Raw genomic sequence first — 72,089 nt, 5'->3', positions numbered from 1 at the left:
AACATTAAAATATCTTGTGTATTAAATAGAAGAAGCATGTGCGATTTGAATTTCCATGGGTAAGTAGGAAGGGCCTAGTCTAAAGGCTCAACATTGTAAGTGGATAAGAGGAGGGACTAAAGGATTGAGAGGGAACCTACCCAAAGAGAAACCATTTGTATATATTGTGTAAAAATGAATAGAGAAATCATTCTTACAAATTTTGGAGAGCCCTTCTTGTAATATTTTCTTCTCTTTCTTCCCAACTCCGTGTGTGTGTGTGTGTGTGTGTGTGTGTGTGTGTGTGTGTGTGTGTGTGTGTGTGTGTGTGTGTGTGTGTGTGTGTGTGTGTGTGTGTGTGTGTGTGTGTGTGTGTGTGTGTGTGTGTGTGTGTGTGTGTGTGTGTGTGTGTGTGTGTGTGTGTGTGTGTGTGTGTGTGTGTGTGTTGAGAGAGAGAGAGGTGAGAGAATGAGAGAATAAGGATGAGTAAGAGAGGAATCCCCCCTCTTCATTCTTGCTTCCCTTTTTTGTTTCTTCTCTTTCACTCATAGGAGAATGAAAGAATGGATTGAGGATGAGTACAAGTAGGAGAAGCTTTCATTGTTTATGCACCTTGGATCGATCGAGCATCAAGGATTCGCCTTCAAAATCCAATGACTGAATTAGGCAAGAGACAAAGAATGAGGTCAAGAGATAGAGTCATATATTTGAGAAACAAGTGCACCAAGATAGAGTGGGCTCTTGTAGAGCATCTTCAATGCTCTCATTCTTAAAGGCGTGAACATCTTGAATACATAAATAAACATATCCAACACACTAATACTATGTGGAAGTATACATATTCAAAACAAAAGGCAAGATCTTGCATAATGAATTATACTCAAATCAAACATGGTCTATTTATACACTAGAATAACACCCAAAAACATAATAATTTTGTGCTAGATAAGCATCCAAAAATAATTAATCCCTATGCATTAAAATTTATTTCACTCAAAATAATTCATGGGCATAACTTTGTCTAATAGTTTGCTCACCACAACACAAAACACATTAGTTCCATATCGTCTATCTACTAGGCACAATCCCCTAGTGCTACACATGAGTCTGTGCATAAGAAGTCACTATCATGTGGCAAATGGACAAATGAAAATCCACAAAAATACATAAATAAAATTATCTTATTTCATAGAGCAATTATGTTTTTTATGCATGGGCCTACATGTAGCAAGTCATTATCATGAGGTGAATATGAAAAAAACAAAATAATAAAGAAATAAAAATCATCTTATTTTCATAGCAAATATCATAACATAGCTCAGTTTTTCTTTCTTTGGCTCTTATGAATTTGCAAGATGGATGATGCCTTGCCCTTGAATTATTGACTTTCACTACAAGGATATGAGGGTATAGCGATGGCCATTAGCGACAAGAAATAGCGGCATCGCTATTAGCATCGCATTTAGTGACGTAAATAGCGACGGTACCCATACGAAAAAACATGGGCCGAAACCCGAGCGCGTCATTTTTCCCGCATTCACGAAAGAGAGAGCGAAAGGGAGAGTGAGAGAGAGAGCGAGCATCTTGCTAAGAGGGAGAGAAAGAGAGAAAGAGGGAGAAAGAAGGCTTCTCACCACCACCGCTACCGCCACCGCCGTTTACGAAGAAGAGGAGGAGGTGTACGGAGGGCGAAGAGAAGCCACCATTGCGAAGAGGAGCCACCAAACCTTTCTTCGAGCCTTTACAGTGGGTGCATTGTCCATTCTTGCTTTGCTTTTGTGTTTCTCTCTCTCTCTCTCTTTTACTTGTTTTTTGTATAATTCGTGTGTATTGAGAGAGAGAGAGAGAGAGAGGAAATGAGAGAGAAAGAGAAGGAGAGGGAGAGGGAGGGAGAGGAAATGAGAGAGGGAGAGGGAGAGGGAGGGAGAGAGAAAGAGGAAGAGGGAGAGGAAGAGGGGGAGGGAGAGAAAATGAGAGAGGGAGAGGGAATTTTCTCTCTCTCTTTTACTTGTTTTGGGTATAATTCGTGTGTATTGAGAGAGAGAGAGGAAATGAGAGAGAAAGAGAGGGAGAGAGAGAGGGAGGGAGAGGAAATGAGGTATAATTCGTGTGTATTGAGAGAGGGAGAGGAAATGAGAGAGAGAGAGGGAGAGGGAGAGGGAGGGAGAGGAAATGCAAGAGGGAGAAGGAGAGGGAGGGAGAGAGAAAGAGAGGGGGAGGGGGAGGGGGAGGGGAAGGGAGAGAAAATGAGAGAGGGAGAGGGAGTTTTCTCTCTCTTTTTTACTTGTTTTTGGTATAATTCGTGTGTATTGAGAGAGGGAGAGAAAATGAGAGAGAAAGATAGAGAGAGGGAGAGGGAGGAAGAGGAAATGAGAGAGGGAGGAAATGGGAGAGAGAAAGAGAGGAAATGAGAGAGGGAGAGGGAGGAAGAGAGGAAGAGGCAGAGGGACAGAGAGAGAAAGAGAGGGGGAGGAAGAGGAAAAGAGAGAAAAAACATTAAATATAATAGGGAAAGAGAGAAAGAGAGGGAGAGGGTGAGGGAGGGAGAAGAAATGAGAGAGGGAGAGGAAGAGAGCAAAAGGAAATGAGAGAGGGAGAGGAGAGAGGAAAAAATGAGAGAAGGAGAGGAGAGAGAAAAAGAGAAAAGATGTTAAACATAATAGGGAAAGAGAGAAAGAGAGGGTGAGGGAGGGAGAGGAGAGAGAAAAAGAGAGAAAAAACATTGAACCTAATAGGGAAAGAGAGAAAGAGAGGGTGAGGGAGGGAGAGGAAATGAGAGAGGGAGGGAAAGAGAGAAAAGGAAATGAGAGAGGGAGAGGAGAGAGAAAAAGAGAGAAAAAACATTAAACCTGATAGGGAAAGAGAGAAAGAGAGGGAGAGGAAATGAGAGAGGGAGAGGAAAAGAGAAAAGGAAATGAGAGAGGGAGAGGAGAGAGAAAAAAATTAAACATAATAGGGAAAGAGAGAAAGAGAGGGAGAGGGTGAGGGAGGGGGAGGAAATGAGAGAGGGAGAGAAAGAGAGAAAAAAAATGAGAGAGGGAGAAAAGAGAGAAAAAGAGAGAAAAAACATTAAACCTGGGGAAAGAGAGAAAGAGAGGGAGAGGGTGAGGGAGGGAGTGTATACGAGAGAGGGAGAGAAAGAGAGAAAAGAAAATGAGAGAGGGAGAGGAGAGAGAAAAAGAGAGAAAAAACCCATATACCTAATAGGAAAAGAGAGAAAGAGAGGGTGAGGGTGAGAGAGGGAGAGAAAGAAAGAAAGAAAAGGAAATGAGAGAGGGGGAGGAGAGAGAAAAAGAGAGAAAAAACATTAAACCTAATAGGAAAAGAGAGAAAGAGAGAGTGAGGGTGAGGGAGGGAGGGAGAGGAAACGAGAGAGGAAGAGAAAGAGAGAAAATGAAATGAGAGAGGGGGAGGAGAGAGAAAAAATGAGAGAGGAAGAGGAGAGAGAAAAGAGAGAAAAAACATTAAACCTAATAAAGAAAGAGAGAAAGAGAGGGAGAGGGTGAGGCAGGGAGAGGAAACGAGAGAGGGAGAGGAAGAGAGAAAAAGAGAGGAGAGAGAAAAAACACTAAACATAATAGGAAAAGAGAGAAAGAGAGGGTGAGGGTGAGGGTGAGGGAGGGAGAGGAAATGAGAGAGGGAGAGAAAGAGAGAAAAGGAAATGAGAGAGGGAGAGGAGAGAAAAAAAGAGAGAAAAAACATTAAACTTGATAGGGAAAGAGAGAAAGAGAGGGAGAGGGTGAGGGAGGGAGAGGAAATGAGAGAGGGAGAGGAAGAGAGAAAAGGAAATTAATTGTTGTTGTTTGTTATAGTAGTAGTAGTAGTTTTTTCTTTTCTTTTCTTGCTTATTATTGTTTAGTTTTCTTGTTTTTTGTAGTAGTAGTAGTAGTAGTAGTAGTAGTAGTTTTTTCTTCTTTTCTTGTTTATTGTTGTTGTAGTAGTAGTTGTTGTTGTTGTTGTTTTTTTCTTCTTCTTCTTTTCTTGTTTAATATAGTGGTCGTAGTAGTGGTAGTGGTAATGATAGTGGTAGTGGTAGTGGTAGTGGTAGTGGTAGTGGTGGTGATCGTAGTCGTGGTAGTGGTAGTGGTAGTGATAGTCGTGGTAGTGGTCGTGGTTGTGGTCATAGTCATAGTCGTGGTCGTGGTCGTCGTAGTCGTAGTCATGGTCGTGGTCATGGTCATGGTCGTAATCGTAATCGTGATCATAGTCGTAGTCATAGTCGTAGTCGTAGTCTTGGTCATGGTCATCGTAGTCGTAGTCGTAGCCGTGATCGTTAAAGAAAATACGAGAGGGGGAGGAAGAGAAAAAAGAAGAAGGAACGAGAGAGAGGGAATAAACATACATCATAATAAAGAAAGAGAAAAAGAGAGAGAGATAGAAGGAGAGGAGATAATGAATGGATAAAAAACAAAGAGAGAGTGGTGGCGAGGTCCGGTGCAACACCACGAGACGGGAAACACTCCGACGTATATATGTTAATCTGTGGGTGGGTGGGTAGAGACTTTACATACGTCAATTTTTGCTGAGTTACAAGAGAAGAAATCCCTTCTCAAACGATTTAAGAAAGAAAAAATGAATGATAACAAAAATAAATTATTTGTCGTAATGTAAACAAAATGAAAAATGATGAAGGTCTTGTTGTTCAAGATCACGAGGCGTATCTTAATCAATGTGTCCCATGTCCTTGCTCTCAATGCAAGCTGGCAATTAGACAAAAACGTCGATTGTCTATAGAACACGTAGGACGCTTCGGCGAGTTTCAATCTGAGATCATTGATCAGGCGATCTTGGATTTTCAGCAAACGGTAAGAAAAGTTAATATCAATCATGCATTGTACTCGCAAGCTAATTGAATACCATATACAAGAAGATTGGGTGTAGCTGGCAAATTTTCTATCCAAGGAGGTGACGTCTCGTCCCAAGGAGGAGTGCACCCTTTGCGACCAATTAGAAGAGTTCGTGGGCGTGCAATGGATGGAGTGCCTGAGCCAATCCACCACTTGGAAGGTACTACCCAATCTATACCGTCAATACTAGAGGAGACAGGCAGCCTTCTAGACCTACCTACAATCTTGGAGCTTGAGATGGAGGCAATGATCGATGCATTTATTCCCATAGATGTCGAGACTTCTAATCCACTTAGAGAGGAAGCATCCATACCATTATATGATGGGTGCTGAGTATCTCGCCTGAAGACATTGCTTGCGCTTCTAAGTGTATAAGCAAAATACGGGTGGAGCAATGCAAGTGTGACCGAGTTGTTCAGGTACCTTGTACATACGCTTCGTTGATTTCTTTTCAGCACTATCATTAAAAACAATTGTGCTTTTTCAAGGTGTTTTATGATTTTTTTTCAGGTTACTAAAATATCATATATTACCACATGCAAATACAATGCATGAGTCTCGTGATGATGCACGACATGTTTTACGAAAGCTTGGCATGGACTACAACAGCATCCATGTATGTATCAACGATTCCATACTGTTTCGAGGAGAATACGAGACTATGGAGACATGTCCAAAGTGTGGTGCTTACAGGTATCGACAGGACTTGCAAGGGCAAACCATCCCTCAAAAAATTCTTAGACACTTTCCGTTTATCCCTCGCATAAACCACATGTTTCGTACGTCCGACATGGCGAGCTTGACAACGTGGCATGCGCAGAATAGGTTCACAGAAGGAGTTCAATGAATATCAACGAACTCACGCGCATGGAGCCACATTGACTCTACCTTCCCAGGCTTTGCCCGAGAGCCAAGGAATCTTCGGCTTGGTCTTGCAATGGATGGCGTGAACCCATTCGGTCTGCGCTCAACTTCTTACAATGTGTGGCCTATAGTCCTTGTCAACTACAATATCCCTCTATGGCTTTCTATGAAGAAAGGACATCTCATTCTTAGCTTACTCGTCCCCAGCCGCTATAAAGTCAAAAATATGGATGTGTATCTTCGTCCATTAGTCAATGAGCTTAAGATTTTGTGGGAGGAGGGGGTTACCATGCAAGATATGAGCAAGCGCGATGGTCGACGGTCCGCCAATATTCGAGCCATTCTCATGTGGACGATGCATGACTTTCCGGGATTCGAAGAGTGCTCAGGTAAATAGGCTTCCGTTCTCTTTAGCAATATCTATATTTTATCTCGTTCAAGTCTGTATTCAGTGGATAGAGGTGTTGGAACAGGTCTGGTTACCTCATGTTATCATGTAGGTCCATTGTGCGGGCCACTGTTAGATTCTCGAAGGTCACGAACCATGAAGAAGATGGTATATCAAGAATACGCCGCTCTCTTGCCAGAGGGTCATGAACTCAGGGAAGGTTTTCTTGGACAACCTCCAACACGTATGAATGCCGCAAGCTAGTACGAGCTGAAAATGGTCCACACGGAGTCACATCCAAATGGAATGCGACGATTCTCAGTTTTCTACGAGTTGCCATATTAGACCCACTTACAAATCAACCACTTATTGAATCTCATGTATATTTTCAAGAATGTGGGCCAGCTAGCTATGGGACCACATCACAGGAAAGAGGGACACTATAGGGGCACAAATGGATTTGAAGGAGATAGGCAAGATGGAGGCGCTTTGGCCGTAGTCGAGTGCTGATGGTCACATGCAGCTATCGCGCGCTCCTTGGGTTTTGTCCACTAAAGAAGAGCGCATTGTGAAGCAAGTAGTCAAGTCTGTCTGCACTCCGATGGGTATGATGCATTCTCTCAAGTCTGCATTTTCTAAAGATGACCAATTATCAGGGCTAAAATCCCATGACTGGCATAAGATATGTCAGGTTTGTACTATGAATGGATTGTAATTGGCATGTGCATTTTGCTATTTGGAGTGTAGCCATTGTGCATAATGCTTTCTCATTTGTGGCAATTTGTACTACCGATCACGATCGCAGGATGCCTTACTCCAGAAATACGCGGGGTCATTTACAGGTTGTCGACTTTAGTGCAATGGATCTCATAGAAGGAGATTAAGACATCCTCTATTGAATCCGCAAGGCGGGGAGCAGTGGAGACAGTCTGTCTCTTTGAGAAATATCTGCCTACCAGCATGCTCACGATACAAATCCACCTTCTTGTGCATCTTGTAGATGAAGTGGAGATTGCTAGACCTATCCATACACGATGGATGTTATTCTTGGAGCGCTTCATGAAAACCTTGAAAGGCTTTGTGCGACAACGAGCTCAGCCAGAAGGTAGCATGGCTGAAGGTTGGTTGGTGTCTAAGGCCCTAGTGCATATGAAAGGCTTTGTGCGACAACGAGCTTGGCCAGAAGGTAGCATGGCTGAAGGTTGGTTGGTGTCTGAGGCGCTAGTGCATACTTCACAATGGCTACCAATGATGGATCCAAACAACAAAATGCTATGGTCGATGAAGGACGATAATAGACTGACCGGAGATGTGGTGGTTGGAAATGGGGTAGAAAAAAGAATGGATGCTGCAATGGAGGAGAAGGTGAATCGCTTTTGTATGTTGCACCATACCTCTATGGAGACGTGGCTTGCTAGGTACTAGATCATTAGGCAAGATCGAGAGGAAGCGCGATCTGAATTTTGACGTACTACGTGCCATCGACTGATTCGATATCCCAAGGGCATGGAGGAGATGCCGCGGTTCATGTCAACGCGATGGTTGCATGGAGCTTTGACCGCAGCATCTCGTGAAGGGGCGGAGGTCTCAATTGAGGAGTGGGAATTCTCGAGGGGATGTAGTCCAAAGGTGATGATGTGTTTAGGATTTTTCGTATCTATATTTTATATGTGACAACTAATTTGAGTGTTTCAATGTACAATACAAAATATATAGTGTAGCGTGGTCGCGCAGACGGCATATTTGCATAGAGGGTATTGACAAAATGTGCTCCACAATGGACTGTGGTATCATGGCAAGGTTCGAGCAGGAGAGCCGACGACGAGCAACGGATCCAAACATGGTTATAGATGAGATGGAGTATTTTGAGAACTTGCAAAGTATTATTATGGTGGATTACCGTAGCTTCTCCATGATACTATTCGATTGTGCAGTGGTTCAAAGTGTAATCTTCTATCCAAACCCCTGACAACCTCGATGGTGGTATACTATACCTTCAGCTTCCTGAAGTGTGAGAGTATATGATCAAAGCGATGTTCTAAGCATAGATGAGGACAGTATGCAAATAGAGGGGTCGATATTGCAAGGGGTGGAGGCCACTGAAAGCTTGGAGCATGTAGAGGAGCCAGCATCGGCTAACAATGATGGAAATACAGGAGTCCAAGAATTCTTTGAGAACGAGGTGGACTCATCCTTTTGTGGTGACATGTCTATCGACCTTCTAGTATATGCAGAGTTGTGTCAGGAGATTGACATGGGACCATAGGATACTTCATACTTGGAGCATCCACTTACTCAATTCGTTGACTAATCACTTATAAGACTACCCCGGTCGGTACACCGGATGTACAAGTGTCTCCTGGATATACCCAGGAGCGTGGACGCAGGTGGGAGAGGTCCTATCTTAGGCATACCCTAAAGGGATATGCCTATCTTGTCGATGATAGGTCAGGAGCCATCATCATGAATGATGAGGGGAGGAGGGTGATGGCTCGCATGAGAGAGTTGTGCCAACAAGTTTTTCAACACAATGTCTTAGATCATTGGAAAAACATACCGAAGGGGAGCAAGGATTACATAGTAGCATCCTTGCATGAGGAGTTTCCGATTCCAACCACAGCAGATAGATTTTCTACGGGTTGGATGATGGACTGCATGCGTGCATATATGTCACACAGATGATCAGATGCACACAAGGCACTCAAAGAGTGGGGTTGCAAAGCCCGAGTGGCTAGATGCGAACGATTGGCAGTGCCGACTAAGGGAGGAGGCTACAGATTCTCCAAGACGTTGGAGTCAGCAGCGCGAGGCGGCGAGGGCACGACTAGAGGCCGGAGTGGTCCATCATCTTGGGAGTGGCAGCCACCACAGGACATATCTGGAGAACTTTGTAAGTTTTTCTTTTGTTTTGCTTACTTATTTTTTTGCAATATCCTTTGTACTGACAATCATGTTTCTAACTGTTAGTATTTTGTTTTCTTTGCAGTACTCCATTACAAATCACGATCTGACCGGCCTTGAGACTCGATATGCAGAGAGGCACGGTCTCACTGCATTGATGATCGATTTTATAGACGCGGCAACCCTGTAAGTCACTCATCTTTCTTGTCCGTAGTTACCATGTTTAATTAGAATGCATTATTGTATGATGGACTGATGTGTAGTTGTTTCTTTTTTTGCAGAGTCCGTTCGATGCTCCTTTGGGGCGGGACGAGCTTTCGGATGGCGAGGATATATAGCTTGCCCTTGGATCCCTGGAGCTCACACACCCTTTTTTTTTTTCACCTGATCTGTGTAGACATTTTCTATGTAGTAGTAATATCTTGTCATGATTGTACCAGTCACTTTCATTATGCGATAATGTATTTATTTCATGTATCAATGTTATGATTTAAGTACACTTTGTTTTTGTTTACACGAGCATTGTACACAGTGCAGAAACTATTTTGTATGGCCCAAATAAAGCAAGCTGCCCTGCCCCCACCAAAAAAAAAATCCATGTTACCATTGCTATTAGTGTCACAAATTTACCTACACGTGTCATTATTTGCGTTGGTAAATAACAACGCTGATACCGACTATTCTATGGCATCGCCAATAACGACGCTTTTTGCGACGACGGGGACAAATTTTGTTATTTACATTTTCGTCGCTTTTAACGTTGGTATAAGGCATATATCTTGTAGTGTTTATATGCTTAGGTGCATTGGATGTTGTTCATCCATGCACACTTCACCCAATAGGTATTCTTAAAGCCCAATGAGTCAAGATGCAATAGTTTGTCTCTAGTTTGTGCAGCAAGATAGCTATTGCAACAGGCAAATATTTGTTGATATTGGTTTGTAGCTATTGAGATGTAATTGTACTCTTCAATGAGCAAATGGAGACTTAAGGATTGGGTTAACCATTATTTGACTTCTTAGAGATATTTGACATCCTTGGCAAACCCTCTCCCTAACTAGACTCCCTAGCATTGGGCCCACCTCCAACTCAAAGGTTGCTAAAGCAAGATCATGAGTATCACGTATCATAGATGAATGATTGCTTCATGATCGTGCCTTGATATGCTAAATTTACCTAATGCAAAAAAAAATTATCAAATGCTTCTTTTTTTTTGGAAATGATAGTGCATACCTTCTTATTTCAATGGCTGCAGACTTAAGACCACCATAGTAGTAGCCTTGCTAAGCAATATCTCTCTATGCCTCTCTCTAGGATGAGCCTTTACAATTAGGCCTAAACATGAAAGCATAGAACTCTTTCTACATTATAGTGATGTAAATTTTATTTATAGATTTTGAATTTTTAATGTTTTTCTTAATAAACATTACTTTCTCACGAAACTAGAAACATCCTTATCAAAAACATAAATTGCAATTAGGCTTCATGTAAGTGGTATTTTCCTCCAATCAATATATTTAAGATGTTAAAGGGGGATAAGTCCAAATAATCTATATCTTCCTCTAGCCTAAGGATATTTATAATGGTTAGACGTGATGGGGTTTGCACCAATATAACAAATTTGTTCCCCACATGCACGATATAAGTTTAGCCTAACCCTTGTGGGACTTAGGGTGTACAACAATAATAAATTCTCTCTAATCCTTAAGGGCATATGAGGCTATCACATTACCCACAACGATTACATGATAGACCAAACTCTACATTCTAGTATCATGGATTTATTTTAGGGTGTAAGCATGCTACGCTTAAATGCTATATCCTAAGTATCAGGCATTATTTTATGTTTTAATCATAACTTTGCACTATCCTATAGGCATGTTGATGTACGGTGATGCAGGCAATGTTCCACTAAGATTTTAAATATTTTGTGTGTTATTACTTTATATTAATATCATTTAGTTTTAAATAATTATTGACTTATTTTTACAAAGATTTTATAGAACTACTATAGAGACAAGCATGTTAATGTAGGATATAAGCATCTATACCAAGATGTACTAGCTTAAATTTGATTTTACATAATACTAAATCAATTTATACTTTTTCTTTTATGCATTATTTTGAGTTTACATAGAGAGTGGAATGTTGATGTAGGATCTAAGCATATTATATCAATATGCTAACTTAAATTTGTTTTTATCTAATAGTTCAGCTATTATAACTTTATTACTATTGTTGTATATATTCAACTTTTATTTTATCTTTAAATATAATTTTTATCGATAAAAGAATGCTAGTGCAAGATGCAAACATGCCGCAAAAAGATGCACAAGCTTAAATTTATTTACGATCTTATTGCTAAATATAACTTTAATTATATTGAACACTAAAATTCTCTCTCTTTCTCTCTCTCTCTCTCTCTCTCTCTCTCTCTCTCTCTCTCTCTCTCTCTCTCTCTCTCTCTCTCTCTCTCTCTCTCTCTCTCTCTCTCTCTCTCTCTCCATGCCAAATGCTTACACTTTTTGTTTGTACCAAACCATCTATCAAGTTCATTATGCACTTAATAAAGTTTATGCTTGCTATATTAGATTTTGCACACTATTCCCACATTTCTCAAAGCATGAAAACACATTTAATAATATGGATTTTCCATCATATAGGACCTACCAACTTTTCAAAATATATGTTCCTAACATAACGTGTCTAATAGTAAGCATATAAACACTAGAAATTTACATGTGATAGGTTGTCATCTTGAATATAAGTTTATAATAGGATCTGAAAGAACTTGTAAGACCTATAGGATCTCACAAGCTTAGAGAAACTAGATCCACCATTAATGAGGCCTTTTGTGTCTCATAAGGGTACTTGATAAGGTCTTTCTTCTCGTTCTTTTTTTTTAGCCTCCTCTTCTCAGCTCCCACACATGCGCGCGCGTGATGCATGCTCACAACATCGAGACATATAAGTGGTGCACATATACGTGCACATGCAAACCACAACAACCTACAATGTAGGATCAAATGGGCTTGTGGAGGATTCCCTTTACCATACCAAAAATATTGTAAATTGACCTTGCTAGTTTATTATAGTGTATGACATGTATCACTAGACAATCTAGATTCCCCACTGTACACTAAAGTTTCCATCATATTAGTGACAAAAACATGCCTTTGAAGGTAGAAAAAAATAATAATGCTTTGCTCTTTACAGTCAATCCTAAAAGTTGGATGCTTTGAGAGCTACCTTTTTTACTCACCTAGATACTTTGTTGATTTAAATAATATTTACATTGTTCTTGCATTCAAAATCAAAGCTTTAATGAGCTTAGTGACTTAGATCATTATAGAACCTTGTGAAGCTCAACCTAATATACCTATATGCCTATTCTCTACAAAACTTTAGCCATGATAAAAACCAATCTAAGAAGCTAGTATGATAGAAACCAATTATCTAAAAAGGCTAGTATAAGTCAAGAGACTTTCTACTCCCTTAAAAGCTACCTAGCTCCTTAATATGGACTACAAGAAGTAGAAGTACCACACGGCTTCATCTATTTCATACATTCCCTATCCCATTTACTTTTAGCTTAAAAAATGTGTGCACTTATTTGTCCATATGAAATAATAAGTGTAAAAACCTCAAAAGGATATTTTCTATCTTCTCAAGAAGATCAACATGCAACAAGTAGAAGAAGAAATGTTGTCAACCATGCTATATGTGCCAAAGAACCAAGGGTTCTTCATCCCCATATTTGCATGTATAAGATGCATAAAAGAACATATGTTTACTGTAAGTGTTCCTTCTAGTCTAAGTAAATTCCAAGACAATGTAGTATAACTCTTGATACAAGATGGCATTCTTATGTCATTGATAGGCTATAAATAGCAAACCACTTAAAATAACGCAAGAGTTTGGATATTTCCAATTAACCATAAATGGACGTGATCCATTGTATACATGAGAAATGGGTAAGTTTAAAGCAATATAGAATCTAAGGGGCAAAAAGATAGACATGGTGCTTGTATGATCTTTACGGCCGAGCATGGATGACTCATCTTTCAAAGATGTGTGCACTACTTTTGCATGCAAAAGACAAGTGTAAAAAACCTTAACAGAATAATGTGTGCTCTAATATGATTTGAAACATGCTTGCACATTATATGTACAAAGTAAAATAGATTAAGGAAAGTACTAAGTCCAAGAGACTAGCATAATAATGGTAATGTAAGCTCCATAGTAACTTGTTATGGAGGTTGGATCTATAAATACAATCATGCCAATCCTTTAGGAACTTTATGCATTGAAGAAACTAATGTGAAGGATTAATTCCAAAATTTTCTATACTTGAAGATGAAAATGGTGTTCTACTAATTACTTAATTCTATTTGGTCACATAACCTAAGAAAAAATTGAATTGTACCAATAAATTGAGTACATTACTCTTGAAAATTGTCAAATTCAAACCATGGGATTAGTAAAGAGAGAAATGATGGTGCTAGAAATCTTGTCAAAGGTTTTTTTGTAGGATCAAAGAGCATCTCACCTCTTGAAACACAATTTTGGTTGAAGTGGCTTAATCATGAGTGCTTTGATGTTACACTACCTTGTCTTGTAGTTACTTAGACTTTGAGTTTGATTATTCTATGTCACAAAAGTGTGCTAATGTCCACAGTGTTGACATGGTGGTTTCATCTTTCTCTAACATTAATAGCAAAATAAGTAGAAGTTTGGTGTATAGGTAAACCAGAGATTCAAATTAAGAAACTCTTGCATATAAAAGAATTTCATTCATCAAGAATTTCCATGTTCGAGAAAGAAAGTGAACTCATGAAACCTCTATTTCCAATCCACGTGTAGGTTAAAGATCATGTTGGCAAAGAGGCAAGATCATGCTACAAGCGGAATGTCAACTCCTTGTGGAAATAATAGATGGGTTTCAACACAAGATTGCTTAGACATGATCTTAAACTTATAGGTTTCTAATGGATTTGAGTGTAAGTGTAAGCTGATAGAAGCATGAGCTAGTTGAGATTGAGCCACACATCATATTCCAATCCTTACTTTTCAAAAAACTATAAATGTAATTAGTAGGTCCAACATCCTCTATGGTGCAAACAAATGCTTACACTATTTGATTTTATAAAAGAAAGCCTCATCCGTACTTCATTGTTTCCATACTAATATAGTTCTATAGAGAAAACCCACTCTCAAGAGAAAGGAAGTGAGTAGAATTAGGATCTTTAAGATTCTAAGTAACCATTATTATCAGGGCATGCATATAAGATTTTCCATGATTGAGTCAAGGATGCTCCTATATTTTCTAAAGCAACAACTCTTGTTAGTCATTTTCATTATCTTTTCACTTCGATGTTGTCCTTGAGATTCCATAAGTGCCCCTACATCTACATTCTCCAACCCCCACACCTCAAAAGGAGGCCTCGAAGTTTGCTTCATTCCCACGCATTACACTTTTCTTTTCTCTTTTTAACTCACATTTGTATTTGATTATTTCTATACCTTCTAAACATGGCTATTTACAAGGAATTATATTGTGAAGCTCAATAATCAATTAAGGATGAACATTTTACCCATAAACATAAATTCACATTCGAGTTCTTATCACACTCAAATGAGAAGGAATAAAATACTAGCTAGGTAAAACAAATTAAGTATGACACATTTAATTTTAACTCAAGTTTAAAACAACAACCTAGATGAAAGCTATGTCTTAGTTGGCAGCATGAAGTTGGGTACTATGAGCACCATGGATATGACAAAGCTTACTATATGGACTAGCATTCACAAGAAATATTTTTGATAGAATATGCAACTAAAAGTTTTAGTGATACTATTGAATGAGTTGCACATAGTTCACGTTTGATAGCTAAATGTTATCATTTCTAACATTTTGTGCCTTCAACTTTTGAAGCATTTATGGGATATTTGCATTGCATTTTACATTAAACTTGTCTTGAACACTAAGGGGGAAGATTGTAAAAGTGTTGCTTAAACCTTTGAGCTTTTTGAGAGAGAGAGAGAGAGAGAGAGAGAGAGAGAGAGAGAGAGACTGTGTGTGTGTGTGTGTGTGTGTGTGTGTGTGTGTGTGTGTGTGTGTGTGTGTGTGTGTGTGTGTGTGTGTGTGTGTGTGTGTGTGTGTGTGTGTGTGTGTGTGTGTGTGTGTGTGTGTGTGTGTGTGTGTGTGTGTGTGTGTGTGTGTGTGTGTGTGTGTGTGTGTGCACTTATGTGAGCATGGCAATTTATGATGTGCATGATAAACGCTTGGAATTTGGAATTTATGTGAGCCATGTCAATCAAAAGAACAAAAATGAGGCACTATAGAAAGACACCCTTTGGAACTTCTAAGGAGTTGCATTTTACTCCGAATTCCTCTTGTAGTCATGTTTATATTTGACAGTCTAGCTACTTGGAAGTTGGGAAAGGAATCCTTGAAAAACTTTTTTTTGGGCCAATGTAAATGTAGTTTTACCCTAGCCCACATGGGGATGGGGGGGAGTTTATGGGGTCCCACTAACATCAATAACCAACTTTCTTTTTCCACATTCCTACATTTTCATTTGAATCGCAATCACACATACACACAAAAAGACAATTGGCATGCCTTCAAAATAGTTGTTCATATGGAAAAACTCTCATAATCACATACGGAGATGTGTTGAGTGTTTTACTAGTCAATAGAGGTAGCAAGTCAAATAATGCATAAATGGAAAGAAGTGTAGTGTCATTGGCACATACTATTCTTGCAAGAATTCATATCATGTTTATGAATAAGCGCATTGAAACTGCATTATCATGCTACTGCCCATTGATGTTTTATTTGGATAGGGCTATTCAAATGGTCATTATGCTACTTCAAAGTGACTACCAAGAGGCAACTTGGTCCTCTAGTATGTGCTAATTAACTCATCTAGGAGAAGTGATGTTAAAAATGGCAATCTAGGATGATGGAAGTGTATCTTTGAAAGATAACATTGCTAGGAGGCACTTGCACGAGGGTATGACCACCTTAAATGGTTCTCCCTTACTTGCATGATCAAAGGGATGTGTGCACTAGTGGTATTAGGGCAAAGCAATCCATGGCCTCTACTACAAGCATTATACACAAAAAAACAATTCATAGCCTCTATTACAACAATTTCCACAAGATGAAGTTTCAAGCTCCAAAGCTTTAAGCTTTAAGTTTAAACATTAAGCTCCTCTTCAATTATTAGAGACCTTATTCCTATTTAGGAGGCTCATGTGATTGAAATCCATTCATGTCAATTTAAGGAAGGATGTGGTTAATTGGGATGTTGTCATCATGAAATTCTATTCATGTCTTGAGAGGGAGAATATAGAGAAAAACTATTGCCAAGCTTCTTTCATTTGCTATGCATGCATCTCACATTCAATTTGTGCACCATGTTGACAAGTCCACATTTTCTTAAGGATTTATGTTTCCTTAATGATTTCAACTTCATGATCCCTCTATGGAAGTATGCACATAGGATTCTTTCATCCCTCCTTTCTTTTTCCCTAACTCTTATATTTATTTGCACCATATTTTTGACATTGTTTTAGATAGAATCATATTCACCAAGAAATAGGTAATCTTAATACAAGAATATGGTATTAGTAGGTGCATATCTCTATTCATATAGATTAATTAGTAGTCCAAATAGTATGAGAAAAGTAACTTTCCAAGAGCCTTAAATTTGCCCTTCCATATACCCCAAAACAAGCAATAAGTTCTAACTTTCCAAGAGCCTTAGAGTTGCCCTTCCATGTACCAATACAAAGCAATGAGATCTAAAATCAAGAAGAGATGGCCCTCACTTTGATCCAAGATGGATAGTACCTTTAAACATCAACAAATTCCCATGGCAAGCATCAAATTTGAGAAGTATAACTCTAATCAATCAAATATTTGGTCAATATCACAAGGTCAGCCATCTTCGCATTCAATACAAATTGCATAGGATTGAACTTCAAGCTAGAGATTCTCCACTAGATAGACATAACTTGATTCTAAAACACCTAAATGTAGCTACATTTGAGATGCAATAAGTCATAGATTCAAGAGACAAATTATTATTGGACAAAAAGTGGCATTTTAATTTGGTATTGCACTTATATGCTAACAAGCAACCAATTCCACAAAATTGGACAAATTTTTAACTTTATGGAGACTTAAATGAAACTTAGTCCTTTCACCTTTTGCTACTTGCAAAATTGTCCCTCTTAAACCAATAGAAGAAATTGTGTTGCTCTTATGTGTAGAGATCTTGCTCTATCTCCTTAATTGGTTTCTTTTCCATTGAATGACTTTCCTCTTTTTTGTCTACTTCTACATATCACTTCTTACTTCATTCTTGCTCTCTATTGGTGGTAGGACCATAGCTAATGCATGGGTCTTGGATCTATTGCACATATGACTTTTGAACAATCCACATTGTTTGGAGGTATTAAACATATGTATGATCTAAAGAGGTTATGCAAGTGTTGTTGTGAGAGATGTTCTTCATAAGGACAATATGAAGATAGAGAGAAGAACAACATTGTGTGTGTGTGTGTGTGTGTGTGTGTGTGTGTGTGTGTGTGTGTGTGTGTGTGTGTGTGTGTGTGTGTGTGTGTGTGTGTGTGTGTGTGTGTGTGTGTGTGTGTGTGTGTGTGTGTGTGTGTGTGTGTGTGTGTGTGTGTGTGTGTGTGTGTGTGTGTGTGTGTGTGTGTGTGTGTGTGTGTGTGTGTGTGTGTGTGTGTGTGTGTGTGTGTGTGTGTGTGTGTGTGTGTGTGTGTGTGTGTGTGTGTGTGTGTGTGTGTGTGTTGGGGGGGGGAGACTTAAGACTTACTCACATTGTGTAACATTATGGAGAAGTCTGCCCATTTGCTCAATGTGTTCAAATTGAGTGAACTTTTCTCTAGTCAAAATTGTGTAGTAGTGTTGATGGCCTCTTTCATAATTATTTTCTATTTTGCTCTTATCCCTTGTCTTCTAGTGGGGCTAGCGCCTCCTTTTTGGTGCTTTGGATGAGATCTTATGGGCTAATTGGGTAGCTCTCTCAAGCCTCTTCTGCCCCTGAGCTATGATTTAAATGGTTTGAATGTTGCCATGTTCCTAAAACCCATGTTGTTGAACAATAGAGCATGTTTGTCTAGCATTAGACCATAAGCCTAAATAAAAGGGCATTAGCAATGTGGTTAGGGATATTTTGTATACCTATATCATAATTGGATTTTAGTGAGATTAATAGTTATAATTTTCTACGATATCGAGGGTAATTTTGAAATGCTTTGAATTCAAGACATGTTCTTGAATTCTATTGCAGCCCAAGTCTTTAAATAATGACAAACATCACCATTGCCAAGGCATATTGACTAGATAAGAAACATTCTATTTAGAAACTCATTCTTTGATGGCATTTGGTTTTGTAGCTACTACATGATAGATACATCATGCAAATGGAGACCCAACCTTGACTGTGGAGTTGTTAGGATGAAAATGGAAGCTTTGTTGAATGTTTGTGGATCTTTACACAACAACTTTGTGCAAGACATGTTACAACATGCTAATTGATTGTTTGCAAGCATTCATATGATAAAAAGTGAGGCGAATACCCTTTCTACATTCATAATCCTTAAGCACATTCAACAAACAATAAAGAAATTACATATTTTGATTTGACTAGATGCATTGGATGAGAAAACAAAAGTTAATCACCACTCTCTATCATATTGGGCTAAAAATGACAATTTAGGAGAGGACCATGCAACCATCTTATATGAGATATCCCTTAATATGAGGTTCTCAATTGTTGGGGGTAAAGGCGCTTGTGTGTAGTCGCCCGTGTATTAGTTACACTAACATTACCCACATATCCACACACCTATACATTGCAGGTGGCGCGTGCCCATCACTATCACTACATTCTTTATTCTTTTAGTGACATTTGAATAAAGGGAAGGCCGGTCACACATTGTGACTATTGGAGTTCCCACATCTTGTATCTATCTCTCTCTTCCTCTTGCTCCTTCCACCATAGCCCTTACTTCCACTATGTGCTTCCACTTTAGGGCTCGTTTCCTTCACCTAGTATCAGAGCCATTGCACGAGCATTGAGGAGCCCAATTTGACATTGCTTTAGCTTGTGGAGAAAAGCTTCAGCTCATAGTTTGAATGGCAGTTTAGCCCTCTTCTTCCCAAGGTATGAATTTTGCTCCCTCAGCTGCTCCCTCCACTTGAAGTTTGTTCTAAAGCTTGAAAACCATTGGTTGAGAGCTTTAGCAAGTGCTTTGTAGCACTCAACACAAGTAGTAGGAGTAGCAATAGGGGCAACAAAAATTAGCGTGATTTGCACTTGTTTGTTGCCCCCCTTCCACCTAATTGGTATGCTCCTTCTCGAGCTTCATCCCACCTCCCATGTGACCTTTGGCACTTGGGCAATCATCCCCAACACTCCCTAGCATTGGTTACTTAAGATTTGGAGCTCCCAACCTCCATTCCTTGCTGTCATAAACAATAGACCTATTGTCATACAGGTTTGAACACAGTTTTCTCAAACATTGGAGCTCGTATATGCTTCCCAAGATGCATGTATGCTTGTGTATTAATGACGGATACTTGGGGGATGCTATGGCATTGATGTGAGATGACTAATTTGAGCACTCTTTTGCTTAGTTTTATAGAGTTTTTTCATTGTTTTTTATAATAGGGTTGAATGCTATTTTATCAATGAAGGCATATGCCTCTTGCTCCCAAGTACTTTTTATCGATTATTCCAAGTGATATACCGGTGCTTATGGTTTATATTACATGCTTGGTTATGCTTTCAAATTGCCTTTGAGCTAAGATTGGAGCTTTAAATATTAGCATTGATTGTCATTCACTATTATGTATGGTCATTTGATGCTCTAGTAAGAGCTTTGCAAGATACTTGGATCGGATGCTCCTGCATGTATGCTACTTGGATCTTGGATATAGGGATGCCTTCCACATGATGTTTTGAGATTTGTCTACTCATCTGGCATTTGACTTTCATTCCAATGGGAGCCACTTCTTGACATTTGGAGATTACATTGAGCTTTTGGTTACATAGTTGAGCTTGAGGGTCTTATAGTGAGATTGTGGGAGTAGTGACATGCATATGCTCCTGTCATGCTTGATATACATAGTTGATACTTGGTGGGCCGATCTAACATTACTTCTGGGCTCGCACCTATCTCTGTCATGATATTGTCAGTGATGTATGTGTGCCTACACTTGGTCTCTCTTGTTACCTGTGAGTCCCACTCTATGCATGATGATTATGCCTAAGTCTGAAACACTGATTCTTTGATAATCCTTGGTGCTAGTTGCATATTCACTCCTTGCTAGTTGGAGCTATTTCTTGGCAGTTGCAGTTTGTCTTATATCAATTATTACGCTCTTTTGCATTTATCTCTTACTGATGTACTTCATTTTTGGCATGTTGTAATTGTAGTTTACTGCACCCTTTATGCGAGCAACCGCCTTCACTTGACAATTCTTTGCATTGAGTTTGTGGACAATTCATTACTTGGATAATACCCTTTATTTTTCAACTTGATCTGGCAATGGTTTTAGGGTTGTTTGTAGTAACTACAGTAGCTTGATTTGACAGTTCACGGTTGGTGGCTTAACTCATATTACTATCTTTAATATTGACAGGTTGGATAGGACCAAGTACAACTACTGGAAGGCCCAAATATGGCAAGTTTTAGTGCATAAAATGCAAGTTAAGTCTTTGAAACATGGGGGTGTCAAGCCTGAACATATTGATGTAGAGGATTGGGATGAACTAGATGAGCTATGTAAGTCCACAATCATTTTGTTCCTCTCTAAGTAGGTTTTCTATAACGTTGTCTCAATGGGTAGTCCACATAGGACTTATGGAATAAGATTTGCAATGTCTATGACACCAAGTAAAGTCTGGCTTTTTAGATGTATCGGTGGCTAAACCAACTCATTGACCTTTGCATGAAGGAGGGCACTTCCATGTTAGTCCACTTAAATGAGTTTCACTCTATTCCCAACCACTTGTCTTCGCAAGGGATTGAATTCAAGGGTAATATTTCCCCTTTATTCCTCATGATCACACAACCTAAATCATGGGGGGATACATTTTATACTACTACATGTGTCAACATACCTATTGATGGGTTACAATTGCAGGATGTAGAGGGTGCACTCTTGACTAAAGAGGTTAACAAGAAGAAGATTGATGCTTCATGTACCTCTCATGCTTAGACAGTTAAAGGCAATAATGGTAGGGATGGTAATGATCACTGTGGTAGAGATTCTCAACAGTCTCGCCCTTAGTCGCCCTCAATCATGTGGATAGTCTCGTAGTAAGTCCTGTAGTCGTACGTCCTCCTTGACTTGTCATTATTGTGGAAATGTAGGGCCTATTCGATCACAATGCCATAAAATGCATGAAGACAAGCGTAAGGAAAAGGACAAAAAGCACATGACAAAAATTATGATCGTAGCATTGTCCCTGGCAACTCTAGTGTTAAGATTGAAGAGATTAATGTAGTGAAGACTGATTCTAATGATGATTTCATACTTTGTTGCAGCTTCTTCTCTTGATACTTCATAGCTAACTTATGCTTTGTCAGGGTATATTCATTGTTGGTTGATAGATTCAGGGGCTTCTATTCATGTGACCCCTCATAGAGAGCAGTTTCACTCCTATTGTAGTTTGACTGGATCTATCCATTTGGGTAATGACCTAGCATTGGAGATAGTTGGTATTGATGATGTCCAGCTACAGTTTGGTTCAGGTTATATGTTTACTCTTCATGATGTACAACATGTACCAACTCTCGCAAAGAGCCTTACCTCTATTGGCACTTTGGATTATGCAGGTTATTTAGTTTCTTTTGGTGATTCCTCATGGAAGATTACTCGTGGGGATCTTGTCATTGCATGTGGTGCTAAGTCCAATACTCTCCATCCCTTACTTGTATCTAGGTATGTTGACCATGTTTTGGCAGTGGATGTAGTTTCACATGTATCTCTTTGGCATTCTTGCCTTGTGCATATGTTCTTGAAAGGAATGAAAATGCTTACTCATTTGCATTATCTTCTGCCCCTTGACTATAAGTGCTTGAGTGTTATGATCATTATTTATATGGCAGGCAAACATGTAATATGAATAAAAGGTTTGTTATAACATGCAGGGTGAGCCATTGGCTCTTGTTCATTCGGATGTATGTGGTTCCATGCCCTGCAAGTCATTAGGTGGTGCATAATATTTTGTTATTTTCATTGACGGCTATACACATAAGGTTTGGGCATATCTTATTAAGGAGAAATTGGAAGTCTTGGCCACATTTCAGCAGCATTGGCTTGCTTTGGTTGAGAACCAATCTGGGTATAGGCTGAAATGCCTAAGTTCTAATAATGGGGGTGAGTATGTCTCTAAATCCTTTGAACAATTTTGTGATGAGAGGGGTATTATGTGTCAGTTGACCGCCCCATGTACCCCACACCAGAATGGTATGGCGGTTGAGTGCATGAATAGGATAATTCAAGAGTGAGTTCATAGTATGCTTAGCCATGCAAGCTTAACACAACATTTTTGGGCTAAGGCAATTACTATTGCCATACACTTGATAAATCGGTCCCCATGCATTGCTCTTGACTATCAAGTTTCCGAGGAGGTATGGTTTGGAAAACCTCCCTCAGATGCTCATTTGCGTATCTTTGGTTGTGAGATTGTTTGCCAATGTACCCACCTAAGGACAAGTGCAATAAGATGGATCCTAACTTTAGGAAATGCATCTTTCTTAATTATGGGGATGCAAGTGAAATGGGCTATCACCAATGGGATCTGCAAGCTTGGAAGGTTATCCACAGCCATGATGTTGTTTTCCATGAGGAGATAATGCATAAGTAACTTGAGCATGTCATTGAGGTATGCAAAGTGGGGCTTTCAGGAGAAGCATCATGTTATTGTATAGCCAGCTAGATAGCTTGCAGTAGTAGCTGAGGCCTTAGTGGCCCAGGTCCCTGATGCTCCACAAGATGTACAGGCTTTTCCCTACAAGTGGGTGTATAAGTTAAAAAGTATCCCTAGACATGGGATACAAGGCCAGATTGGTTGCTAAGGGCTTCAAGTAAGAACATGGTGTGGACTTGGATGAAATCTTTTCTCATATTGTGAAGATGACTATCCTATGCTTGGTGCTGACTTTGGTTACTCATCTTGAGTTAGATCTTTATCAGTTGGATGTCAAGACATCTTTTCTTCATAAGGATATACATGATGAGATTTACATGGAGTAGCCTAAGGGCTTTGCTGAACATGGCAAGGAATACCTAGAATGCATATTAAGGAAGAGCCTTTATGGCCTTAAGTACGCACCTAGGGAATGGTATCACAAGTTTTATGCCTTTACGCATTCACAAGGATATTCCCATAGTGATATGGATCCGTGTTTATACATGAAGAAGGTTCGTGCTGGTAGCCTTATGATTTTGATCCTCTATGTGGATGATATGTTGATTGCTAGGAGTGCTCATGATAAGCTGGATGCCTTAAAAGGTCAGCTTAAGAAGAGATTTGAGATGAAGGACATTGCAAGTGGTGGGCACCCATCATTGTCACTTCATTCTTTATTCTTTTAATATCATTTGAATAAAGGGAAGGCTGGTCACACATTGTGATTGTTAGAGTTCCCACATCTTGACTCTCTCTCTCTCTCTCTCTCTCTCTCTCTCTCTCTCTCTCTCTCTCTTGCTCCTTCCACCATAGCTCTTGCTTCCACTTCGTGCTTCCACTTCAGGGCTCATTCCCTTCATCGATATGTGCCTAGGAAGCCAACTATCTATATTTGTCTTCTTAAGTGACGCCATATCAAGTCAGCTTAAATACTTGTCAACAAAGTGTCAACTATGGATATCCCCTTTTGGTCAGCCAAGCGCCATAATTCCCTTTTTTAAGTGTCATGGCACATAATCTTAGTTGGTAGCATTGTTGATGTTATGTGTGATATGTCTACATAAGATGGTAAACACATATGCCCTTTGAGTATAAATGCATTCAGGAAAAGATTGGGTGCACACATGAGGACATTGGTATAGAACACACTTTGATGTTCGCTTATGTATTTGTTACAAAAGTCTCCACAACCTAGATGTATGGCCCTACTAGTGATTGTAGGGGGACAAACAACTTACAATCCAAAAACAAAATAGACCAATTTCAACTTGTAAGACCTCATATCCATCACATAATCCAACTCACCACCGAGCCTTTAAATGGTCAGAATATCCATTCTTATTATTCCCATGATTACTAGATTGTGTTGAGAAACACGAATCTTGAGTAAGGTTAGCTATGGATGCTGGAAGTTAAAGACAAGAAGCATGTTGATATGGACTAGACACACCGACTATTACTCAAGTGAATTAGGTTCCAAGATAGATTAGCTTGGACTTATAAACACAATCTTGAGTAGACGTGAATAAAACAAAAAGTACAAAATACAATAGTATTGCATTCAAATGGAAGTCAAGTACATTGCTTTATAGTTCCATGATGATAACACTTTTCCACACTATGCCTATTGGATACATGAAGCTTCTCCTAGGCTAATGCATGTCCCTTGCCCTACTACTCCATGCAAAGAGGCTATCTTAGGAGTGTGATTGCATAAATCTCAACATATTATTGCTAGTTTAGGTGAGGTATCTAGCTACCTCATTTGAAACTAGTCAAGCCATAGTTCATATGAAACAACTGCACATAAGAGTGCAATTGAGCACTACATTAAAGAAACATGTGGGGAGAGAGAGAGAGAGAGAGAGAGAGAGAGAGAGAGAGAGAGAGAGAGAGAGAGAGAGAGAGAGAGAGAGAGAGAGAGAGAGAGAGAGAGAGAGAGAGAGCGCGTGTGTGTGTGTGTGTGTGTGTTGCTCTAGCAAAGTGTGCTTCTTAACAATTACAATGTATATCCCCTTACAAATGCTAAAATAGTTTAGAGCTCACAAGCATAAATAATGCATTGTCAAATCTAGCAACATTCCACATACACATGAGGGAGATATCTGATACAATAGCGGTTAAAGGCTTAGTGCTACTTGATATTCTAAAATGTCATCTTGTTAGAGTGTTCTTAAAACTTCATTTGTTTGTAGTCCTAGCCTTGTGGTAGTGCACTTTTGGATGAGTGTTTTGGGATGGTGGTGGCCCAGTACCCCCATTGTTTGTAGTCCTAGCCTTGTGGTAGTGCACTTTTTGACAAGCATTTTGGGACGATGCTTCCCCAGTACCCCCATTGTTACCATGCTGATGCCATAGTGATAGTGTGGTTAACATACCCTCATTGCCCTATAAGCATCGTGTATGATGCAACTGAATATTCTTGCGAATGAGGATCATTCTTGGTTTTGAGATCACAAATAAGTTCTCCTGAGCGATCAATGATAATTGATTTTGAATGAAAATAAATAAATTTATATTTACTTTCTTAGCACCGTTGCTAAAATTAGGTGGCTTTTCAAGTCTAATTTTTTTTCGAGCTTATGGGTCCCTCCTCCAAATTAGAAGCACTCAGCAACACAATCGATTAGGAGAGAGAAAGGTATGAGGGTGGAGAGATGGATGCACCATCAAAGCTTCTACTGAGAGAAAATTTGGTGTTCAAAATCTTCACAATGGCATCAATATATTTTGGTGAGTGTGCAGCCTCTAGCTATGAGAGTTCGAGAAATAAAGAAAGAAAAATGGAGATGAACATACTTATAATGCGAAAGCAATATTCAAAACCTTTATCAAATATCCGATATTCCAATCCATGAGCAATTGCTCAATGTTCTACAAAATGTCATATACATAAATGTCTTTAGTTCATCTTTCTTCCAACAACAAGGTTCCCAAACAATATGCAAAGAGACATGTCCCAAAATCCTATCACACTTGAAAAGCAAGACATGAGTCACATCTTGGTAATCCATAGATATATATACACCCAACAAAAATAAGCATATGTTTTAGTTTTGAAGGCTTATGATAAACAATAAAATCCAAGCTATGATCAACCCTATTTGATTATAAACAACCCATTGTATTTGTAGACAATCCTATATGCTTCTATGATCAAGATTAGCCCTGTTCTTATATGAGAATAGGCATACTTTTCTTTGTATAAGTTCAGTCCTTTATATTTGGCATAAAACAACCCCCACATGGAGATTCAAAACAACCTTGTTATATGCATTAAATCAGCCCTTGCATTACCTCCCTTAATTTGGGATAGTAGTACACATCTAGTTAGAACAATTCAGGCATGTTCTTAAGGATAACAATTTAGCCATCTTTTAAAATAATTTAGGGATGTTTTGCATCACAAAGATTAGCCCTTTCATCATTCAAAACAACCCCTTCCCTTGGCGATTCACTTTGGCCTTGTCATGCATCAAGACAACCCTTTGTATGATACTTCAATTTAGCCGTAGTATGTGGATCCAAAGCATACCTATTTTACTCTGTTTTGTTATTCTATTCTCCTTCTCTTGTATCCAAAGATTAGAATTGACATGCTTCAAATCAGCTCTTTTCTTCATTCGGCCCTTCTTTCTTATGGCTGTCCACTCCTTATGCATATTCTTATGGTCTTCCTTGGCATGATGAACATGCTTTCTTCCTACTTATTGCTGCCTTGTTGGCACCTTCTAAACAACCCAAATATTGTGTTGGATAGCCCCAAAACTTACACTTCATCCTTCCCTTTCCTACCATGCTTTACTGTTGTCCTTAAAGTTCATGCAATGCTTTCCTAATAGTAACCCTCTTCTTACTCTTTAGACTCAAGGTTTCAAACCTTAGTTAATGAGTTTTAAACTTGAGAGGTTCATGAACATGAATGGATCCATGCTCATGACATACCAAGTGCAATGAATATCAAATACAAGCCATGTCATTTAGGCCTTATATATCTTCCAAATATGCTCTCTCATAGAGTTTCTATGTCTAGCTTGCCAAACCACACAACAAAGGGTTGTCAAAAACCACCTCATGTGAACACAATTGGGTTTCAAAAACCTTTCCAACTGGTGGAAACCACTCGAAAACCACCTCGCGTGAACGGCACCTCTCTCTATTTTCTGTCCACCTCATGCAAACACAATTGGGCTTCAAAAACCTTTCCAACTGTTGGAAACCACTCAAAAACCACCGCGTGTGAACGGCACCTCTCTTTTTTCTCTCCATGTGTTTAGTTCTTGCTTGTCTGGGATTTGCTTCATACCAGTCGCCCACTTGGCCATGTCAATTCGCCCTGCAAAGTCCAGAACCTTTCTTTTGTCTTTTTCCAGCTTTGCCTTTCATCCTTTGCATCCTCTTCACAGTTCCCGAATCCCCAAACAACCACCTATCCGTTTACAGTCTCTCTCTCTCCCCCCGCCCCCCACCACAAACAGATGCTAGGTCCACTTCTGTTCTTTGCTCTGCATAAACAATCTCCGGCCTCTTTTTCCTCCCAGGAATAAACTCCTCCTTCATCTGTCTGTCTGTCTTTCTCCCCCCCGCTCTTCCCGGAATTCTGAGCTCTTGTGTACTCCTTCCTTCTCTACAATTTTCTCCCATGCTCTGCAGGAAGCTAGCAATTTTTGTCGGCCTTCCTCTGCTGTTTTTCTTTGGTCGTTTGTTAGAAAAGGGGCCATACCCCAGTACGATTATGGAGGCTCGATTCGGTGGGGCAGCTGCTATGGAGATAGTCCCGTTTTTAGCTGTTCTCCTTGTCTCACTGGTTGCTTCAGCTCGAGCTCTTACCAACCAAGAAGACGGTTTGTCTAACAAATCCTTTCATTCGTGTCCTAATATTTAAGCTGGTAGTAGTTGTAATTTAGGCCAAATTACTTCACCTCTACTAGAGAGCATTGCTCTGTGACAACATACTCAGAGAGTACACCTTTTCATCAATCCAGACATTAACAAGCGATAGATGAGTTTATTCTGTAGAAACAGCAAGCAATCATGTTGCCTGCCTCGAGTGATAATAATACGCGAGTCCAAGAATAAATTGTTGAGAGATGAGTAATTCGAAATCCGTTGGATTAGCTCCCTAGATATCTCTACTTTGTTATTTTGCACCTCTCCAGGGAGAGCTCTGTTTTAGTCCAGACAGAAACAATTGAGAGATGGGTAGTGCGAAGATCCACGGATTTGTTGGATCTTTTTTAAGCAGAGTGCAGCATCCTTCTTCATATAGAATGGAAGCAGGCTTGAGTTTCATATTTGAAGGTTGAAGGACCATACCGGCATGACACATCTCTGGAGTTGCCAGCATCAGGATCTGGAATCGCATAACAAGCAGCTTATTGTGGGAGTTGAGTAGTACACTGCCACAGGGAAACGTAATTACCCAGTGAAACAGAGCATTGTCTTAACACACACAGAAGGTTACGTTGATGGTTTTGAATCTGCCAGTGGATCAGACCTATAAGCTAGGGCTTCCACATGAAGCAAATTGCAGCAATTCTTCTGAAATAACTTTTCATCATACTGCTTCGAGTTTCGAGACCTTACAAATGATGGAGTTTCTTTTGCTTTCTCTTATGATAACGATATAGGTGAAAGTTGGTGACAGATCATTTGAAAGCAAAACAAAATAGGCAGACTCATAGTATGATTCTCATCCAAGGAGGAACAATAGTTGATATATGTCCAGTCAGGAAGTTGCTTTGTTAAAAGGGTTATTGGAAAGATCAGCTGTTGTGAAGATGTACATGCTAAACCATGTATAAATATATGTGCAGAAGAGCATTTTAAGACTGATCTTGTGTGTTGGTACTTCTGCCTTACTCTGATCATGCATGATATCATCATCACGAGGGTCCATTGGTATCCCAGTAGATCTCCTCTATATCAAACTCTGAAAGATATTTGCCAATCCCACTTGGATGTTTTGGAAAGCTCAGAATTAGGCTTATTGTTCTCTAATTTGAGCCGGGTTTATAGTTTAGAGTTGTTAAGGTTGCATAGAATCTTAGGGAACCATACTTCTGAATTGTTACGAAAGTTGATGATCAGTTGAGCAAGTGAATGTTTAAATAGGTGGGTTATTCAAATAAGTTTTTATGCCTCAGTCTTTAGGCGTGTGGCTGCCTGCTCATGTTTGCAGTCCCCTTAGCCATTGCATGACAGTTTTGGTGCTTAGCCCATGCCAATAACGGATGTGCTTTGATTCAGCTCTGCATTGCCCCTGTGCTGAGAACAGTTTTGCTTGCTAGACAGCTCTGCAATGCCCCTGTGCTGAGAACAGTTCTGCTTGCTAGACAGTTGTAGTTTTGGTCTGTTTATTGTAGTCAGCCTTGCTGCCCAGGTTGCCACCAGATCATTGTTGTCTTGCTGCTTTGCGTTTTTTTACAGCCAGTTCCAATAGTGCAGTCTACCTTTTGTAGTTTGGTGTGTGTCTTTTGTGTATGTTCCTGCCAGAGCCTTTGCCATCATTGTTGCAATCATTGTGGTTTTTAATTGGCTAGTCTTGTTTCCTTCATATGCATGATTGCTACTTTGGATCCCAAGTTCATTTTGAGCTGTATGTAACACTTCTTTTTCTCAAGATCAGGCATTTGGATTCTTTTGCGGTTTGGTGTGTGTCATTTGTGGAAGTTCTTGCCACAGTGTTTGCCATCATTGTTGCAACTATCGTTTGGACCCCAAGTAAACTTTGAGCTCAGGATCAAGCATTTGAGTTCTTTGCTATCCACTTCAATCAATCAACTACTTCAATTGCTTTCTGACTTGCAACTGAAGAATTTTTGTGTGACTGGTTGTTCTACTGTACTTTCACTTTATGCATTGTTTGCAATGCTCTCCACTGCTATAGGATTTTAATATGTGGGAAACAGTTCTTGAGTTACATGGACAGGTCATCAAGCTTGTTGCATATATGAAGTGGAATTTTCCTTGGTATTCACATGCATTGATTTTCCTTTTTTGCTTAGTTAAATTTTTATTTTAGAAAAGAAGCTACATCTTTTTTGAAACATGAAAATGAGAATATTTTCTATTCAATGTTTTGTTAGGTTTGGTACAAAATTTCCATTATTGTGCACATTTTTGCCATCTAGATGTCATGTTGTGTAACGTGTCTACCTATCGGCTGTCCAAGCACGTTTTAGCGGTCCATTGAGAAACAAATCTAAGCGTTGTTGCCTGGTACTCTTAGGGAATGTTCCGGGGTTTGTCGCCTAGGGTTTCCCGAGTCCACCTCACAATGGAATGTTCACGGCCAAACCCACCAGGATTGACTTGAAATCGGGGTTTCTAGGGCCAAGGTCTCCTAACAGTATTCTAGCGTCCGGTTTTTGACATGCTACTTTACGCAGAGATCTATACCGCACTTGGTTCAAAGAGAATGGGAAACGAGAGGGATGCGCCACTCAATCTCTCTGCTCGTAGGGCATAGTCCCATTCCGGTCCCCTAAAATGGTATGAATTGGGTTCTAACTTAACAATACCTTAAGTTGAATGGCGATAGATCCTTGTGAGAAGCCTCCCGGTTCTCTGGGACCACCCTTCCGTAGGACGGACCCGTCGGGGATTCCGTCCACCCGCTTCCCTTGATAGCTTTAGTTTTCTAACTAGGTTCTACCACATTTATGTGTGACATTTCAAATCAGCTTCATTAATTAAACCTTTTAGGGAACAAGGTTCGTTCGCGTAATTTACAATATAGACACGAAAACAAAACAAGTAGTCATTTTGACAAACAAGTTCCTTAACTTATCTTCAAGTTAATCTTTGTCTCATGTCCATACAGGAGAATTATATATCCCTTCTGTCCAACAGAAGTACCCGGTCCAAATCACATGGTACAAAAATTTTCATCCTTTATTTAAAATAGAATCTTTCAACGCCTCAGACATTGGGCTCACGGTAATCTATAGCTTCGTTCCGAACTCGGCAAGGGGTGTCCAGAGCTCCACTAAACCCAAGCGACCTAGGAGTGAGACACACTTTTCATGGTTGGCCTTTTCACCACTTGACCTTCGGCCCGTGAATCGAGCAATGCTCTCTCAGGGTAATTTGTGGTGCGATCTTGGAGATGATCCACTCGTGCAAATATTCTTCTTTAATTAACCAATTAAGAATCAAGCATAATCAAGGTAATTAGCCTAATATCATCTTCTAGAAAAACATTCATTTATTTCCATGGCTACTTGTCATTACAAACCCTGCCATACATTTTCCATCAACACAAGCCTTGGAATATTTATCCAAATCACAATGCAATAATCAATTGATTGAAAGAAAAACATCTAGGGTATTGTTCAATCAACCAACAAACTAGTTGTATTTTTTTCAAACAATACAAGAATAGACGTGATAATAATGCCATCGCATATTCGCTCTCTCCCTTGGGATTAAAGAGCGATTCTATGCAAAATTTACTTAATACTTGCATGCACAATTTTTAATGTTATTCTTTTTACAATTATGCTATTCATAACCCCTAATCGATTGCTCTATCAACGAATAAGCCATACGCAACTAAGTCCAATTAACTTTCCTTAATACATGCATTTTGCAAACTCCCATCTTTCAAATATGTGAGAAGAGGCCTATCCCTTCCGATGATCTATTCTCGTACATCATATAGTATGGAGCCTAATATATCTCATGCGAGAATCAAAGCAAGCATCTATCAATTTAGAAATACATTACTTATGACCGGAACCGCAGTTGGATTGATAGTGATGCTTTTGTCCGAAGCCTCGTTGCTGGCTATAGGATTGCCATCCGCATGTGACATTCTTCGCTTGGAGGCTATCGTCCGTAAGTAGACTCAAGAGATTAAGAAGGCGGAATAGATTTGAGATGGGAGAGTGTAAGAGAAGATTGTTAAGTCGATGATCGGGATAGAGAAAATTGAGCTAACTCTCTTCCTTGCAGCCTCTCGGGGTAAATATTCTCTCTTTCTCTCTTTCTCTCTCTCAATCTCTTGGAGGGGTATCCTCTCTCTATCTCTCTCTTGTAGTCTCTTGGGGTCTCCTTATGCTCTCTTGTGTCTCCCCATGCCTCATATTTATAATGAATTAGAGAGGAGGGGATGAGGCTGAGAACAAGAGTTCTTGGTGGAAGGACTCTTGGAAAACTCAGTGACCTGATGCTTAACTCATAAATCTGATGGTTTCATTGGCTTCAAAAGGGGGGTAAAACTCCAAGACACTTGACTAGAAAGCTTTCAAATCACTTCTTTTTTCTCTCCCTGTTCGAAGTGCTGTCTACTGCTTGTAGACTGCGATCACGGCGCACGCAATTTCGCCCATCTCTCTTTATTTTTTTCTTTTTATAAAATCTCTAAAACTAACTAAAACATCACTTGTCTTTTATTTTAAATGACATTTAGTTCTATCTTTTTAGGATAATATCTAAAATATCTAGAATATGCTACTTTTGCCCAAAATCTAATATTTTTGGACTATTCGAACTATACACATTAATACTAGTGATTAATATGGTGCCATAATTTATTCACCTTTATAGTGACCCATCTCTTGGTCTCCACCATCTGATAGTATATCTAGTTACCAGACCTCTTCTCGAAATCATTCGGAATCACAAACTTCTAGTCATGCCATGGATTCAATGACTATAGCACTAGTAAAGGAGAAAACCTCTGAAGTTTGACTGGTATGGATGACCAGATATCACAATATCCACGGGGTACCCGAAAGCGTTGACGAATATGCCGAAAAGAGTAAAGACGTGACTGCCCAGGAATAACACCATGAAAAATTGTCTGCAACCCTAAACGAGCCATCCGATTAAACTTGAGTCTATGCAAATCTTTGTCCGGTTAATTCAACAACCTGGAGGAGGCTAAGAGCTCTCCTTGTAGTGAATTCGCCTCCTTGCGAATCTCAGGAGGGCGTAAATCTGAAAAACGTAAGATCTCTTGCCAAGATGCAATCAAATGAGAAAGAAGAAAAGACTAGGTGGTTTTAATTGGCCTCGAGGAGTTGAGCACATGCCACCAGGAGGCAGGAATAACTGTATCACCATGAGAGATGCCAGTCTTTTCAATTAAAAATTTTGCAATGTCCGACCAAGGATGACTTTGTACACATAACGCCTGCAAAAGGGCCAACCTCAAGGCTTTCATATGCAAATGAACATTCAATAAGGCTGCTCCCCCCATTCGTTTAGGCATAGTCACATGTTGCTACGAAATCCAAACGTGACCCAACCGATTTTCCTTCTTTTTCCACAACATAAACATGATAGGCTGAACAAGTTCCAAAAGGGACTTCTTAGTCAAGGGAAGTAGTGGCAAAAAGAACGATATCATACTGATCATAATACTTTGAGTAACTTTCAGTCTGACATGTAAAGGCCAGCCTTGAGATTTCCAGTACATGAACTTGTCATGAATCCGAGAGGCCATCCAATCCAGCAAGGCCCGGGGTGCTACCTCCACACCAATAGGATATCCCAAGTGTTTAGTTATATTTCCTTTTGGGACCACAAGTCCATGCTAGCCTAAGGCCTGCACACCAGTCTCCGTACAGGAGAGGAAGAATAGATTTCTCCGTATTAATATGAAGACTAGATGCCAAAGCAAAAAGATTCCATGCCACCATTGCCTGATTAACGTAAGTGTGATTAGCGTGAAGGAACATAAAAGAATCATCTTCCAAAGATTGACCCACAAGTTGAGTACCATTGGGGAAGAGTCAAGCCAACTATTTCGCCTTGATCAGCCAACCTATCCAACAATGAGAGCATCGGGTGAGTGACCAAAGCAAAAAACAAAGGGCTGAGAGGGCAGCCTTGCCTAAGAGATCGAGGTAAGGCAATTTCTTCCGTGATCCCTCCATTAAGAGCAAGACGAGCCACAACTCCCTGACCAATAGTGTCAACAAGAGAAACCATGCGAGGGCCAAATCCCATTGTAGACAATAATTGCCGCAAAAAAGGCCAGCTAACATGATCAAATACCTTCTCAATATCGAGCTGAAGCATTACTACTTGCTGTCCTGAAGCTTTAGCATAGTCAATTCCCAGCTCAACATTCAAGATGTTGTGTGCATGATATTCCGACCTTTAATGAAACCATATTGATGTGGATGAACCAGGTGTGGAAAAACTTTTTGCAATTTGTTGGCAATGATTTTGGAGAAGATTTTATATAATGAACCCATAACAGAATTAGGTCTCCATTGTTTCAAAGAGGTTGGGGAGGGAACCTGGGGCAACGACTGAATGACAACAATCTCTCAATCGAATACCATGATACCAAAGTTCCACACTTGTTGACACGGGTGAGTCAATGGGTCTTTAAGCTGCTGCACATTAGCTGAAAACAACTCATTAGGAAGCCCATATCAGCCAAGGCTTTTCCTTCGGGGTAGATGGGATAACACTTCTTCCACTTCATCTTCTGAAATATTCGCCTCCATTAAGTTCACCCATTCTAGTTTGACTCGAATGCTTACCAACTCGCAAATATATCGGCGAGTAGAGAGGAGGACATCAGAAGAATTCTCTTGTGGACCCAGCAAGGACTTATAAAAGTCGATGCACATACAAATGATGGAGGCTGGATCCATCACCATAACACCCTGTTCATCCATTAAGCGCACAATATTTTCCCTAGCATATATCTGGTGCAAGCGAGCAAAGAATTGATTGGATTGACAGTCATTATCGTATAAAGCTTCAGCTCTAGCCAACAGTTTGTATTTTGCATATTCTTGTTCTTGAAGAGAATGAACCCTGCCTTTCAACCATTCAATGCATGTGATCAAGTCATCATTAGAATCCCCTGATTGACTTAAAGACAAGGAGTGGGCCAATAAAGGTTAGGCATTTTGTAATTCAGCTCGTAAAGAGGAAGCTTGCTGAATACCATACTGATAGAATAATTGTCGGGCATTATCCCTAAAAATAGCCCATGCGTCCCTCCCTCCAGATAGGGCCTTCAAGCTAAAGGAAGCGATCGGTCGTTGAACATATTCCAAAAATTGATTCTCCTGCAAAAAAGATTGATTAAAATGAAGTGGCAACTGAGTAAGAAGAGCCTTAAATACTGTTAAGAAATACCCTAACACAGAAACATAAACAAAAATCGTACGACAAAGCACAGACTGATTAAAGAACACAGTTAGGGTTAGGGTAACTCAGAGATAATGAACACAGTGAATAAATGAAGTGATATAACCACTAAATAATATGATGCTCATGCAGCAAACACACTATGCAGTGAATGAATACTGAACCTCAAACTCCTGTATCTCAAGGATCAGGGTAGGGGTAATGAGCCGGAGAGTGTGTCGTACTCCGAACAGATCCCAAATCGCAACAAGGCAGCCTCCGGATGTCGAACACCAGCAAACGCAGGAGTGAGAAGCTGGATTTGATGCAAACAATAGTGAGGAGAGAGAAAGACTAAACACGCAAGCAGGACAGCTTGTAGGAGAGAGAAAGACTAAAAACGTAGGCAACAGGTGAGAGAAAGACTAAAAACGTAGGCAGCAGGACTGTGATGACGTGATAGGCTGTACGGCAGCAGGTCTGCACAGGAACAGTAGTCGCCTGACTGAAATCAACTCCAAATTGGGTGAAGAGGGCTAGAAATCAGGCGTCACAACTGATAGAGACAACACTGGACAGCTTCGGCTAAGATGTCCTCCCTGAACGGGGTGTGGGCAGCAAGCTGAAACACTTGAAATCTGCAAAAAAGAGATTAAGGAAAGAGTGGGGGGCTGGCTGCCAATTTACAGAAAATTAGGGTTCTAGATCCTCTCCCACTTAACTCTCTCAATCCGCTCCCCATTTTAGGGTTTTGGCTAAAATAAGCTTTTTTTGGGGCTGTTTAAGTGTCTAAGTGTATTTCTTAGCACAACACCCCCTCTTAGGCCCAAAATAGGGCTAGAAAAGTAGGCCAGCCTAAATTTTGATTTACCCTAAGGTGTTCCACCCCAAAGTAGCCAGGGCATGGAACAAAGGGTACGCGTCAGTTGCCCAATGGCCTACCAAGACTACAGAGGCGATGATTATCTTTCCAAGAGAGCCCAAGTGATCACCCCAGAGAGGCCAGCGCATCGTACCAAGGGTGCACGTTGGCTGCCCAAGGGCCTACCAAGTCCTATAAAGGCGGATGGATACAACAATGGACTGTGTTGGGTGTGTTTTTTTTGTTTTGGTTGAAAAAGTGTTTTGAAAATACATAAGGAATATAGGGGAAGTGGCCAATTAAGTGACAGATAGAAAAGGATAAAGAGAGTTTTAAACCCAAGTCATTCACAAAACTAGCAAGCCAATCCCTCACACTGACTAGAATAAGTGCTTAAGGATGATAAAAGTGTGTGTGTGTGTGCCAATCATGTGGTGAATATATGTAGAGGCAAAAAAGATGATGGTGGGCTTAGCAAGACAAGCAAAGCAAGCAAGGGTAGGGAAACTGCCTTTTAGGAGAACTGCCATGTGCTATGCTACGAATATGGTGGATCTTAGAGTCGACCACTCCAAAAGACCGAAGAGGGATAAATGCGCACAGATGCATGTTTACATGAACAGAATGCCAATGCATGGGGTAATGCAAAGGGAGATGCAAGATGACATGCTCATGCTATATGCTATGCAATGATGCCACTTGGACAGTGCCCTCACAGGGGAATTGTTCACTTGTCCAAGTGGCCTTTTACAATCATGTCATCCTCACAGTGCGGATGAAGTTACAAATGTCCATAATACAATACAAAAGAATAAATGAATACAATGTCTAAAAAATGTAAGCATCATCACAATCACTATCAAGAGTAGAAGCCGTCCCCTCTCAAATTGGAAGGGAAAGCAAGAGAGAAGCACCCTCTCCCCATCAAGCTGAAGAAGTAGAGGAGGGTGTATCCAAGCCAATCCTTGGTAGCAGGTATTGAAAAACCGGCCAGTTGACCGCTTAGGTTAAAATATCTGCAAAATTATCTAATGAAGGCACAAACTCTAGGCGAATAGTGCCTAGCTCAACCTGCTCTTTGGAAAAGTGAAAGTGGATTCCCACATGCCGTGTCCGTGGTGTGATGATCGGACTGCTCGCAAGGGCAATGGCACTCTGGTTGTCACAGTAGACAATTGTGGGAGAGTCACATGGAAAATGAAGCGCCGCCAGTAAACTCCTCAGATAGATGGCCTCGATGGTGCCATCGAAGAGAGCCCAGTACTCAGCCTCAGCCGTGGAAGCCGCCACTGTCTTCTGTTTACGGCTGGACTAAGAAATGGGAGCTGTGCCTAAGGTAAAGAGGTAGCCGCCATGGGACCGCTAGTTGTCAGAATCTTTTGCGCTATCAGAATCAATGTACCCCTGCAAACATAAACCAGAACCATATGTCAGGCCATAAGAAAAAGTACACCGCAAATAACGCAACACATGAAGACATGCAGTCCAATGTGACATCCTAGGTGTTGTAAAATACTAATCGAGTATACTAATTGAGTAAGCTAAATCTTGCCTAGTGTGAATTAACCAAAGAAGTTTTCCTACAACAGAGCGATAGGGGTATGGTCATCGAAGGGCTGTCCTAGGGTATCCTTCGACAAGTGGACAGTAGGATCAAGAGGCGTGGCGACTGGCTGTGTCTGATCCGTAGTGTATTGGTCCACGAGCTGAAGTGCGTACTTCTGCTGTGACACAAAAATACAGCCCCCAGAATGAACTACCTCAATCTCCAAAAAATAGGACAACAAACCAAGGTCTGTCATTTCAAATGTAGCTTGAAGCTTAGCCTTAATTTTTGCTATGGTAGCAGAATTTGAACCTGGATGAGTAAGTGATCAACGTATAGCAGGGTATAGCTAACCCCCTTTGTAGTAGATCGAACATATAAGTTCGGGTCATAAGGGGTAGAATGGTATCCATGAGTTTGTAAAAACTCATCCATCCTATGGAACCAAGACCGCGGCGCTTGCTTCAGCCATAAAGAGCTTTATGCAAGCGGAATACCTTATTCCTCGTGTTGCTAGAAGGAAAGCTTGGTGGCTGCTCCATATAGACCTCCTCCTCGAGAAAACCATTTAGGAAGGCACTCTTGACATCTATTTGATGTATCGGCCAACCGTGGTGAGAGGGTAGCGCGAGTAGCAACCGAAAGGAAGTCAAACGTGCAGTAGGGGCAAAGGTCTTTTCATAATCAATGCCATACTTTTGTCGAAACCCTTGCACTACAAGGCGAGCCTTGTACTTGTCTAAAGTTCCATCAACTTTTAGCTTAGTCCTAAAAATCCACTTTGTCCCGATGACTTTCTTGTGGCTCGGATGATCTTCCAATGTCCAAGTCGCATTTCGGTCAATACTCTTGAGCTCCTTCTCCATGGCCACTCGCCATAGAGGGTGCTGAAGAGCCTCCTGTCATGTATCCGGCTCAGAATGCGCTATGTAATCAGCTGTAAACATCGACGCAAATGATGCCTGAGGAGCAAGCCAGGCAAATCTTCTAGGTCTCTTCATAGTGGAATTTGGTGGTAGGATCCCCGAATTCCGCAAGGTTTGTTGGTACTAGTGAGGTTACGGGTCTCGCAAAGGGGGCCTAGGAACTAAAGAATGTGCGGGAAGGTCAGGAGCGGGAAGTAGATCAGGCTTAGTAGGCACGATCTCCGATGATGTGGAAGAAGAAATTGGATTGGAATCCGGTGCAGAGGACTGCACAATATTCCTCTCGTCAAAGACGACATCCCATCTAACGATCACCTTTTTTGTCCGAGGATCAAACAAACGATAGGCTTTCGCCTCAGAGGAATATTCGACAAAAATAAGAAGATCAGCTCGGGGAGTGAGCTTTCCTATCTTGTCGTCAGGCGTGCGTGAATATGCACGACACCCGAAGACTCTAAAGTGGGAAATAACAAGCCGAGAGCCAAAGAATGCCTCATACGGGGTCTTTTGAGGAAAAGCCGTAGTCGAGCACTAGTTAAGGATGTAAAATGAAGTGTTAATAGCCTCGATCCAAAGGCGCTCGGGAAGCTCTGCTGAGAACAACATAGAGCGTGCCATTTCCATGATTGTCCGGTTCCTACGCTCTATAACTTCATTCTGAGAAGGGGAGTTGGTAGAGGTGAGCTGGTGAGAAATGCCATGCTGCTGTAGAAACTCGGAGAACTCGTGGGAGATAAACTCACCACCGCTATCACTCCTCATGCAACCGACACGACGACCAGTTTGCTTATGAACCAACAGCACCCAAGTAGAAAAGTATGTGAAAGCATCGGATTTATGATTGAGGAAGTACACCCACAAGTATCTAGAATGATCATCCACTATAAAAAAAGAAGTACAGTGCGCCATTCAAGGCAATAGTGGATGTCAACCCATAAAGATCAACATGAATCAATCTAAGAGGCGCCTCAGCTCTATGAGAGAACTGCTAAGGAAATGGGGTACGGTGCTACTTCCTGAGCTGACAAGCTTTACAGACATCTCAAGCTAGCTTCAGGCTGGAAGGCCCTCAACTACCTCACGACGTGACAACTCATAAAGTGAGTCATAACCAAGATGCCCTAAGTGAAAATGCCAAAGACGCTCATTGTTCGTAGGCTCAGGCGTGGAAGGTATGGAACATGGAGCCCTTGGCTGTCGGCTCGATCAGAAAGTGTCATGTAGTATAGCCCATTAGGTTGTGTCTCACCACGAGCAATCACTAAACTAGTCAGAGAGTCAAGCATCTCGACTGTGGTTGTTGTAAAGAAAACCGCTCGCCCCAGTCGGCAAAGCTGCTGAATAGATAACAAGTTCACCCCAAGCTGAGGGACATAATATACATTGTCTAGTGTAGCCAGATCCAGATCCTTATTAGTGGCAAAACTCACACAACCTTGTGCTTGAATCTTGACCGAGGAGTTGTTTCCTACGCGGACCCGCCCGGCTATAGGGGCTTAGGTACGGAAGATGTTTTCTATAGGAGTCATGTGATGTGTAGCTCCATTGTTCACAATCCAAACAGGAGCTGAAGTGCTGGCTGTGTTGAGTGGGCCTCTGCGGTAACCGCGTCGAGAGGCAACTCACAGATATGGACGAGACTCGCGTCTGATGTCTCTATGGAGACGATGTGGGCCTTTGCAGACTAGTCAGACAAGCCCTTTGGAGTTGAGAACGTTGTCGATTGAGATGGTTGTGGGGTGGCAGTGTGAGTCTGACCTTTAAACTGCCCCTTGCCATCACCTTGCTTCCCCTGCAGGGGGTTGCTCGACTGAGGGGCAGGGGTCTGAGACTTAGGTTTTGGTGATGTGCCTCTTTCCTTTGATCGACACTCGTCGTCAAAATGGCCAGTCTTCTGACAATATTGACAATACCTATTCTTTTTAGGTAAATTTTGCCACCCAGGTTTGAGAGATTGGGATGTTCCTTGTGATTCCCTGGATTGATTTTGCTTTTGCTTTTGATTTTGATTTTGAGTTTGAGTTTGAGTGGAGGTTTGGTTTTGTTTTCCCTTCCCTTATTGCCCTTTCCGAGAATGAGCAACAAGAGCCCCCTCTGAAGAGAAATGCATATGAAACTGATCGAACAACCGTGCGTAATGTAACAACCGACACTCAAATTCATAGAATGTAGGCATGGTAGGTTTTGAAATTATGCCTTACAAAATTGAAGTATTTCCCGGGGAATTTGTTTAGGAACAATGTGACTTGATCGTTAGAGGACTTAGGAGTCCCCATAGTGGAGAATTCAGCGAGGAGACTCCGAAACTCAGCCAACTTGACTTTCAAGTCATCCCGGTCAGTGATTTTGAAAAGTTGAAGCTCATGGTCAAGATTAATACGATGGGTCCTATCCCGAGCCACATAGCGGTCAATCAAGTGTGCCCATCGCTCTGACGCTAAGTCAAAATGTTGAAGTTGAGAATGAAACTTAGGCATTAAGCCTTGCATCAGCTCGACAATAGCGGAGGCATTCCTAGTGTTCCATGAGCGAACAACCTCGTATGGAACAAGTGCAGGATCGGGTTGGGGTTCCAACCCATGCACAAGATCCCATAGGTTCTGGGAGTCAAGGACGTGTCTCATCAAGTTCGACCAAGTAGTAAAGTTTGACACGTTAAAATGAGTCTTGTTATTAAATGCATGCTTGTTGGCAGAAGATGAGCTAGAACCATGAGGTGTCGAGTAGGTAGGGTAAGATGGATGTGAGGGATAAGATTGTGAAGGGTAAGATGGTGGAGGTGGATGTGTTTGATAAGGAGGAGGAGGAGGGGAAAAAGATAGGTAGGTAGAAGTAGGTTGTGAGTGTCCAATGATTGCCGATTGAGACGGGGGCATTGGAATATGAATGTTTCCATAAGATGCCGGTGTATGTGAAGGCAGTGGGATACGGAAGCCCTATCCAAAGTGAGTGAGGTTGGGGCACAACAGTATGACAAGAAGGTCCACTAGGGTAAGTCAGGGAGGCAAACTGTGGAGTCAATTGATCCACACTCGGGAGAGACTGGGGGGGATACCCAAACTGCAATGATCTCGAAAGTGTGTGTGAAGTAAGTGGAACACCACCCGGCAGAGGTAAGGATGAGGTCGTAAAGATGTGCCTATGTTTCCATAACCCCCGGTGTGAGGTGCGATGCAAAATAAGGTGTCTGAAATGGAAAAGTGAATGGTGTGAATGGAAGTGGAGAAGCAATGGATGAATATGGTGGGACGGGTGGGTTTTGAAAATGAGGTGTATGAGGTGCAGATGCATTTTGTTCATTTTTATCATTCAATGATTGGAAATGAAAATGTGAAGATGATGATGCACCATGCAATGAAGAAAAAGGAACACCAAATTCATTCTGATTTTGTGAAGTAGACATAAAATAAGGAAGGGTAGAAGAAAAGGTACCTGGCTTTTTCTTATAATTCCCATGATGTGTGTTAACATACAAGAATTGGTCCTCAAGAGGACCTTTTCCGTAGTCAACAGACTGTACACTTTCTTCCACATGATCTCTACCAGAATATTGAAAAACAGAAGAAGTAAAAGATGAAGGCACAAAAGATGAATCTAACGTACCTTGCACCGGAGTGGATGGAAGTGGATAAAATAAAGGAATATACTCCGAGTCTTGTTTTCCAACAGGGGGGTCCATCCTCCCTGATGGAGGTCTCGACGACCCTGCAACATCATAAGACTTACGCGCAAAATCTGAGAAGAGAAATTCATGCATACCTTCATTTAGGAGATTTTCTTGAAGGGCAATCCTTCGGTCGATCTCCTTCATCTTCATTTGTCGATGAGCTATGATCAGTTTGAATTCTTTAGAGGACAGCTTGCTTAGCTTTTCTTCCATGTAATCAGAAATATCTTCCACCATGTCGGAACTTTGTGGAGCAAGCTGATCGGCCCACTCTCGCTCGATTCTCGGCATAGTTGGTTTTGGAGACTGAATCGGTATTGTTGTGTTCGAAGTCATTTGAACCTACTGTTGTTCTTGCCTTTTGTGAAGAGCTTTCAGATCAAAGGCCTAGGTTTCTCAGAGAGTACCAGTCTCTGATACCATGTTAAGAAATACTCTAATACAAAAACATAAACAGAAACCGTAGGAGGGGGAGAGAGAGGGGGGTGCGTTGCGTCGCGTCGCTCATGCAGCAAACACACTATGCAGTCAATGAATACTGAATCTCGAACTCTTGTATCTCAAGGATCAGGGTAGGGGTAATGAGCTGGAGAGAGTGTCGCACTCTGAACGGATCCCGAATCACGGCAAGGCAGCCTTCGGTGTTGAGCACCAGCAAACGCAGCAGTGAGAAGCTGGATTCGATGCAAACAATAGTGAGGAGAGAGAAAGACTAAAAACGCAGGCGGGACAGCTTGTAGGAGAGAGAAAGACTGAAAACGTAGGCAACAGAACTGTGATGACGTGGCAGGCTCTGTACGGCAGTAGGTTTGCACAGGAACACATTTCGCCCGACTGAAATCAGCTCCAAACTGCGTGAAGAGGGCTGGAAATCAGACGCCAACTGATGGAGACAGCAATGGACAGCTTCCGCTGAGATTTGCAGCAAGTTGAAACACTTGAAATTTGCAAAAATGAGATTAAGGGAAGAGTGGAGGGATGACTGCCAATTTATAGAAAATTAGGGTTCTAGATCCTCTCCCACTTAACTCTCTCTATCCGCTCCCCATTTTAGGGTTTTGGCTAAAATAAGCCTAAAATAAGCATGTTTTGGGGCTGTTTAAGTGACTAAGTGCATTTCTTAGCATAACAAATACATGAACAGGTCTATGGGTCATTTCCAGGACCAAAGGGTAGTGATCTGATAAGACATGCTGTCGTTCCACCCACATGGCAATAACTGCAGGAAGAAAGGAATCTATCTGACAAATATATATCCGATCCAGTCTTGCCCAGGTGTTTGGATGCTGCAAAGATCGAAAGGTATAACCTAATTGTGATGGATACATCTCTCTTTTTCTCTCTCACTCTTACTCTCTCTCTCTCTCTCTCTCTCTCTCACTCACTCTCCTTTACTACTACTCCCTCTCCTCTTCTTCACAAGATGGCAACAAGAGGGGAAAAAGAATAGCGTGTCTGTGGTGGTAAGGAAGGGGGAGACTTACAAAGGAAGAATGATAATAGTTGGGGAGAAAAGGAAGAGAAGAATTATTGTTTTCTCCTAAGGTGGGGGGGTTTTATAGAGGGAGGAAAGAAGGGTATTATGGGGATATTGACACGGGGCCCCCTCCCTTTGCCATCACCGCCAGATTGGCCCTTTCCCCATTCAAACTATGACTCTTGGAAGGAGGAGAGATAGTGGGGGGGCGGTTGGGGGTGGCACATGTGTGCCCCTGTCCCCCCCCATCATCGTTATCGTTTACAACTAGTTCATCCTCTTCGTCATTATCTTCATCTTCGTTGCTGTCGCCTCCGGCTCATTGTCGACTCGTAGATCCTCTCTTCCCTCACCTCTGTTGACTTTGAGTTCAACTCCCCTTGTCGTCGTCGTCATCTCGGCCTCCTTCGCCTGCCATGTTGACTCCTTTTCCCTCACCTACATCGACTCCTAGTTTATCTCCCCCTCCCTCCGCCAGCTAGTAGCGCTGACAGGGGGGGCGGTGTAATAATTTTTTTAAAAGTTTTTGATTCATTAAAAAAGAGGAGGGGGTCCTCATAACGGTGACGGGTTATTACAGTAAGGAACTAAATCGTCCCTAGGGAGAAGATCAACACGTTGAATAAGGTCAAATTACCAATGTAGAAGAACCTTTGAGCACACACTCTCTCTCTCTCTCTCTCTCTCTCTCTCTCTTTGTTTCTCTCATCGAGGTTCAAATCGGTCATGATGGGGTGAATGTTGAATGCCTTGCTCATAATGGAGATGCATAAGTAGAGTTGATAAGGTGCATGTTCATTTTCGAGGAAGAAAAACATGTGTGGTTCTACACATGATTGATACTTGAGAACATGCAAGAGCTCGAGGCACGTGCGATAGACTAGGATGCCTTGGCTCAATCGAGGTGATGGTGTGGCCATTGATCTTGTCACATGTATTCCATACTTAGCACTAGATGCGTTTGTGTCAAGATCACTATAACTATGCCCTCTAGCTCCCATGTCTAGAGTACATTCGAGATGGATGCCTTATCTGTTGCATCTTACATGCAACGACAATGTATCCTAGAGGCTTCATGGGATGTGTAGGAGACCAATGCCACTAGTGAATGCTAGTTCTATCATAATCACATCACCTTTTATACTGAGAGGTAAAATTTTCAACATAATAAACGTTCATCTATTAATGAAGAAAAATTCAAAGATGATTAGACATTTATATACAATTCTTACATGTTAATTTCTTATTTATTGTGTGCGTGCGTGAAAATATGTATTATTAGGTTGGACTTCTTTGAAGGCAATGCTAAAGAAGGTTGGGAAATATGGCCCTACATACCCACCACCACCATCAAAGGCCTTATGTACCACTCTCTTGGAAAGTGAGAGTTACAAGGTTGAGCAACCTATAGAGATCATGAAGATGCTATGGATATGCTATCTAGTGACATAGATTGCAATTGAATGGAGCTTAGTTATAGTAAATCCATTCTTGGGCTTGGTAGCATACTCATAATGAGGTGTATTTTGTTTCATCTCATGATGCTTTGAGCATTGATATGCACTAGTTACAATAAGTGATGGTTTGGCTAGAGAATATGGTGGCATTTGAAACTAGCCTTCCTTCCTTCGATAGGGTGGTGAATAACTTGATTAAGCACTAGTTACAACAAGCAAAAAAATTCACTAAACTAAAATACAAAAGTTACCACTTAATCTTGGACATCGGACACTTGATTAGCTCCCAAAGCTGGTGCCCCTTGCAATATTTCTTTAACTTGTATTGCTGAAGGTTGAAAGTACACTGAGAGTCAACCTAATCTCCTTCAATCTTCAATACATCTTGTTGTCCATGGCAATTAGCAAGCGTTCAAACCAATTTGCCCCTTGTCTTGCTTGTACATTGCTTGCTTTGGATGACAAATTTTGCCCCAAACTTAATGTTGACTGGCTCTCTTGAAATTCTTTGAAATCCCGAAATTTCAATTGCTGAATTCCAAGTACTAGGCCCCATTTTTCAAGCAATCTTCCCAGGGTGGTTGGTAAACTAGCAGAAATAAGGGTTTAGTAGTAGAAACTCTTCAATTGCACCTTCTTGGGATTGAATTTGGCTGAGATCTCGAGGGAAGCTGTGAATTGGCTAAAGGAATGGAGAGGAAGCTAGAGAGAGAAATTTTAGAGTTTCATCACCAAAATTGGCTGAAATTTAATGTTACCATTAGCCCCACTTGCAATTGGTTGTTGTTGTGGGCCCAACAATTGATGTCACTTGCCTATGGACAGCCTACAAGGGCTGTCACCTGTCTCCAATGGCCTTGTGATCGTTCTTTGATAGCCTCCAATGGTTGGGGGACTGATTACTAGTGGCTGAAAAATTGCAGTAGCAGTTCTCTCTCTTCCTAGTCAACCTCCACGATAGTGGAATGAGGCTCCAACAGCATCTAATAGCTTTCCCCGCACTTGCATGGGTAAGTTTTGCTAAGTGGCAGCCTTCTAAGTCCGTTTTTCAGCTATTTTCAGTCAATTAAATTAACTCTCAGAATATTAATTATTGCCCAAAAAATTAAGCATACCAACCAACAACTAAATTGGCTAGGCCAGTTTGTCATCCAAGTATTCGTGAGCATTTTTTAGCTCTTGAATTGGCATTAATTAACTAATGCCTAGTTTCTAATGTGACATTAATGGATGATAAAATCTTCTAGGCCAAAGTATGTCACCAGGTTTCACCTAGTACCTGCCAAGAATAACTTATCACAACTTTTGCCTTTGACATTTTAGGATCTTTGGCCCACATCATTGTGAAATAACTAACTTGTACATCACACATGGACCTCACATTTGCACATTTAATTTAACACTTAATCAAATGCTAAGCATAGCATTCCAAATTCATGTCCTTGTGTGATAGCATTTGTGGTAAATATGAACCAACAAATAGACCTATTGGGGGTATAATTGAGAGCCATTATTGCCACATTATAGTTTGTTTCCACATGGCTCACTGCTTGGAGTAAGCTTCTTAAGAATATTGGCAAGCTTTTGTGGGTGGAGCCCACTATTACTGCAGCTAGTAAGATGGTGATCTTTGTACTCAATCATTAGTTTGCTTGCCATTAGTTCTCAAGGAAGTCTAATAAGATTCTTCTTAGTACTTTGACACTTGCTTTGTGTTTGGTTGCATAGGGAGTGCAATGATGCAGTGATGTATAAATACATCCAAGGACATGGAATCTCACGTAATGATTGAGACCCACCATTGACATCTTAGGGTCCTTGGCTTGTCATTGTGAAAAGACTAACTTGTAGATCATATGTGGATCTCAAATTTGCACATTTGATTAACACTTAATTAAATGCTAAGCAAAGCATCCCAATTTCACATCCTCGTGACAACATTTGTGGTAGTTAAAAACCAACAAATAGAGTTCTTGGTGGTACAGTTGAAGGCTTTTACTACCACATCACCGTTTGCTTCCACATGGTTCACTACTTGGATAATCTCTTTAAGGATATCGGCAATATCGACAAGCTTTCATTGGTGGAGCCCACTATTATTGGATGTACTATTGTGACTTGCAACCATTGCTTGACCAATGACTCAAAGGAGCGAGAATGTAGTTGGTATTAATTTTCTGCGCGATATGCAGAAAACATTGATGATTGCTAGGCAACAGTCCAAACTTGACTTCTTACATAATCTGATAGAAACATTGACTTTCTACATTATTTGATAGAAACATTGACAATTGCTAATCTTTGCTTCTATGTATATAATAAATTATCTTCAAGGTATTGCAAATAAGACCAAATTACTAAGAAGACTAGTTGGATCATCTTTCCACTTTGATTCATATTCATGATATCTACATTTGTTGATGTACTATGTAAGACATTTAGAATTGCTATGCTCTCTTAGGAGTCACTTGGTTTACTTCTTCCTCGAGGGTATTGTTGAGGATCTCAATCATTCATAAATGGGAAAGTGTCACATCCTTGGACATCATGGATGGGCATTTGTAACATTGGCCACACTAAGGTTACTAAGTGTGAATACGTCCTAAAGATTAGGATGGTCTTGCTGTTTGAATGTGCTTAGGGCAATTTAAGCAATCAAATAACCTCATTGCACATAGGCCATAGCCACTGTACCTAGGGGTTTTCAAGTTAGATGCATTCGATAGCTTGGGTCGGTCGGCTCCGTTCCTAACCCCCTAGCCCATTTTGATTCCCCACATCATGCTTAGGGCACATCAAGGGCAGGGTATACCTAGGGAGGTCACACTCGCCTATGGTTAGATCTATCTCCCTAAGTCGCGCCCATCGCACCTCCCTTATGCACGAAATGGGTCCTTAAGTGTGGGACCGTATCGAGGCTTGGTTGTGGTCAGACCTTGCTTCTAGTTTCACTAGCATGAGCACAATGCACCATAAGGTAAGGTAGACACTTCCCCTAGGTAGCACACTTCTTTTTCTTTCAGGTACATACAAGGGCTGCAAACCACCCACTTCGGAGGCCCCATCATCCACTCCAACCATTCTCGGTCTCCACCACCTTAACGTTTTGATCAACTTCTCTCCAACAACCAATTCCCAAGAGGCTCCATCATCATCAACGCTCCTACCATCCTTCAAATCACCGAACCCTCGTCAACACAGATCTGCAAGTGCCATGGGATTGGCATATAAGTCCAAGAAAACTTCAAATCACCGAACCCTCGTCAACACAGATCTACAAGTGCCATGGGATTGGCACATAAGTCCAAGAAAACTCCAAATACGGACACAGCGGAAGAGGCAGGAAGGGAAATGGCCAAAAGCGCAAGGGTGGCCTCAAAAGCCAAGTCAAAAGCAAAGGCACATTTTTTAAATGCAGGGCGCCCGTGCAAATTGTAAAAGGTAGAAGGGCATAGGTAAAGAGAAACGGCAACTAGAAGGGAATGTGAAAAGAGGACCTTGCCACAATGGCCAGTTATGTAAAAAAGGGGATGGGCGCCCAAAGAGATAAGGGCTTTGTATATAAACTCAAAAAGTGAATGAGAAGCTCATTCTTTGGTGTGTGGTTAAAGTGGACTCTTCTTCCTTTTTTCTCTCCTTCTTGCTTGCTTGTGTGTGCATGAGAGAGGGAGTAAGTGTGTGAGGTGAGGGATCTTGGAGAAGAAGCTCTCCATTATCTCCTCTTTTCTTTTTCTCTTCTCTTCTCTTCTCTTGTCTCACGCGCGGCTATGGAGGATGGAGCTTGGAGGGTGGAGGCTTGAGGATGCTTGAGCTCGCATCATGAATGGTGGAGCTATCGGATTGCTTGAAAGGGGAGGCTACTAATTCGGGCATAAAGGTAAGCTCACTACACCTTGGTAGGATTGAAGGCGTGCCGGCTAGGTGAGAGATAGCCATTTGTGCTCACTTGAAACGCCTGAAGCAATAAGCGGTCCGTGGGTCTTGGCGGTTGAGCGTGAGCTCCCTCTACAATCTACTTTCTATTGCATAAGCTTGCCTCTTCAAATAGTTAGCTAAAAGGTTCTATAGTGGGAATGCGTTTGTAGCAGTTTAGGGCTTGGGCAGATAGGTTCTATAAAAGGAACTCATTGCTCATTTGGACTTGAGACCCAGGGTGGCTCTTTTGACACACCCATATTGCTGTGGGCTGGTAGTGGTCTTATGGCTGGGAGGTGAGCATGATGTCCATTTCCTTATGATTGTCTATCTGCTTGTATGGTGTCTCATGTTGTGTGTAGGATGGATTCTAGTGGGTTCTTACCACTGCCTTCCCACCAACTGCATGCACACACACCACCACCTCATCCATCCCATTCCCACCCCCTTCCCCTTGGCCCACAAAAAAGGGAAAAAAGAAAAGAAAAGAGAAATCCTCTCGCCCCTCTCCTTCCTAGAAGATACGAATCTGGAAGAGATAAAAAGATGATGTGCTGTGTGAGATAGCTGCCTGGTATTGCGGTTAGCGTAGGAACACTCCATTAGCCCTTTCTAATATCTCCTTTTTATGCATAGAAGATGGTCCCTTTGAACATTCTAACCAATTGAAGAAAGTAGAATGTAGAATGATATTTTCTCTGTTCCAAGGATATAGTGGCTGGAACCTGTTCAAGTTTACAAAAGCTATTGATGAAATAAAGGTGGTGGATGAAAAATCCTAGGTCTGTGATCTTGAGACTCAATGTATTAGTAACATGAAATTTATCTAGATTCTAAGTGAAGTCTTTCATTTAGGAACTGTTGGTATTGGAACATATGTACTGGAAGTCTTCGATCTTGTTGTTTAGTCTAATAGCTATGTGATTGCAGCAGCATATACTAACGTTTTCGTTTTTTTTGGCCCTTGTCAATTGTTTTGCAGTTTATGCCTTAAATCAGCTGTACATAGCTCTGAATTCACCCACCCTAACAGGTTGGACAGCCTATGGTGGTGATCCATGCTCAGAAGGCTGGGAAGGTGTTGCATGTGCTGATGCTAATGTTACACTTTTGTACGATTTCCTTGTACCACTGTCTTTACAACTTCCATTTTAGTATCCAGAATGCAAAATAATTTTGGTTTGATACACATCTAAGCAGTTTTCTGGATGTTTGATAGGCAGCTTCCAGGGCACCAACTCATTGGTGGTTTGGGTGCATCGTTAGAGAATTTGACGACATTAATTGTTTTGTGAGTACCTCTAGTACTCTTTGTAACCAAAATGGTTGGCATCTTAGAATAATAAGCAGTTTTTTTTCATGTTGTGCATTGGGATATTCTGGTTCTGCACAGGTGCATTTCTCGAACTCAAGTCAGCTTTTGTGTTCCCAATTGGTGTATGGTACAGAGACCTGAGTGACAACCTTCTATCAGGTGGTCTCCCTTTCCAGCTTCCACCCCATGTACAACAACTGTGAGTTTTCATTGCTTATCCATCCTTATTGATGTTGTTTAAATAGTCCTTTCACCTTCTTTGATAAGTATGTGCAATCTATCTATTTAAACTGTGTCTTGTTCTCGGGTATACAATCTTTGAATGTTATCTGCTTCTAAACATAAAAAGTGATAGGAATGCCACACTTAAAAGTAATTCAGCCAAAAATGGTGATGTCAGTGGTCATTCTATATGTGGTAAAGAGATTCGCCAAATGTTGATGGTGATGTCAGTGGGCATGGTGTATGTGGTAAAGAGATTCTCAAATGTTGATTATGATGATGGCATCAAATTAAATTCACTACAGCTATCATGTTTGACCAGTTATGGCTTCTCAATCTGTGTAGATTTCTGTCCTCCAACCTGTTCACAGGAAATCTACCATTTGCTCTTTCTGACTTGAGCAACTTGGCTACATTGTAAGTATTTGTTTTCAACTATTTGTCTTAAAGCTGATAGAGGTGAATTATTTAAGATGCAGCTTGAGATGTAATGTTTGGCAGGAATGTCAGTGGTAATCAACTGTCAGGCAACCTTCCTGATATATTTGCCGAGTCAGAGCTTTTGACCACCCTGTAGGTAACCCAATGGTGTCTAACAGTTTCCATTTGTTATGATTGCACTGCGTGAAAGCCAAAGACAGAGTTGCCTTAAGACTAAAATAACTGTGCTATTATTTGTTAGGGATCTTTCAAACAATGACTTGGATGGATTGCTTCCTCCATCTTTTGCAAAATTGGCGAGTCTTGATGAGCTGTATGAGATTTATTTATTTCTATTTTACTCTGAAGGTGTTCATAAGTTTCATTGCAATTGTTGTAGATGTTCAATTGTGTGCACTCTATTAGGTATTTAGAGAACAACCGTTTTACTGGAACGATAGATGTGTTGGCAAATCTACCCATAAAAAAATTGTAAGTTATTTTGCCAAGAATCATGAATTGCAGTTTCTCTTTCTTTCTGTTTTTTGAAAACACTTTCGTACGGTTTCCTTTCTTATTTATGTAGGGATCTGTCAAACAACAGTTTTACTGGCTGGATTCCACCAGAGTTGAAACACTTTCCCTCATCACAGTGAGTTTTATGGTCTTCAGTTCTGCATTGCTTGAATTTTGGTTGATTCTATGACAATATTTTTACGTGTGATTTTAACGAATACATTGTTGGAATAAGGGTGCAGAGCCTTTCCTTAGTAAGCTGTTGATGTCAATCCTTTTTATGTATATCTTCTTATGTGCTTATGACAACAGATTCGCTGGAAATTCTTTTAACACATTTCCAGCACCTCCCCCCCCTCCTCTTGTCCCCCCACCTCCTCAAATATCAAACTCAGAGAGTACATCTGAGAGGTCACCAGTTAGCAAAAGCAAGCAGACAACTTCAATGGGGGGTTTTATGACCCTTGGAAGGCTAGTAGGTATTGTGGTGGCAGCTATTTTGGCAGTGGCAGTGGCAGTGCTTGTGATCCTTTTCTTTGCATATAGGACACAGCAAAAAGCGAAAGATGACAGACTTGATCCAGAAAATGCATGGGATGGCCCCTTGATTCCAGCATGGAAAGGTTTGTGTTCTATGTCACTATAGAACTAACAATCTTTTCCAGTTAGTGTGTGCGCTGACATTATATTTTTCTATGCCAGAAGACAAACTTCCAGAAGACAAACATAGCAAGGAGACAGAGCCATTGAAAAAGACTACTGCACGAGACTTTTCGATGTTGAAACCTCCTCCAGTAGAAAATCTAAGTTTAGGAAAGAGCACAAGTTTGAAAGCTACAGTTAAAAGCAAAGGTGTCAAAAGTTCAATTACAGCCAAGTCATATACCATTGCTGAGTTGCAGCTTGCTACTAATAGCTTTGATAATGAACATCTTCTGGGTGATGGGACTATTGGCAAAGTCTACAAAGCAGAACTACCTGATGGAAAGGTTGACTTCTGATTGCTTTCACTTTGAACTAGTTAGAAAAGTGTTTATGTTCTAGTATATTTATGGATGTGCCACATGTTTGATGTCTTCATTGTACAGTTATGCATATTCAAACACTTTCATAGGTGTAGGAGACAAGTATAATACACCCAGCACTGGATGCATCTCGTTTCAATGCATATGATGCAGTCTCAATTTGCTATATACTTGCAGCAAGGCAATGTAAGCAAATTGTTATGGTCAAGACATTTGTACCTTTGAGAATGCCCAACAAGTGAGAAGAGAGGCGCACATATATTGTTAGTGTAGGAGAGTAGAGGACACGGGTGTCAAGGATGGCTACTAAAGTGCTGCTAGGCTGCCCATTAAGTGGCCACAAACAAACCTGTATACAAGCAAATAAAAGGTCAAACTCACACACCATGTTACATTTATGGTGTAATACTGGGGGAACAAGTGCGAGAGAAGACCATCTAGGGGCCTTGGGCACCCGAATGGGGTCAAGGGGAGTCTAGGAAGTGAGTGAGCTCTAAAATAGTATAACTCACCTTAAGGAGACGGTTGGCGGGAGAGAGACACGACTTGGGGGAAAGTCTAGCCAGCACTTCCTAGATGGGGATGGGAGGAGAAATGGATCAGAGTCTCTCGTGCTTTAAGACAGATCCCAGAGGGGGCACTTGTGAGAAGTCTCCCGCATCTAATACTGACCGACATCTAATACCGGTATCAGAGCCGTCGGGCCACGTCCTGTTGAAAGGGATTTCTTCCTCGTCTTCAGCCGTTTGAAATTTCTGCCGAAGTGTGAACGGGTGACGTCTCAGACGTTTCCGTATTGGCTGTAAAGAAAAATACCCTAACACAGAAACATAAACAGAAACCGTACGACAAAGCACAGACTGATAAAAAGAGCACAGTTAGGGTTAGGGTTAGAGTAACTCAGAGATAATGAACATAGTGAATAAATGAAATGATATGACTACTAATAATACGATGCTCATGAAGCAAACACACTATGCAGTGAATGAATACTGAACCTCGAACTCTTGTATCTCTAGGATCAAGGCAGGGGTAATGAGCTGGAGAGTGTGCCGTACTCCGAACGGATCCTGAATCGTAGCAAGGTAGCCTCCGGATGTCGAACACCAGCAAACGCAGCAGTGAGAAGCTGGATTTGATGCAGACAGCAGTGAGGAGAGAGAAAGACAAAAAACGGAGCTTGCAAGAGAGAGAAAGACTAGAAACGGAGCCTGTAGGAGAGAGAAAGATTGAAAACGCAGGCAAGACAGCCTACAGGAGAGAGAAAGACTAAAAACGGAGCCTGCAGGAGAGAGAAAGACTGAAAACGTAGGCAGGACAGCTTGCAAGAGAGAGAGAGACTAAAAACGACTGCAGGCAGGTGAGAGAAAGACTACAATAGGAGAGAGAAAACTGTCAGGGCGGCAGCTGGAGCCTGTAAACGTAGTAGTTTGCTGGCGTGGCAGGCTGTACGACAGCAATGCAGATGAACATCAGTCAGTCGCCAGGTAGAAACAAAAGCAATTAGCGTGTGGAGGGTTGGAAACAGGCACCACACTGTAGGGAACAGTGATGGACACCAAGGGCTGAGATGTCCTCCGTGACCAGGGTGTGGGCAGCAAGCTGGTAACACTTGAAACCTGCAAAAACGAGATTGTAAAAGAGTGGAGGGCTGACTGTCAATTTATAGAAAATTAGGGTTTTAGATCCTCTCCCACTTAACTTTCTCGATCCGCTCCCATTTTAGGGTTTTGGCTAAAATAAGCCTAAAATAAGCATGTTTTGGGGCTGTTTAAGTGGCTAAGTGCATTTCTTAGCACAATACCCCCTCTTAGGCCCAAAAGAGGGCAAGAAAAGTAGGCCAGTCTAAATTTTGATTTACCCCAAGGCGTCCCATCCCAAAGCAGCTAGGGCATCGGACAAAAGGTGCATGTCGGCTGCCCAGTGGCCTACCAAGACTACAGAGGCGATGGATATCTTACCAAGGGAGCCCAAATGATCACCCCAGAGAGGTCAGGGCATCGGACCAAGGGTGCTCGTCGGCTGCCCAAGGGTCTACCAAGGCTTACAAAGGCGGATGGAATCAACAATGGACTTGTTTGTTTTGTTTTTTGTTTTTTGTTTTTTGTTTTTTTTGAAAAGTATTTTGAAAATACGTAAGTAATATAGGGGTAGCGGCCGATTAAGTGACAAATAGAAAAAGATAAAAAGAGTTTTAAACCCAAGTTATTCACAAAACTAGCAAGCCAACGGACTTGTTTGTTTTGTTTTTTGTTTTTTTTGAAAAGTGTTTTGAAAATACGTAAGTCATATAGGAGTAGCGGCCGATTAAGTGACAAATAGGAAAAAATAAAGAGAGTTTTAAATCCAAGTTATTCACAAAACTAGCAAGCCAATCGCCAATCGCTCGCACTGACGAGGATAAGTGCCTAAGGATGATAAAAGTGAGTGTATGTGCCAATCATGTGTTGAATATGTGAGAGGCACAAAAAACAGTGGGCTTAGTAAGACAAGCAAAGCAAGCAAGCAAGCAAGCAAGCAAGGGTAGGGAAATTGCCTTTAGGAGAACTGCCATGTGTTATGCTACGAATATGGTGGATCCTAAAGTCGACCACTCCAAAAGACCGAAAAGAGATAAATACGCACAGATGCATGTTGACATGAACAGAATGCCAATGCATAGGGTAATGCAAAGGGAGATGCAAGATGTCATGCTCATGCAATATGCTATGTAACTGTGCCACTGGGACAGTGTCCTCACAGAGGAAGTGTTCACTTGTCCAAGTGCCCTTTTACAATCAGGTCATCTTGATAGTGTGGATGAAGTTACAAATGCCCATAATACAATACAAAAGAATAAGTGAATGTAATGTCTAAAAAACTGTAACCATCATCACTGTCACAATCAAGAGTAGGAACCGCCCCCTCTCAAACTAGAAGGGAAAGCAAGAGGGAAGCACCCTCTCTCCGTCAAGCTGAAGAAGTAGGGGAGGGTGTACCCAAGCCGATCATGGGTAGTAGATACTGAAGAACCGGCCGGTTGACCGCCTTAGTCAAGATATCTACAAAATTATCTGATGAAGGTACAAACTCTAGGCGAATAGTGCCTAGCTCAATCTGCTCTTTGGAAAAGTAGAAGTGGACTCCCACATGCTGTGTCCGTGGTGTGATGATCGGATTGCCCACAAGGGCAATGGCAGTCTGGTTGTCACAGTAGACAACTGTGGGAGAGTCATATGGAAAATGAAGCGCCGCCAGTAAACTCCTTAGATAGATGGCCTCGGTGGTGCCATCGAAGAGAGCCCGGTACTTAGCCTCGGCCGTGGAAGCCGCCACCGTCTCTTGCTTACGGCTGGACCAAGAAATGGAAGTTGTGCCTAAGGTAAAGAGGTAGCCACCATGGGAACGCTAGGTGTTAGGATCACTTGCCCAAACAAAATCAGTGTATCCCTGCAAACATAAACTCGAACCATATGTCAAGCCATAAGAAAAAGTATATCGCAAATAACACAATACATGAAGACATGCAATCCAATGTGACATCCTAGGTGCTGTGAAATACTGACTGAGTATGCTAACCGAGTAAGCTAAATTTGGCCTAGCATGAATTAACCAAAGAAGTTTTCCTACAACAAAATGATAGATGTATGCATCGAAGGGCTGTCCTAGGGTATCCCTCTCGTCAAAAACGACATTCCACCTAACGATCACCTTGTTTGTCCGAGGATTGAACAAACGATAGGCTTTTGCTTTCGAGGAATATCCCGCAAAAATAAGGAGATCAGCTCGGGGAGTAAGCTTTCCTATCTTGTCATCAGGCGTGTGTGTGTACGCACGACACGCGAAGACTCTGAAATGGAAAATAGCAAGCCGAGAGCCAAAAAATGCCTCATACGCCTTCTGAGGAAGAGCCGCAGTCGGGCACCGGTTGAGGATGTACACCGAAGTGTTAACAGCCTCGACCCAAAGGTGCTCAGGAAGCTCTGCTGCGAGCAACATAGGGCGTGCCATTTCCATGACTCCGCAGTTCCTACGCTCTACGACTTCATTTTGAGAGGGGGAGTTGGTAGAGGTGAGCTGGCGAGAAATGCCATGCTTCTGTAGAAACTCGAAAAACTCGTGGGAGATAAACTCACTACCTCTATCACTCCTCATGCACCCAACACGACGACCAGTGTGGTTATGAACAAGCAGCACCCAAGCAGAAAAATATGTGAAAGCATCTGACTTATGCTTGAGGAAGTATACCCACATGTATCGAGAATGATTGTCCACTATTAAAAAGAAGTACAATGCGCCATTCAAAGTGGCAGTGGATGTCGGCCCACAAAGATCAACGTGAATCAATCTGACTTATGCTCGAGGAAGTACACCCACATGTATCGAGAATGATCGTCCACTATCAAAAAAAAGTACAGCGCGCCGTTCAAAGTAGCAGTGGATGTCGGCCCACAAAGATCAACGTGAATCAATCTAAGAGGCTCCTCAGCTTTATGTGTAGACTACTGAGGAAATGGGGTATGGTGCTGCTTCCCGAGCTGACAGGCTTTACGGACATCTCAAGCTAGCTTCAAGTGTGGAAGGCTCTCAACCAACTCACGGTGTGACAACTCATAAAGTGAGTCATAACCAAGATGCTCTAAGTGAAAATGCCAAAGACTCTCATTGTGTGTAGGCTCCTGAGATGTGGCTAAGGCCTGGAAGCTATGGAACACGGAGCCTTCGGTGCGTTGCTCGGTCAGAAAGTGTGTCATGTGGTATAGGCCATTAGGCTGTGCCTCACCGCGAGCAATCACTAAACCAATCAGAGAGTCAAGAATCTCGACTGTGGTTGCGTTGTAAAGGAAACTGCTTGTCCCAACCGGCAAAGCTGCTGAATAGATAACAAGTTCACCCCAAGCTGAGGGACATGATATACATTGTCTGGCAAAACCAGATCCGGAACCTTGTCAGTGGCAAAATTGACGCAACCTTGAACTTGATTCTTGACCGAGGAGTTGTTTTCTACACAGACCCGCTCGGTTGCAGGGGCTTGGGTACGGAAAATGTCCTCTATAGGAGTCGTGTGATATGTAGCTCCACTGTCCACAATTCAAATTGGAGTTGAAGTGCTCGACTGTGACGAGTGGGCCTCTGTAGTAACCTCGTCGGGAGGCAACTCATAGATGTGAATGAGACTCGCATCTGATGTCTCTATGGAGATGATATGGGCCTTTGCAGACCAGCTAGACAAGCCCTCTGGAGTTGAGAACATTGTCAACTGAGATCACTGTGCGGTGGCAGTGTGAGTCTGACCTTTAAACTGCCCCTTGCCATCACCCTGGCTTTCTTGCTGGGGTTTGCTCGACTGAGGGGTGGGGGTCTGAGACTTAGATTTTTGGTACTGTGCCTCATGCCTTTGATCGACACTCGTCGTCAAAATGGCCAGCCTTTTGACAATGTTGACAATACCTATTCTTTTTAGGTACATTCTGCCACCCAGGTTTGAGTTGTCACTGGGAGTTTCCTTGAGAATCCCTAGATTGATTTAGCTTTTGAGTTTGATTTTGATTTTGAGTGGAGGTTTGGTTTGGTTTGTCCTTCTCTTGTTGCCCTTTCTGAGAATGAGCTAGAAGAGCCCCCTTTGAAGAGGAATTCATATGAAACTGATCAAACAACTGTGCGTAACGCAACAATTGACACTCAAATTCATAGAATGTAGACATGGTAGGCTTTGAAACTATTTCTTCCACAAAATTGAAGTTTTTCTTGGGGAGTTGATTTAGGAACAATGTGACCTGATCGTCAGGGGACTTGGGAGTCCTTGTAGTGGAGAATTCAGCGAGGAGATGCCAATATTCAATCAACTTGACTTTCAAGTCATCCCAGTCAGTGATTTTGAAAAGCTGAAGCTCATGGTCAAGATTAATACGACGGATCCTATCTCGAGCCGCATAGCGGTCAGTCAAGTGTGCCCATCACTCTGATGCTAAGTCAAAATGCTGAAGCTGAGAATGAAACTCAGGCAATAAGCCTTGCATCAGCTCGACAATAGCGGAGGCATTCCTAGCCTTCCATGAGCGGACGATCTCGTATGGAACAAATGCGGGATCGGGTTGGGGTTCCAACCCGTACACTAGATCCCATAGGCTTTGTGAATCAAGGACATGTCTCATCAAATTCGACGAAGTAGTAAAGTTTGATCCGTTAAAACGAGTCTTGTCATTAAATGCATTCTTGGGAGTCCTTGTAGTGGAGAATTCAGTGAGAAGATGCCGATATTCAGTCAACTTGACTTTCAAGTCATCCCGGTCAGTGATTTTGAAAAGCTGAAGCTCATGGTCAAGATTAATACGACGGGTCCTATCTCGAGCCGCATAGCGGTCAGTCAAGTATGCCCATCACTCTGACGCTAAGTCAAAATGTTGAAGCTGAGAATGAAACTCAGGCAATAAGCCCTGCATCAGCTCGACAATAGCGGAGGCATTCCTAGCCTTCCATGAGCGGACGATCTCGTATGGAACAAATGCGGGATCGGGTTGGGGTTCCAACCCCTACACTAGATCCCATAGGCTTTGTGAATCAAGGACATGTCTCATCAAATTCGACGAAGTAGTAAAGTTTGACCCGTTAAAACGAGTCTTGTCATTAAATGCATTCTTGGCAGAAGATGAGCTAGAACCATGAGGTGTCGGGTGGGTGGAGTAAGATGATGGTGGGAAAGATTGTGGAGGTGAGAGTGTCTGATAAGAGTAAGGAGGAGGGGGAAGAGGTGGGTAGGCAGAAGTAGGCTGGGAGTGTCCAATGAGTGCCGATTCATGCGGAGGCACTGGAACATGAATGTTTCCATAAGGTGCCGGTGTAGGTGGAGGCACTGGGACACAGTAGCCTTGTCCAAAGTGAGGCTGGTACATAGCATTATGACCAGAAGGTCGACTAGGCAATGCCATGGAGGCAAACTATAGAGGCAACTGATCCACACTCGGGAGAGATTGAGTGGGACACCCGGGTTGCAATGATCGCGAAAGTGTGTATGAGGTAGATGGAACACCACCCACTTTTTGGAGGATATGAATAATATGTTAAAATTTGCTCAAGAAAATATTAAGAAAGCTCAAAATCGAGCAAGAGCTTATACAGATCCTCATTGAAGAGACATCTCCTTTGAGGAAGGAGAATTGGTCTAAGTTAAGGTGCCTGAATAAACTGAAACCATGAAAACGGGACGATGTCCAAAGCTTTCACCTAGGTATTGTGGTCCTTTCACAATACTTAAGAGGGTGGGAAAAAAGGCTTACAAGCTCCAACTACCTACTGGTAGTAAAACACATCCAGTTTTCATGTAAGCAAGCTAAGAAAGAAGCTGGGTGATATGGATAATGTAATCTTAAATGATAATATTGAGGAGCTATTAGATGAACAATCTAATCCACATGAACCAGAAAGAATTTTAAATGTTTGTAACAGATGAACAAGGAATACTTTTTATCAAGAATATTTGGTCAAGTGGAAAGATTGTTTGGAAGAAAGCTCAACATGGGAGCGAGTAGGTACCTTAAGGAAAAGGTTTCTCAATTTACAGTTGGACCTTCCAAGTATCATTTTCAAGGATGAAACCGATTCTTAAGGGAGAGGAAGTGTTACATTTATGGTGTAATACTGGGGGAACAAGTGCGAGAGAAGACCGTCCGGGGGCCTTGGGCACCCGAATGGGGTCAAGGGGAGTCTAGGAAGTGAGTGAGCTCTAAAATAGTATAATTCACCTTAAGGAGATGGTTGGCGGGGGAGAGACACGACTTGGGGGAAAGTCTAGCCAGCACTTCCTAGACGGGGCTGGGAGGAGAAATGGATCAGAGTCTCTTGTGCTTTAAGACACAACCCAGAGGGGGGCACTTGTGAGAAGTCTCCTGCATCTAATACTGACCGGCATCTAATACACCATGTGCACTATGCTAACACTCTCGGATCGTGGTTGACTAGTACAATGAAATACACATTGATAGGTTCTCAGAAGTAGCCTCCAAAGAAGATTCTTTGCCAGTCACACTTAGCCCTGCAGAAGCTGAACATGTACCATAGATTCCCCTTCTTCAGCCATCCTGCCAAAGTGCTCCCATGTGAGAACCAACTAGGAGCTAAACCAGCCCGTTGTCCAAAACTCCCATCATGGACTTGAAGTAATATGAGCTTCAGGTTTTAGAAACACCAAATAAGTGATGTATATAGGAAACCACACCCAGTAGTCCATCCCATCAGAGATGAGTGAAGTAGAAATGCCCCATCCCCCCCTCTAGTTGTTCCTTTGTGGCTTAGAAATACGGGAGGGGTCTGAAATGCAAAGACTAAAAAGGACCTTCTGCCGTAGTAGTAGCAGCTGCCATGGCGGAAGTGGAGTCAGATGAAGAGTCATCACCGGCCTTGTCCTTGCCACCTCTTAGCCTCTTGTATTTCTTGTAGTTTTTCTTGAGATGCCCCTTTTTGCCACAGGAGTAGCACCTTCCCTTTGTCTTTTTTTCTTCCTTCACTCCTGTTGAGAGTGCTGCCAGATAGTCACTCTCAGACGGAATGGTCCTGAGTCCCCTGTAACCTTATAGTGGATTGTGCCGAAAAATCATATGTTGAGTTAAAGTTTGAGCCGTCAAAATGAATTAGCCGGACCATTATTCTTTGGAGGAAGCTTGCACAAAACAATCTTCTTTGACACCAGCATCTCTTGCATGTTGCATCTACCCTTGCATTACGTTCATTCTTGTATTGTAAAGGGGTGCTTGGGCAAGTGAACTATTCCTCTATGAGGGCATTGTCCAAGTGACACCTTTTTGCATGAGCATTCCCCTTATTGCATTACACTTTGCATCAACATTATGCATTTATGTTGGGTGTGTTGTTCGGATGACAACCTACAGGAGTAGGCATCTCTCCAAATGAAAACCCATGCATTATTTAGTATGATCCGCCTCATTGAACAGAGTATCATGAGCTTCCATTGCTCACCCAAATTTCCAAATAGCTATCCCACATCATGGGGCATGTCTCTTGGGTCCTTTACCTCTTCACAGACATCCTTGGGGAGGTATTCTTGCATGATGATATCCTTTAAGAGCTATTGTAGATCTGGGCCTACTCTGTATCTCACTCCAAAGAAAGAAAGAAAGGACCCATAAGAGTATTAATTGTGTTGCAGCTTCCTGGTGGTTCATCATGACAGACTTTGTCCAATGTCTCGATTTCATTTGGGTGACCTCTTGGGCTACTAATAAGAGGAAATCCTTTGCCTTTGTGATCCTGGTAGGGCCATTGCCAGCCTTGATTGCACCCTTGGGTTGATGCCTTTGTTTCTTTGGGTTGGAACCTTTTTGGTCTGGGCATTAGGCCATCTCGCTCAGGAACCTAATTTGGGCCTCTATGAAGGGGTGCTAAGCCACATAGTTAACCCCAAAATTAATCCTTTATTAATGGCTAATTTTTTCAGCTCTCACACAGTCTCAAAACACCTTTTTTAAGGCATCTATTTATAAAAGAAGAGACAGAGACTCTTTGGTAGGACAAACGGCTCATTGAGCTCTATAAATGGGGTCAATGTGTGACCGCCCCTTCAATCCCATTTGCCCTAGCTCTGCACCACATGTCACCCTCTTCGTGATCACCTCTCTCACCTCTTGACAGCTGCCACCCTGTCTCCACACCTTGCATTTCAGGCTCCAGCTGCCATCTTCTCCCTGTCCTCTGTGTCACTTGGCTTTTCTCCAGCTGCGCAACATCTTCAACATCAGGGTGTCCTGCTCCAGGACCTCCTGCTGCCTGTGTTTTGCATTCCAGCACCTTATGCTGCTGCTACAACAGCCCTAGGAGCCTGTCACCCAGTGTTTTCTAGTTGCCGCTCACTCCAGAAAGCAGCATAGGTCTGCCTCACTCTCTAGAAAGCAGTTCCATGTTACCATACATCCCTATACTTTACATATCAGTCATACTGATGGTGTGAATAACTGCTGCCTGTGTTTTGCATTCCAGCACCTTATGCTGCTGCTACAACAGCCCTAGGAGCCTGTCACCCAGTGTTTTCTAGTTGCCGCTCACTCCAGAAAGCAGCATAGGTCTGCCTCACTCTCTAGAAAGCAGTGCCATGTTACCATACATCCCTATACTTTACATATCAGTCATACTGATGGTGTGAATAACTGATGAGATTTCCCTTCACAATGATTCTTGAAATGAAGCATCCAAACATGTATTGAAAGTTTGCATTCTGAAGTGCTTTTTATCTGCATTGTTTCTTGAAATGAAGTATCAAAATGTGTATTGAAAGTTTGGACTCTCAAGTGCTTTTTATCTGCATTGTTTCATTCTCAATGGAGTTTGCTTTCTGAAGTAATTTTCAGTTTCATATTAACAGCTGTACAATCTCAATGCATAGATTGCTGCAGTAAAAAAGCTCGACTATTCCATTTCAAGAGTAGCAGATGAGGATTTTCTAGAGTTCTTGGCAAAAGTTTCATGTCTTCAACATCCAAATATAACGGAGCTTGTGGGTTACTGTTTGGAGCATGGAGAGCGTCTTCTAGTTTATGAATTCATCGACAATGGTAGTCTTTATGAGAATCTGCACACAGATAGGAGTGAAATGTTATCGTGGCAATTGCGTGTCAAGGTTGCTCTTGGAGTTGCTAAAGCACTCGAGTAAGTGATCCATTGAACTACATAAATAAGTGTGGGGTTCTTGTTATGGTGAATTAACAAATTGCAGGATGACCTGGCAGGTACCTACATGAAAGGTGTAGGCCTCCGGTGCTGCACCGAAACTTGACCTCTGTCAACATTCTACTAGATCAAAATTACAAACCTTATGTATCTGATTGTGGTCTGGCAACTCTTGTTTCTTTAGGGGAGCAGCAGCAGGTAAGACGACATGGCAGTTGTAATGTGCAGTTTCTTGAAATTTATGGAGATTCTGCACTAGTTTGGCAGACAGTTTATTAACATGGCAGTTACCTGTTAACACTGACAGCTGTGACATGCAAATAACTTGTGAACATATGCTGATGGTGAAATTTATGAAGGATGTACACTAATCTAACATGAAACTTGTGAACCTATACTGAAATCGCACTCTTGAATTGATAGGCTATAAGTAGAACAAAAGGAACTCCACTTTCAAATAACTTGTGAACCTATACTGAAATCGCACTCTTGAATTGATAGGCTATAAGTAGAACAAAAGGAACTCCACTTTCAAATAACTTGTGAACCTATACTGAAATCGCACTCTTGAATTGATAGGCTATAAGTAGAACAAAAGGATCTCCACTTTCCTGAAATGCTAGGGTCTCTGTAAGAAACTCCACTCTCTTGAAAGGTTAGGGTATCAGTAGAACAAATGAAACTTCACACTCAAGTAAATTGAAACTTTATTTCTCCATATTTTTTGGAGCAGGTGCTTCTTGTCTTGCTATGATGACATAAATGAACTTATATAAGATGTTATTGGGCGTACAAGATCTCCCTGTCTCAAGTCACGAATATACATATTTTTCCTCACTGGTAGGCCAACTGCACTTAGGTTAGTAAGCTTTTTGCTGCAGGTAAAATCTGCAACTTGACGTGATCACTTCTAAATCATCTGGACCCCATGTTTATGACCACCTCTGTATTCTTCAGCCCTCTTATTCTGGTGTCACTTTTTCAATGTGCAAGTTCACAACTTTCTTGTCTGGTGTCAATTTTGTGATATGCAGCTTCCAGAAAGTTCTTATGAGCAATCAAAATATAATAGCTGCATCCAAAAGGTTCTCGTGAAGTCCTTTTGAATTGAAAGTTTTTTGGCTTTCTAGCTGCATTTCAAAAAGAACTTTTTCCAGGGTTAGGATGTAAGAGAACATGTTCGTAGTATTTGTTCAACTTCAACCTGATTTCAGCCGACCATCCAGTTCACTACTCCATACTCTCTTTTGCAACATATCCCACAGAGAATGCTTGTTATCTCACTGCTGATTTCTAACTAGCTGGTTCATTCTACCTGTGGAAATTATTTCCCCTTTTTACTCACGAGCCATGTATATTATAGTTAGTCTTACTAATTTCTGATGGAACATCATCTTACAGGCATACGGCTTAGAGTTCACTGGCTACAGCGCCCCTGAGCATACCAAGTCAGGGGTCTATACAGCTTTAAGTGATGTTTACAGCTTTGGAGTTGTTATGCTGGAACTTCTAACAGGGCGCAAAGCTTTGGACAGGTGGAGTTTCTTCCCATAATTTTGTTTTGCAGTAATACCCGTGCCAGCTTTACCAACATCATCTTTTGTTTTTATCTACCAGTTCAAGACCAAGACCGGAACAATTTCTGGCCAAGTGGGTAGTACTTGACATTGATGCTCTTGCTAACATGGTGGACCCTTCCTTGAAGGGGATGTATTCAACAGTCTCTGTATCACGTTATGCAGATGTCATATCCCAATGTTTGCAGGTATTTCTTGTTCTACTGCTTATTTCTTCTTTCTAAATAGATGCTTGTCATTTAGTAAGTATTGATGGGTTATGAAACGTCATATCAGGCTGATCCAGAATTTAGACCTCCGATGTCAGAAGTGACACAATTACTGGAGTCCCTTGCACAGTCGCTCATGCAGCATCCAGGGAGTTGAATTTGGAGTACAACTCCCTGTTTCCTCTCCAACTTCCTGACCCTATGTGGGGTATTATTGCCTGTCAAGGACAGAGAGTCATCCTTATTTAAAGTGAGGTTTTATTGGCGACATTCTCATTCTCGGAGCAGATTGGAGCAAACCTGCAGAGGACTTTAAATAAGAAGTCTTCATACAGGAAAATGCTAGGGAATTTGCTCCTTCACAAAGGATTCACACTCTTTTGAGTGTGTAAAGGTCATGCTCAGATTACTTGTAACAACTTCAAAAAAATCAGATTTTGGCACGGTGTTCGATAATTGAATAGCGAAAACGAAGTTAAGTGAAATGTGATTACTGATGATAGCTCTTGGCAAGTTTTACTGGTTTCTTTGGAGTTTTCACTGCATGAACCTCAATGTGTACCGCCTTAAAACTTTATTGGATGCATGTATGGAATTATTACCATGGATAAACAAATTCACATTCAAACTGCCTGCATGTATGAATTATCACCTGTTTAAAAAATCTAATTTGGATTCAGGTTTCAACCATGATTCACGATTAGAAATCAAATGGGCTGCTTGTAAACATCACAATGATTTGTGGCATGCAGCCAACTACACAGTGCACAAGTAGACCTTGTATTTGCTGTTATATGGACCCACTGTATCTAGGAAGACTAATTAGTAGGAGGATTGCCAGCTCCCCACTACAAGAATCCAATGTAAATCCAGTGGCATATCTGTCTCTGTAGGAGATGGGATCGAATGGGTTCCAAGCCTGTGGCTCCATGAGAGTTTGTCAATCAAATACAGATGGCTTATCAAATGCTGAATTCTGGGAGAGGTAATATCTATTCTGCACTGTACTGGAAAGTGATAATTGGGCGTGTGCATCTTTTTTATTCCGTGCTTGATCTTCTATAAGGGCTGCTGCCTATGCTAGCACCGCAAAAGCTGTTTGCATTATCGATTTCAGGAGTTACAGATATGCTATATACTGTTTTTGGTTGCCTTCCATCTCACCTGCACATTGCATCTTCAATGGCCATTGTATCTACTAAGGAAGGTATCAGGACACAGCAACACATTAGGCAGCTGGTCATCTCTCATAATCTTTGATTCTAAATACATTTTCTTTAATTCTAAAAGATGCCCAGAATATTTTTAAACTTGATTCAATATAATCTCTCTAATGGTTTTCCATCGCTAATTATCACTTTTTCATATATATTACAAAATTCTAAATACATATTTTCATATACATTACAAAATTCTAAATATATATTTTTCATGATCTTTGATTCTAAATACGTTTTCTTTAATTCTAAAAGATGCCCAGAATATTTTTAAACTTGATCCAATATATTCTAAGCAGCACTCGTCCATCTGTAATTATCACTTTTTCACATATAGTACGAAATTCTATTAAAACAGTTAAAATACTAAATTCTCAGAACTACTAAGAGTAGTATTCTTTGCAAAGTCTCTACTAAACTTAAATCTGATTATTTGAATGTTATACTTCGCAGCAATTCAAATAACAGTCTCAAAAGAGCTCAAAAGGAGAGACCAAATAGGTTAAACATTAGTAAAAATTTACTTGCAATGGGAGGTTTAAACCAATGGAGCGTCACTGTAAAATTTATGTTTAATCAATATCTTGTGGGGGTGCACCACAAAGAAACCCTACATGTCATATGCATTCAATGATCCCTCTATATACTTGTTATGAGGTCGAAATAATGCATTCTTTTCCCCTTTGACAGTATTTTTTCCTCCCCAACGTGCAATAGATTAACCCCCTTTTGTAAGTACAATATTGTAAATTTACCCTAATACCCCTTTTGGTGAAACAGTTCACATTCTTGGAGATGTACCCCTTGAGATGAAGATTAATCTCAATGAAGTTGGCCATTTACATGCATGATGTGCCTATGTCCTGCTTGTTTGGCATAATAAGAAAAAAGGAGAAATTCAATAAGAAAAGAAGTAGATGATCATGTTGCCATTCACATTGTTTATCATGATGTTGGTGCACATGACATCCAAAGGAATATGTATTTACACAAGCATGGCTCAAGCAAGAATATGGATTAAGAACAGTTCAACCTTGAAGCATTTGAGTGTTTGCTTGATGACACATATAGATGGAATGATGATCAAGTGAGAAGGTCAAGTTTTACTTAGACATAAAGAGGAGAATGTCAGATTTAGTATTTCCTAAGCACATTCAGAGGCGTGAGTGTGATTTTGGTATCATTTCAAAGTGATGATGATGAGGATTGTGATTGGGAACATCCAACAATAGATTTGCCAATGGTTGAATCTATGGGGGCAAGAGAAGAAGAAAACCAAATATGCCAAGTATCATGGAGTGTCCCAAACCCAACTCTTACATCAATTAATGGATTTGAACATCACACTCCTTGCATAAAAAAAGAAGATGCATACTCTATTTAATTTACTTTCCTTCGAGAAATCTTAATTAAAATGGAATAATTATGAAGAGATAAGCATTCAAGACATTAAAGTTTCAAGTGAAGGCCAATTTAACATATAATTAAAGATAGTATTATAGCTCTCTTATTTGTTCCAAGGCAAGGCATTGAAGTCGATGTGTTGGGTTTCCATGAAGAGGTTTCTCTTATCTTCTTCTCCTTTCTCTACTTGCTAATGTGGAGTCAATAATTTGTTTTTCTAGTGTCATCACTGACACACTTAATCATCACATTGTGGATTCTTCATCGCCTTTAGAAAAGCAAAAGTTGCATGTTTAGGTGGATGTGTTGTGTGTAGATGTTGATAAGACCATATATATGTATTTTATTTCTTGCAAGTATTAAAGACAAGTTTGTGCATAAGGATGTGCCTCCATTGGAAGGGATTTTGTGTCTTATACATGGATGAGGATACGTGGATGATAGGCTTCATGTTTTCCCTATGGACAATGATGATAAGTATGATAGTTTGGACACGTTGCATGCTATACAATATGTAGTCTTGTAGGATGATTTTTCTTGTTTGCTTGTTTGCTATCTTATTTTGAGTTTCTATTGGGTGCTATCTTATTTTGCAGGATGCTATCTTATTTTGAGTTTCTGTTGGGATTAACATGGATAGAAGACTCTCTTCGTGCTTTCTAGTGCATAGGAAGAAATGAATATATATATTCTCGCACACTTTCCCTTGGATAGTGCCTATGGAGGCTGTAGAAAGTAGGATAGAGAAAAAAGCTTAGATTGTTACAAGAAGAATGGTGTATATTTTGTAGATGATTCCTTTAGGATCTTTCTACAATGTTTTTGGCCATTTAAGATTGTTTGGGCCCCATTTTAGCTCCATAAGGTTGTTGACAATAATGTCAAAATATACTATAATTTTGATATGTTTGCCATTCTTAGATGTTCATCTTATAGATTTCAATTCTGTGAGCTTTGAGGTATCTTTCAAGAAGCAGACACAAGGTTTTTTTGCAAATAGGTTTTCAAAATATATGAGTTATTGATCAATCAATGAAAAAGGTTACGGACTTTATTGTTGTGCATATCTTATGAAAGGTTGTAGAAGACTTGCTTATTATTTGATACTCAGTTTTGTCACAATGGCATAGAATAGTGGAAATCCTATTCTTGAGAAGCTAGACAAGAATAACTACTTGTCGTGGGAGTTCCATGTGACAGATTTTCTTACTGGAAAAGGCCTCTATGAGTTTGTTTCATGTGAAGAAAAGGAATTGAAGCTATGTGGTCCTCCAATCGACAAAATAATTAAAGGTATGGAAATAATGGAATACAAATGATAAAAAAGTGATGAATTATTTATTTGCAATCATTGACAATACTATGTTGGAGCATATAAAAAATGCAAAGAGTTAACATGCAACTTGGATCATCTTTGAACATATGTTTCAAGTAAACACAAAGACGATAAAGAATCAGATCAAGCAAGAGCTGAATACCTTGAAAAAAGGTAAGATGTCTATAGATGAGCATGTTTTAAAGGTGAGGAGCATTGCAAATTCATTGGTAGCCCATTGATGCAATGTTGAATGATGATGATTTGGTTTCATCTAATTTGGACAACCTTAATAATGAGAAAGCATGGAAATATTTTGTTACTTCTATGTATGTATAGAAGCTATTTCTAGATGTTTATGACTTGGTCTCTCTCATGATTACTAAAGAGATAAAAATTTAGGAAAAACATTTGAAAGAAGTGATGAATAGGTCCAAGAATTTTACTCAAGTCCAAGAAGGGGACATGATAGGTCCTCTTCAAGAGGTCATCGTATGGAACATACTAGTGGTAACTAGCAAAACAAATTGAATCAACAGTTTGACAACTTGTAGATTTCAAGAGGTGGTTTCTAGGGGCAAGGGAAGCTTTAGAGAAAGAGATAGATGATAGAATATAAGTTTTAGTAATTCTGGTATTATTTATCATTACCGTGGAAGAAAATGTCATATTACAATCCATTGTTATGATACAAAGGATGAGATTCATAGTCGTAAATTGTAGCAAAGGAATGATGTATTTTTCTCAAGGCAAAATGATGATAAAAAGGAGTGTCTATTTGTCATATAACATATGATGTATGCTGTCATAGAAAAGGGGGATAAGAAATGATGTATGATGTGGTGATTCAAATACATTTAATCATATGACTAGTCATGTCGAATGGTTTGGTGAGATGCAAGATTTACAAAGTCTAGGTTATGTAGAGATTGCAGGCGATGATTCATGTCATTTGATTTCACACATTGAAAAAGTTTCATTATGGTCAGAAAAAGTGTTTGTTAGGTATATTATATGTGCCATCCATTATAAAGAATTTGGTATCAATTAGTCAAATGGTAGAGCAAGGGCTATAGGTTAGATTTAATGCAGTGATCGTGGGCAAGGATTCCAGTCATTCGATTTCACACATTGAAAAAGTTTCCTTGTCCTTGTATGATGGTAAAAAAAAGTGTTTGTTAAATATATTATATGTGCCATCCATTATAAAGAATTTGGTATCAATTGGTCAAATGGTAGAGCAAGGGCTATAGGTTAGATTTAATGCAAAGGGATGTTTTGTTGAAGACTTTAATAAAAATTGCACATTGATTGCAAAGGGATGTAGAGTTGGTTGTATACTTACTTTGGATGATGGAATTCTTGCTATAAATGTTGCTATATATGCTAAATACAAAGGGATAGTTGTTGAAGACATTGAAATATAGTACAAACATATTGGGTATACAAATGTGCAAAGGTTGAAATTCATACAACCCAAAGAGTTGGTTATAGGTATGGTTGCATTAAAGTTGCAAGCAAGCAAGATAATCTTTTTCACATGATAGAGATGTACGCATGAATATATTTGATGTTATACATATAAATGTTTGGGGGCCTACACACAATGCATATCTTGGTGGTAGTAAGCAAATTATTACGTTTATTGATAATTGTTCTAGAAAGCTATGGATGTATTTCATGAAGGAAAATAGCGAAGTGTTTGAGCCATTAAAAAATTTTAATATTGCTATTGAATAGAAACACACTTGAAAGTTGAGATCAAATGGAGGTGTAGAAGACATCTCTAATGAGTTTAGTGACTTTTTCAAGGCTCATGGTAGGCGATAGTTTACATGCAAGTATACCCAACAATAAAATGGGGTTGTAGAAAGGAAAAATATGCATATTGCAAAAGTTATATGGGTAAATATTAATAGGGTTGAAAAAAATATATCAAAGTATTTTAGGTCTGAGACTATTCATACTACTGTGTATATTATGAAGAGAACTCCAATAATTATAGTTCATGGTATGACCCTTGAGGAATGTCTTATAGGTAAGAAGTCTAATGTATCGCCTTTGAAAGTGTTTGTTAATTATATTGCGTAGGTTCATACGCTTGATAAGTTGCATAAGAAGCTTAGCCCAAAGGCTAAAAAATATATATTAGGCCTTTTGGATGCTTTGATGTATATGTCTTGAGCTTTGCTTACTCACTTTGCATTCCAAATTTACAGAACACAAGGTTTCTAGCCAACTATATATTGCTCATGTTGTCACAATGAGTGATAATCAAACCATCTCATGCAAATCACCCAGTAACTTTTGTAGCCACAGCACCTCACGTGCTACCATAATAGCACCTCTATACTCAGTCTATGTATCTGGTAAATAATCATAGATTTCTTTTTGCCACTCCAAGTAACTATTGCACTAGCAAGAGAAAATATGAATCGCCTGGTAGATTTTCTATCAAACACATTATTAGCCCAATTTCCATCAATATACCCAAATACATGTACATCATTATCTCATAGAAAAGTCTATAATGTAAGGTGGACTTCAAATATCTCAATATGAGTCTAGCTACATCCAAATGAGAAGACCTAGGTTCCCAATTATCCTCATAAATATAGTAGGATCTTCTATCTCATCCCCAACAATAGCATTCAACTTTATATTTTGCTCCAATGACACTAATAGAGGCTCATATGCCATCATACTATACTTGGATAGCATATCCAAGCTATACTATCTTTGGGGTAACAATATATCATTACCACATCTAATCACCTCAATCTCAAGAGATTACCTCAATTCATCCAAATCCTTCATCTCAAACTTTTGTTTTAAAAGGCCCTTGGCATATGCAATCCCGTTGTCACTATCACTTGTAATAATCAAGTCATCCACATAGATAATTGTGACAAGTAAACTTCCATCACCCTTTCTCACATAAAGTGAGTGATCTGCATCAAAAAACATAAAAACCAATGTTAACAAAATACTCTTCGATCTTGTCACACCATGATCTAGGTGCTTGTTTCAGCCCATAAAGTGCCTTCTTTAACCTACATACATATGTGAAATGCTCTAAATCCTCATAACATGTTCACTACTTTATATAAACCTCTTCTTGCAAATCACCATACAAGAATGTATTATTTACATCAATTTAGTCCTGTATCATTACCATCTAACAACCTTTTCTTTCCCTTTTCATTACTTATAATGCTACTTGATGTACTTGAAGATGAGGAACTACCCCTTAGTTTCCCTTGATTATATATTTGCTCTACCAAATGATATCTCTAGTGCACTAAGGGTTTGTGATCC

At 40.8% G+C, this 72,089-nt stretch overlaps 1 protein-coding gene across 5 annotated transcripts; it reads left to right on the top strand.

The window, feature by feature from the left end:
- The first annotated feature begins 27,368 nt into the window (after positions 1-27,368).
- LOC148021921 (protein STRUBBELIG-RECEPTOR FAMILY 6-like) lies at positions 27,369-68,557 on the top strand. 5 transcript variants are annotated; one of them, XM_087697454.1, is made up of 18 exons: positions 27,375-27,787; positions 49,878-50,007; positions 50,115-50,186; positions 50,344-50,409; positions 50,778-50,849; positions 50,934-51,005; positions 51,115-51,186; positions 51,279-51,344; positions 51,439-51,504; positions 51,681-51,991; positions 52,071-52,357; positions 62,766-63,028; positions 63,109-63,247; positions 64,451-64,584; positions 64,667-64,814; positions 64,903-65,309; positions 65,729-65,820; positions 68,053-68,533. In XM_087697454.1, exons 1-16 carry the CDS (start codon positions 27,586-27,588, stop codon positions 64,990-64,992), a joined length of 2,190 nt encoding a protein of 729 aa, XP_087553580.1. In that variant the 5' UTR covers positions 27,375-27,585; the 3' UTR covers positions 64,993-65,309; positions 65,729-65,820; positions 68,053-68,533. The 5 variants fall into 5 exon arrangements, with proteins under 5 accessions (XP_087553583.1, XP_087553582.1, XP_087553580.1 ...); XM_087697456.1 differs by having other exon boundaries at positions 27,372-27,787; positions 52,074-52,357; positions 64,903-65,820; positions 68,053-68,557; XM_087697452.1 differs by having other exon boundaries at positions 64,903-65,820; positions 68,053-68,547.
- Positions 68,558-72,089: the final 3,532 nt, after the last annotated feature.

Source organism: Lygodium microphyllum, chromosome 17 (genome assembly GCF_053477565.2).
Source record: "Lygodium microphyllum isolate KBCC chromosome 17, Lygodium_microphyllum_v1.1.10, whole genome shotgun sequence".
Classification (NCBI taxonomy): Eukaryota; Viridiplantae; Streptophyta; class Polypodiopsida; order Schizaeales; family Lygodiaceae; genus Lygodium; species Lygodium microphyllum.
Note: the sequence above shows the minus strand (reverse complement) of the source record. Positions and strands in the feature narration are given on the sequence as shown.

Coding starts and splice junctions, on each gene's coding strand:
- LOC148021921 (XM_087697452.1), top strand. CDS start 27,586: ATGCTCTGCAGGAAGCTAGCAATTTTTGTCGGCCTTCCTCTGCTGTTT. Junction 27,788..49,877: donor TCTTACCAACCAAGAAGACG/GTTTGTCTAACA, acceptor ATTGTTTTGCAG/TTTATGCCTTAAATCAGCTG. Junction 63,029..63,108: donor GGAGTTGCTAAAGCACTCGA/GTAAGTGATCCA, acceptor ATGACCTGGCAG/GTACCTACATGAAAGGTGTA.